This window comes from Anolis sagrei, chromosome 3, assembly GCF_037176765.1.
Source record: "Anolis sagrei isolate rAnoSag1 chromosome 3, rAnoSag1.mat, whole genome shotgun sequence".
Lineage (NCBI taxonomy): Eukaryota > Metazoa > Chordata > Lepidosauria > Squamata > Dactyloidae > Anolis > Anolis sagrei.
Genome location: NC_090023.1, coordinates 46,646,005 through 46,706,952, shown reverse-complemented (window position 1 = coordinate 46,706,952; position 60,948 = coordinate 46,646,005). Strand labels below are relative to the sequence as shown.

Here is a 60,948-nt window from a genome sequence, read left to right as displayed (position 1 = left end):
CAATTTTTGTTTTTTGGCTTTTTAAGTCTCTTCTGCTATGTTTTTTAATGTTTTTATGAGTGATGCTCACTCATTGGCCTGATAGAATCATAGAATCATAGAATCAAAGAGTTGGAAGAGACCTCATGGGCCATCCAGTCCAACCCCCTGCCAAGAAGCAGGAATATTGCATTCAAATCACCCCTGACAAATGGCCATCCAGCCTCTGCTTAAAAGCTTCCAAAGAAGGAGCCTCCACCACACCCCGGGGCAGAGAGTTCCACTGCTGAACGGCTCTCACAGTCAGGAAGTTCTTCCTAATGTTCAGATGGAATCTCCTCTCTTGTAGTTTGAAGCCATTGTTCCGCGTCCTAGTCTCCAAGGAAGCAGAAAACAAGCTTGCTCCCTCCTCCCTATGGCTTCCTCTCACATATTTATACATGGCTATCATATCTCCTCTCAGCCTTCTCTTCTTCAGGCTAAACATGCCCAGTTCCCTGAGCCGCTCCTCATAGGGCTTGTTCTCCAGACCTTTGATCATTTTAGTCGCCCTCCTCTGGACACATTCCAGCTTGTCAATATCTCTCTTGAATTGTGGTGCCCAGAATTGGACGCAATATTCCAGATGTGGTCTAACCAAAGCAGAATAGAGGGGTAGCATTACTTCCTTAGATCTAGACACTATGCTCCTATTGATGCAGGCCAAAATCCCATTGGCTTTTTTTGCCACCACATCACATTGTTGGCTCATGTTTAACTTGTTGTCCACGAGGACTCCAAGATCTTTTTCACACGTACTGCTCTCGAGCCAGGCGTCACCCATTCTGTATCTTTGCATTTCATTTTTTCTGCCAAAGTGGAGTATCTTGCATTTGTCACTGTTGAACTTCATTTTGTTAGTTTTGGCCCATCTCTCTAATCTGTCCAGATCGTTTTGAATTCTGCTCCTGTCCTCTGGAGTATTGGCTATCCCTCCCAATTTGGTGTCGTCTGCAAACTTGATGATCATGCCTTCTAGCCCTTCATCTAAGTCATTAATAAAGATGTTGAACAGGACCGGGCCCAGGACAGAGCCCTGCGGCACTCTGCTCGTCACTTCTTTCCAAGATGAAGAGGAAGCATTAGTGAGCACTCTCTGTGTTCGTCCACTTAACCAATTACAGATCCAATTACAGATCCACCTCACCGTAGTTTTGCCTAGCCCACATTGGACTAGTTTCCTTGCCAGAAGGTCATGGGGGACCTTGTCGAAGGCCTTACTGAAATCCAGGTACGCTACATCCACGGCATTCCCCGCATCTACCCAGCTTGTAGCTCTATCGAAGAAAGAGATCAGATTAGTCTGGCATGACTTGTTTTTGATAAATCCATGTTGACTATTAGCGATGACTGCATTTGTTTCTAAGTGTTTGCAGACCGCTTCCTTAACAATCTTTTCCAGAATCTTGCCCGGTATCGACGTGAGGCTGACCGGACGGTAGTTTGGGTCATCCTTTTTTCCCTTCTTGAAGATTGGTGTATTGTATTGTGTATTGTTGTGTATAGCTGTATTGTGTCCAAATTTGATGTCAATTCGTCCAGTGGTTTTGAGTTCTGTTAATCTCACAAACGAATAATAATAAATAAATAAATAAATAAACGAACATTACATTTTTATTTATATAGATTAATAATGCAGCTTGACACTACTTTAAAATGCCATGGCTTCATGTGATGGAGTCATGGGAGTTGTAGTTTCCCCAAGGTCTTTCGCTTTCTCTGCCAAAGAGGGCTGCTGACCATGGCAGTGAAAATGACACCAAGGTGCAATAACTCTACCGCAGGCATGGGGAAACTTTGGCCTTCCAGGTGTTTTGGACTTCAACTCCCACAATTCCTAACAGCTGTTAGGCTGTTAGGAATTGTGGGAGTTGAAGTCCAAAACACCTGGAAGGCCAAAGTTTCCCCATGCCTGTTCTACAGCATGCTCAGCCATATAAACCTGAATATAAAGGCAGAAAAATCCCACAATAACTGCTTTGAACTGGGTTATTTGACTCCACACTGCCATATATTCCAGTCCAAAACAGAAAATGTGGGATTTTATTCAGCTGTGAGGAAGGGGCCTCAAATAAGCCAATTCAAAGCAGGTATTGTGGATTAGCTTCATATTCTGTGTGGAAGGGTCTTGGGGCAAAAGAGAAGAGACTCATAAATGAACTAGTTACTAAAGCATTGGCGCGTCTACGCATGCGCAGCCAGAACTCCCTTGCAAACGCTAGAAAGGCCCGCCCCCTTTCGCTGACGCTCCGTGATTGGCGGGTGAGCGAGCGTCGGCCGAGAAGGGGCGTGGCTTGTTTCCCCGGTGACGCCGCCTCCGGCCCGAGAAGCGCTGGCGGCGTTGTGTTGGCAACCGAGGGATGGTGATGGCGGCGGCGGCAGAAGAAGGCGACCCGGTCGAGCGGGGCCCTGGCGCCGTTTACCACATGTTCGTCCTGATGGAGGACTTGCTGGAGAAGCTGAAGCTGCTCAACTACGAGGAAGAAGCGGCGCTGCGGAGCCACAACATGAGGCCGCCCTCCAGGTGAGGAGGCAAACTACTCCTACACGCAAATACAGGCCTGGTTGTTTGGGGGAGGAGAAAGTTGAAGGCCCAGAAACTTGAGCTGCCAGCACTCTTTGGTAGAGAGGGTTTGAGACTTGGTAGAACTACAATTCTCAGGTTTCCATAGTATTGAGCCATAGCAGTTCAAGTAGTGTCAAACTGGATTCATTCTACACTGTAGAACAGGCATGAGCAAACTTGGGCCCTCCAGGTGTTTTGGACTCCATAGGCTGTTAGGAATTGTGGGAGTTGGAGTCCAAAACACCTGGAGGGCCCAAGTTTGCTCATGCCTGTTCTACAGTGTAGATGCACCCATAGCTTGTCACTTAATAATACTAATAATCTTTATTTATACCCCGCCACCATCTCCCCAATGGGGACTCGGGGCAGCCAAACATGAGGCCAAGCCCAAAAATACAATACAATAAAATAGAGAATGCAAATTCAGAAAATAATTACAATAGCAAAATAAAATACTAAAGCAAATTAACACAACATAAAATCAAACAGGATGGGCAGGCCAAATGGACGACATAAAATGATAAAACCCTGAGTGAAGTAGGAATAGAAAATATGTAATTGAGGGGAGCCCAAAAAGGATAAAACAGTAGGGTATGGTTGAAGGCTTTCATGGCCAGAATCACTGGGTTGTTGTAGGTTTTTTCGGGCTATATGGCCATGGTCTAGAGGCATTCTCTCCTGACGTGTCGCCTGCATCTGTGGCAAGCATCCTCAGAGGGAAAGTGCATCATAGGGGCAACAATATAGATGGGGCAAACAGAAATGGGATAAATGGTCACTCTCCAAAGCCACAAGGTTTTCAGGGTTTTCTTGAAGTGTGCTAAGGAGGGGGCTAGACCAGTCTCACCAGGTAGTGAGTTCCAAAGATGGGGAGCCACAGCAGAGATGGCTTTCTCCCTCTATCCCACAAATCTTGCCTGTGATAAAGGAAGAGGTGAAAGGAGGGTCTCCCCAGAGGATCGGAGATATCAAGCAGGTTGGTGGTAGGAGATGTGGTCACGAAGGTAGGCGGGTCCCAAACAGCTTAACCAGGCTGGCTCTCTTTGCAAAGTTTGTACTTACTTAATATGTCTTTGGAGAAAGAGAGCTGAGTTGGTACATCCAAGCTCTTGAAAAAGTTTTTGTTTGTTGACCAGGGAGGTTCTTACAGGTTGAGTATCCCTTTCTTGCTGCTTCTGACCTGAAGGACTTTTGCATTTCCCCTCCAGATTTTGGAATATTTGCATCTATGCAGTGAAATATCTTGCCGATTACACCCAGGTCTAACCATCAAATGAACTAAATTTGTTTCTTTCCTGATACGCATACCCTGGATATCATTTTATGCATCACATTTAAAAATAATAATTTTGTTTATGAAACAAGGTTAATGTGGGTCACTGTGAGTTTTCTAGGCTGTAAGGCCATGTTCCAGAAGCATTCTCTCCTGACGTTTCACCCACATCTATGGCAGGCATCCTCAGAGGTTGTGAGGTCTGTTGGAAACTAGGCAAGTAATGTTTATATATCTGTGAAATGTCCGGAGTGGGAGGAAAGAACTCTTGTCTATTTGAAGGAAGTGTGAATGTTGCAGTTCCATCACCTTGATTAGTTTCTAAGGTGGTGGGTTTGTTTTTTTTAAGTACAGCTAAATGGACAGGAATGTATAACCTTGTGGATTTCCATAAAAGCTCTGTTGACTGGCTATGTAAAACAGCATTGCATCATAAGACACATAGGATGTGTCATGGAAGGCTTTCATGGCTGGAATCACTGGGTTGCTGTGAGTTTTCCAGGCAGTATGGCCATGTTCCAGAAGCATTCTATCCTGATACCACATATATGGCAGGTATCATCAGAAGTTGTGAGGTTTGTGGGAAACTAGGTAAGTGTGGAATGTTGAGGGTGGGAGAAATAACTATTGTCTGCTTGAGGCAAATGTGAATGTTGCAGTTGGCCACCTTGATTAGCATTGAATAACCTTGCAGCTTCAAATGTTGGCTGCCTCTTTCCTGAGGGAATCCTTTGTTGGGAGGTGATTACCTGGCCCTGATTGGTTCTTATCTGGAATTCCCCTGGTTTTTGAGAGTTGTTCTTTATTTACTGTCCTGATTTTAGAGTATTTTTTAGTACTAGAAGCCAGATTTTGTTCATTTTTATGGTTGCTTCTTTTCTGTTGTAATTGTCCATATGGTTGTGGATTTCAGTGGCTTCTCTGTGTAGTCTGACATGATCGTTGTTAGAGTGGTTCAGTGTTTCTGTGTTCTCAAATAATATGCTGTGCCCAGGTTGGTTCATCAAGTGCTTTGCTATGGCTGACTTCTCTGGTTGAATTAGTTTGCAGTGCCTTTCATGTTCAAGGTTAGTGTACATTGAACTACAGGTTGTTCCCAAGTTAATAAACAAGATGGATTCTGTTGGTTTGTCCTTAAGTTGAATTTGTATGTAAGTTAGGACAGGCGCATTTTTAAGTGTAACTCCACCCCAAAATATATTTTTTGTAGCTTTGGATAGCATAGGGAAGGGTTTGTTTTGCTATCTGTACCCCTGTCATAAGTTATCATCTCTCTTTCTGTCCCTGTGATAATTGGATTTTGAAAAAAATAAGGCTTGTTGTGGAAATAAAGATTGGTAATAAAGCTTCAGTTGAGACACCTTGCCCCTATGATAACACTTTCAGGAGTGAATTTCCCGTCTGTGGGGTAGGTTTCTCTCACTTCCTGTTGTCTCGCCCTGTTCTTCACTATGAGTTATTAGTAAGTCGGATGTTTGTAACTCAGAGACTGCCTGTATTTGAAAACAAAGGTGTCACTATCCAAGCCTCACATGTGGACAGTTTTGGAGCATTCGGAAAAAGGATGCTCAATATGTGCTTTTGGTTCATACAAGTTATTTAAGTTGGATGAGCATCTTATAATTGTATAAATGTCCACATGGATGGCTGATATAAAGATACTTTCCTTTCTAATGGTTCAGTGTACTCAAACCTTGTTTCATGCAAAAAAATATTAAGAATATAATATATAAGGTGACCTTCAGGCTATGTGTCTAACATGTGCATGAAATATAAATTAATCCCATGACAAAGTGTTTGACCAAATGGCCCTTCTAGCTTTAAGATTATATGATTCTGTTACTTTCTATTGGATTCATGAGTCAGTAAATGTGTATAGACAATTTCCAAAGTTGTTCATTTTTTAAAAAACAAAAAATGCAAGAAGAAAGATACTGAAACTAGGTTCCTGAAACCATTGAATGTATAATTGGAATAAGTCTGTTGTAGATTTTGCTACAGATCAGTCACGCATAAGTTTTTGCCCTGCATACTATTTTGTAGTTTTCTTAGTTTCCACATTTTAATATTTTTACACAGCAGTTCTGGGAAAGATAAACAATAAGGGCTTGATAGTTTTGTTAAAGCTGAGAAGCAACTTGCGCCTCAAAAAACCAACAAACTTTCACAGGGCAGTGCTATACAAATGAATTATTTGCATTTAATATACTGAATATGTGTGCTTTTGATAAGGTGAATTCATTTGTTGTTGTTTTTTTGTGTTACTTTATTTATTTGTTTATTTCACATAATTGTATCCCGTCCTCACCCCTGGAAGGGAACTTAGGGCAGCTTCACAACAAGCGTTCATTCAATGCCAAGAACAGTAATAAATAATAGCAATAAAATAGTTCATTAAAACATTAGATTACTAAAACATTTGTTTAAAATCACACAGGTTTAAAATACATAGCAAGCATTCATAGTAGCAAACAAGCTTTTCCTTGGAGGGCTGCTGCTTTAGTGCAGTGGGAGGTTTGATTTAGCTAGGAAGTCAGTGACTTTTAACTTTCAGAATTTCTGTAAGCATGTTATTAATGGTGCTGATAGGAGGGGGAGTGACACCAGTTACAATTTTTTTCACTGGGGGTTCCACTATAAAATGGAGGTTACTAATATCAATTCTTCTGAAATAAACAGGACATATAGAGAGAGAGAGAGAGAGAGAGAGAGACCATGTAAGAACTGAGCATGAGAAAAAACTTGGAAAAAACTTTGAAGAAAACTGAAAACTTGGCTCTTTGAGTAAGCTTTAGGAGCCTCAGCTTAATCAGACAAACTTGAATTGGAAAATGACCTAGGAACGGCTAAGATGATGGAACGGATGAGGACTGGACATGACGACATAGTTTTAAAATTTTTATTGTTCACTGTTTTGATGTTTTTAGATACATCGTAATGTGATTTTTTTTGATGTATGTATTTTATATATGGCATCGAATTGTGCTGACTGTTCGCCACCCTGAGTCACCTTCAGGCTGATATGGGTGGGAATAAATAAATAAATAAACAGACTGGTTCAAGATTGGGAAAGGTGTGTGGCAGGGTTGTATACTCTCACCCAACCTATTCAACTTGTATGCAGAACACATCATGCGATGTGCGGGACTTGACAAATCCAAGGCTAGAATTAAAATTTCTGGAAGAAGCATTAACAACTTTAGATATGCAGATGATACCACTTCGATGGCCGAAAGCAAGGAGGAGCTGAGGAGCCTAATCAAGGTGAAAGAAGAAAGTGCAAAAGCTGGGTTGCAGTTAAACATTTAAAAAAAAAAAACCAAGATTCTGGCAACCAGACTGATTGATAACTGGCAAATAAAGGGAGAAAATGTGGAGGCAGTGATAGACTTTGTTTTTCCAGGTGCAAAGATTACTGCAGACGCGGACTGCAGCCAGGCAAGACGTTTACTTATTGGGAGGACAGCAATACCAATCTCGATAAAATAGTGAAGAGTAGAGACATCACACTGACAACGAAGAACCGCATAGTTGTTGTTGTTCATTCGTTCAGTCGTTTCCGACTCTTCGTGACCTCATGGATCAGCTTGCATAGTTAAAGCAATGGTATTTCCCGTAGTAACCTACGGATGTGAGAGCTGGATCATAAGGAAGGCTGAGGGAAGGTATATGCTTTTGAACTGTGGTGTTGGAGGAAAACTCTGAGAGTGCCTTGGACCTCAAGAAGATCCAACCAGTCCATACTTCAGGAAATAAAGCCCAACTGCTCATTGGAGAGAAGAATTTTAGAGGCAAAGATGAAGTATTTTGGCCACATAATGAGAAGACAGGAAAGCTTAGAGAAGACAATGATGCGGGGGAAAATGGAAGGAAAAAGGAAGAGGGGCCGACCAAGGGCAAAATGGATGGATGTTATCCTTGAAGTGACTGGCTTGACTGAACGAGCTGAAGGTGGTGATGGCCGACAAGGAGCTCTGGTGTGGGATGGTCCATGAGGTCACGAAGAGTCAGAAACGACTGAACGAATAAACAACAATACTGATACTACTTACTCGTTATTTCATGTGTGCTATCATATGTAATATATGTGCATCTGTATGCACTATAATGTGTGTTCATCAAGAGAGAGACTGCCCAAATGATACCCTGGAGAATTAGTCTAAATTGTCAAAAGGGAGTACTGTTCCTTGAGGGTGGGAGGAGAGGGGGTGGGAGGGGAGCAATGTCGACTGACACATGGGAGATATTAAGAATATTAACCAAGGTTATGATTATCAAGAGAATATTAAGAGAATAAAGGTTATGATTATTCCAAAAAATGTGAATGCCAATTAATCTCCGAAAGGGTCACACTTCCAAAAGCCTGTGGAGATTCCTGGTGGGAAAGCCTATATATACCTCTATGTATGTACAGTTGTCTGTCTTGTCAGTGTATGTATAATGGAATTGAATGTCTGCCGTATATGTGTTCTGTGATAAGCTCTGAGTCCCTCTCGGGGTGAGAAGGACGGAATATAAATATAGTTAATAAATAAATAAATAAACAACATTATGTAGGTATTTTGAAATGGTGACTGACTTTGATGTTATTCTACCTGTGTTTACAATAAAAACATTAAGTAATTATCGAAAGGTGATTTTAGTGTTATAACTTTTGTCCAAACTGTCACTCATTTATGTGTGGAGGGGTGACTCTTTTCTCCATCTGTGCTCTGAGTTCTTGTAATCCTTTTGTAACTTTGGACCTTTTTTCTTTTCCTCTGTAATACACTATGTAGTACAGAACACTGTGCTGTGCTATAGGTCTTAGTCAAGTTTTCTTTCGATAGAAGGAAACACTGTTGTAAAGGATGGGTTTGCTGAGGATAATGGCTTATTGATTATTTCTAAATTATGTGCCACACAGTGTTACTGTTGCTTAGTATTGTATTCTATCATTGCTCGGGTATGGCAATGATAGAAATGAAGCACAGTTTTGTAAAGTTGTCTGACTTAAATTTTGACTTAAAAGCCGTTGGATCTAGAGCTTTGAAATACAGAAAAAAATTTTTTAAAAAAATCTCAGTTGCTGGACTTTCCTCCTCTCTATATAGAAGAATGCTGAAATAGTTTTCATTGTGTAAGTTAACCAGTTTAGCACGTCTTCTACCAGAGTAGCAGTAAAAATACTGTTTAAACATGAGTAATACATTTTCTCTACTAACTCTTGCCGTTGAAATGAAACTGTGTACTCTCTGTGTGTTTATTCAGTTTTCAGGATTTTAAAAAATAACCTAACATATGTGTGGCACTTCTGTAATTGTCTCGAGATACAATCCTATGTGTACAACTAGCTGGGGGGGGGGGGGGGGAGTGTAATTGTGTATTGAGCAGGATTGTGTCATCAGAATGAAACATGTTCTGGTTGAGACTTTACGTTAAGAGGCAGTTTTGTGTTCTGAATGGCTTTTCATGATCCCATTACAGAAACTTGTAATTGTACTTCTTATAGGCCTTTTGGTCAGGTCCTTGTGATATGCTTTTGCTCTCGCTGTTATAATCCTCTTGATTTTTCTCACAAGTGTTGTACACATCAATTATAACATGTCCAAATTTAATTGAAGTGGATTAAATATTATGTAAATTGGCACAGACCTTAAAGTTTTTGTGCAAACCTGGCTGCCAAATATAGATAGAAACATAGGGTTGGAAGGGACCCTATGAGCCATCCAGCCCACTGTCAAGCAAGAATACACAATCAAAGCACTCCTGAGAGATGGTCATTCAGTCTCTGTTTAAAAACCTTCAGAGAAGGAGAGCCTTTTACTCTCCAAGTCAACAACATATTCAGCTGTTGAATAGCTCTGACATCAGGAAATTCTTCCTGATATTTAGGTGGAATCTCTTTTCCTGCAATTTGAATTCATGTCATGGTCTCTAAAGCAGGAGAAAACAAGCTTATTTCTCCTCAAGGTGGTGTCCTTTTAGATACTTAAACATGGCGTTCATCTCCCCTCTCAGCCTTCTTTTCTCCAAGCTAAACATACCCATTTCTCTAAGTAATTTCTTGGCTTCCAAACACTTGACCATTTTGGATGCCTTTCTTTGGACATGTTCTGTCTTGTCAACATCGCTCTTTAATTGTGCCCAGAATTGGACACGGTATTCCAGGTGTGATTAGGCCAAAGAAGAATGAAGTTGGACTACAACTACCTTTGAGCTCAACACTATACACCTATTGATACAGCCTAGACTCACATTGCTTTTTTTGGCTGCCATATCACACTGTTGACTCATGTTCAGATTTTTTGAACTTTTTCGAGAATAGGTGACAAAAAATGTAAAATGGAACATTCGCTTAGTTTAGGCATCACTGTCTTCATAAGTGACCTATGAAATGCATATTTCACACACACACCCTTCTCTGCTCCCCTTTGATATCCTGTGTTGGTGAAACAATCTTCATTTTTTAAACCACAGTTTGCTGAAGTGTCTGAATAACGAAGTTGATTTCAATGGCTTCTTCCAGACTAGCATTACACTGTCATCCTAGAATCATAGAATTGGAAAAGACCACATGGGCCATTTAGTACAACCCCCTGCCAAGCAGGAAAAGCACAATCAAAGTGTTCTGTTCATTAGACTTACTCAAATCTAATGCTTCTCTCTCTCTCTCTCTCTCTCTCTCTCTCTTTCTCTTTCTTTTCTTTCTTTCTTTCTTTCTTTCTTTTTTTTTTTTGCTAAATCACCTTAGCAAAGTTAGGGTGCGCATAAGATTCACTTAATCAGTCATCTTACTGCTGAGCCTAAGCAATAGGGAAAGCTGCTTCAGGAGCACCTGGAGCTCCTATTTGAGGGATGCCCTCTGTAATTTAATGGGCATAGCTCAATGATATGTAATCGTGGTATTTGTAATTTGGTGAGGTATCCACACTCTTTGGCAGAGCAGTCTCAAGGCCTTGTAAAACTACAGCCCCATAATTCCATAGCATTGAACTAATGCAGTTAACATGGATTCACTCTACAGTGTAGATGCACCCCAAGGTTTTCTTTTCCATTGCTTGAAGCTTTGGTGCTCTATCACTTTTGTTTTTAAATAAGGAATTCTAAGCAGGCAGCAACTGGCAGTAATGGCGATATTACAACAAGTGCAACTTTTGCTACTGCGCATTATATTGGTCAGCAAATACTTTTTTTGTTTCAGAGTTTTGAAAATTGAAGTGCGCATTTGATTTGATGGTGATTAGACTCAAGTAAATACAGGTATGCTAAGCTGTAAAAGAATTCCCATTATTTCCTATGAATTTTGATATTGTATCACTCACATGTGATGGAGGAGGGGAGTTGGGAAAAATATAACATGACCCCCCTTTCCTAGGATTTGATAGCCACAGTTTCATTTATTCATGCTCCAAAAATATTTCTGGAAGTTTTTGTGGGCCTCTCTAGGTCCTTCAGTCTGATTCTGTGGTGTGTTTCCAGTCCAGGTATAGACAGTCCCTGAGTAAGAAATGACTCATGAACGGGGATGATACAACAGGAAGTGAGATAAATCTACCCTTAAGAAGGAAAATTCACTCCTGGAAAAATTGTCATGGGGAAAAGGTGCCTCCGTTGAAACTTTATCACCAATCTTTGTTTCCACAACAAGCCCAATTTGTCAAAATCCCTTCTCTTACTATTCAAAACTATATATATGACTGTGCTGGTACAGCTGTACCAGGGGCTCCTATTTTGTTTGCTTTGCAGTTAATGTTTGTTTGCAATCCCAGGCTTGGGATTTTGCAGGAGGGTGGCTTCCTGTTATAGGCTGCAATCATAGGGTAAGCCACCTGCCAATTATAGTTAGGATCCCTGGTCCTGCCCCCTTTTTTGCTTTTTGGAGGGAAAGGGCCATTTTTTAGTTAGTCACAGCAAAGGTGGCCAAAGGCAGAGAATGCGTACAGATGTTCCTCCTGTGCAAAGGCTTCGTCTTTTAAGAGTTCCTGGGGAAGAACGACTTCCTGGGGAAGAACAGATTGAAGGCCTCTACGGATTCCCAAAGGGTTCCAGGGAACAGCTTTACAGCCCTGAGGACCTCCGGAGGGAATAACAGCTCTTCATCTTCAGCTAAGTGATTTCAAGCCTGATGGTACGTCTGTTTCGGTTCTGAGACACAGTTCAGCCGGTAGCAGACTCAAACCAGTTAGGTTTAAGTTCACAGCAGCTTGGGAGGAGCTTTAAAGGGGAAATTTTCTGTTAAAGTTTTCTTGAAGATAGTGCCTGTTTCCTGCAAACAAGACTGCAGAAGCCAATACACTATTTAGAAATTTTACAATTCCTGCTTGTTCATTAATAAAGACTGTTGTATTTAAGCTCCAAGTCTCCTAAAGCCTGCTTAATAGGGAAAGTTCCTCTAAAGGCTCCTTCTCGGGCCCCCGGGCTTCCCGCTGGACGCTAGCCTTGCATCCTCTCTTAAAGCATTTAATTTTAGCTCCAGCGGCGACAGAACAATGACTGTATATACTCAAGTATAAGCCTAGTTTTTCAGCCCCTTTTTTAGGCTGAAAAAGCTCCCCACGGTTTATACTCGAGTCAAGGTTATTTATTATTTTACTGTTATTTGTATTATTTTTATTATATTTATTATTTTACTCTATTATTATTACATTTATTATTTACTATTTTTTCTTTATTAATATTATATTTATTATTTTACTCTATTATTATTATTATTATTATTGTAAGCACATTTACATTGAAGAAAGTTAGAATAATGGTTTAATCAGAGTTGGATAGTCTTATCTTAAATTATAAGATAATTTATGTAATTATTAAAAAACATTTAACCTACTGATGCCTCAATTAATGTAATTTTATTTGTATCAATTTTGATTTTGAAATTTACCGTTTCTCACCCTTGGCTTATACTTGAGTCAATACATTTTCCCAGTGTTGTGTGATAAAATTAAGTGCCTCAGCTTATGTTCGGGTCGTTTATACTTGAGTATATACGGTGTGTGTATGTGTATGTGTATGGAGTTACACTTAAATGTATCTGTTCTGAATTACATACATATTCAACTTAAGAACAAATATACAGAAGCTTTTTAGTCAGTAACATGGGGACTGCCTGTATAGTCAAAATAGAGGGTTTGCTACTATCCATGTTTTCAGGTATCCATAGGATGGTGGTCTTGGAACATAATCCCTACAGGTACAGTGGCTGTACTGAATTGGTTGAGTCAAGCTGGAAACTTTAGCAATTGTACTCCTCCCCTCAAAATCCTTACGGTTGTATATCCCAGTTACCAGCAACATTTCATTTCGTTTATATTGAATTACACAATTAAATTTCAGTACTTATTGCTTTCAGAAAGGCTTTAAAGAACATAATTTTTATAATGATCTTCTATTTTTTGAACCAAAGTCTGTGTTTATGTTAATTTTATTTCATCTTAATTATACATTTGAGGCCAGGCAATAAATAATTGCAAGGGGCAAAATAGGTTCAAGGACAAGTGTTTGCAAATGGCAAAATCAAATTCAAGTCTATCTTCAGTAAGTTATTATTTAATTATTAGGGCCTAATAGTAAGCACTTCACTGCTGTGTAGGCAGGTTTTTTTATTTTTAAAAAAGAAGTATTCAGAACTCTCTTCTTTGAATACCAACATGCTTGTTAAATACTATTTCCTCGAATCCACAATGTTAAAATCTTTGTGAAATAGTAAGTGAGAAAGTCAGAGTAAAGAAATTGTAATACTTTTTTAATGTGTTCTTTGTTTGCTAAAGAGACAATAGCCAAGATTTCTTGCTCTCTGAAGGGCTAGTGTTATCAAATATCAAAATTGGTAGACATCTTCACTAAAAGATGTTTGTTGAAACAAGTATTTCCCCTATATTGTTATATCAGCTACAAATAAAGGCCATGATTACATTCACATATGCATGAATATGCCCAGTGAAGTCATATTAACTTCTCAGAACATATGTATAAGATTGTACAGGGTTAGTCAAAATGCATAGGCCAAACATACATACAATTGTATGTATGTTTGGCCTATGCATTTTGACTAACCCTGTATTTCAATTTTTATTTAACATTGAAAACGGAACACTGGAGGATTAACGATTTACTACATTATTATGCCTTGTCAGAACTTGAGAGTCAAGAATCTGCTAAGAACACAAATTCTACTATTGACATTCTCTTTTAAGACTGCTATAGTAAAAATCAGGTAGTGCATGCTATAATAAAATTACTAGGGTCAAACCTAGGTGCAGGGTGGTCAAACGATTTTATCTCACCACTACCTCCAAGATAAAGATGTCACAGGAATATCTGAGGCAGGGTAGGCAGACAAATAACACACCTCTGCCACCAATATGGTAAAACCAAAGGCTGATCCTAAGTGACCGAAGTACTTGGTAGAAATAGCTGCCACCACCTCAGAATTGCTGGCCTGAGGAACCAAAAGGGTGTGAATGTATTTTAGGTAAAAGGATATTTGGGCTCTTGGACTTCTATGGCTGACTGGACTTTAGAAATGGACTCTCTCAGATGTTAAAACTCTTCCCCCCTTTTCTGTCAAACAAGACAGCTCCTTTTCCCTCTCTTAAGCTGTTGTTGTTGTTCATTCGTTCAGTCGTCTCCGACTCTTCGTGACCTCATGGACCAGCCTACGCCAGAGCTCCCTGTCGGCCGTTACCACCCCCAGCTCCCTCAAGGTCAGTCCAGTCACTTCAAGGATGCCATCCATCCATCTTGCCCTTGGTCGGCCCCTCTTCCTTTTGCCTTCCACTTTCCCCAGCATAATTGTCTTCTCTAGGCTTTCCTGTCTCCTCATGATGTGGCCAAAGTACTTCAACTTTGTCTCTAGTATCTTTCCCTCCAGTGAGCAGTCGGGCTTTATTTCCTGGAGGATGGACTGGTTGGATCTTCTCGCAGTCCAAGGCACTCTCAGAACTTTCCTCCAGCACCACAGCTCAAAAGCATCGATCTTCCTTCGCTCAGCCTTCCCTAAGGTCCAGCTCTCACATCCGTAGGTTACTACAGGGAATACCATGGCTTTGACTAGGCGGATCTTTGTTGCCAGTCTGATGTCTCTGCTCTTTACTATTTTATCGAGATTGGACATTGCTCTCCTCCCAAGAAGTAAGCGTCTTCTGATTTCCTGGCCACAGTCTGCATCTGCAGTAATCTTTGCACCTAGAAATACAAAGTCTGTCACGGCCTCCACGGTTTCTCCCTCTATTTTCCAGTTCCCTCTTAAGCTGACTCCACCCCCAATTGCTACACCCAATCAGGAGTCAGCCTGACTCCTCCTCCTGCTCTCTTGAATACCAAGATGCCAGACACTGCTATGCAGGCTTCGGCCTAGCCGACTAAAAGGTAGATTTATTACACATGCCATGAGCCAATATTCAAAAAGCTGCTTTTCAAAGCATTTTAACTACCTGACAGCCAGATATTCATATTACACCTACCTGGTAAGACTGTTATACTGCAAAAATAAACCAATTGTATAGTGTTCATAAGTTAACTATGGGTGCTCTGTTAAACTCAAATATTTGAATGTATTGTCCTTGTAATGCTATTTCTGTGTGATTCTTCTGTTCCTTTATTCTTTTAATTGTTTGCATAGGAATATTATGGCAGTTGTCTGTATTTTGGCTTATTTAAGTTTATAAATGGCCCTGTCTTGAAGGGCTAGAGTAAGTAGAGTTTAATACAATCTTTTGAAACGATTCAAACCAACAATTTAAATCATCTCTCATATTAAACCTACAAGATACACATCAGCATAATTTTGGTTCCCAATGTCCAGCTCAAAATTCAAAAGCCTTGGAATACAGCCCAGGTTCTTGTTTGGAATATAGCACATGGGATCTTCCAGTTAAGTGGGTGCTTTTATTTAAATATATGAACTGTCTCTCTTTCTACTGATCTTGGAAATTATTATTCATGTAGGGATCTCCTGTATATATACAGACACTCCTCTATATTTGCAAGAGTTAGGGGTGTAGTTCCTCTGCAAATGTCGGGAAAGTGCAAATTAAAAAATCACTATTTTTAAAGGTGAGGGGGCACCTTTCTAGGAGTGTCTAGATGAGGCATGGGCAAACTTTTTTATCTTGGGGCTGCATTGCGGGATGGGCCAGGCCGGGGGGGGGGGAGCATACACTGGGTGGGGTGGGCCTAGGAAGGGGTGGGCCCAGAAGAGGGCAGGACCAGGAGGGGACAGGGCAGGGCTTGGGTCATTCCCAGGTTGTCTTTCTGGCATAAGGATGGGGCTGCTCACCCCATCCTTAATGTTGGGAGAAAGACAAAATATGTGACGACTGTCCTGATCCTCCTCTCAATCCTCCTCCCCCAGTTCTTGGGCTGTCCTCTTGGCATTATTCCAGGAGGAGGGTGAGATAGGTGGTGGCTGAGAGGGCTCTGGAGGGCTCTCAGCCACAGAATATCTTCCTCGAGCCATCCTCCTGGCATAAGGATGAGGCTGCTCTCATCATTCTTATGCTAGGAGGAGGGTAAGATGCATAGTGGCTAGGAGTGCTCCTGAGGGCTCTCAGCTGCTGCATGCTGCCCCCCCCCCCCCTTGTCTTTTCCCTTGTCATAAAGATGCAGCGGGCCACCTTGTCCTTATGCCAAGAGGACAAGGAAAACGAGAAGGGCCTCATGTAATTACCAAGGGGGCCGCATTTGATCCCTGGGCCTTAGTTTGCTCATGCTTTGTCTGAATTCTCCAGTAAAACTCTGTAGCCAGTTTCTTGTAGAGTTTCATCTATAGGTGCTTTTAAACATTTCTCTGTAGGAATCTGTAGGTTCTCCAGATTTACTGTATTTATTTACTGCATTTATATCCCGCCCTTCTCACCCCAAAGGGGCTCAGGGCAGCTAATTTTTCACAGAAGTTGCTGGAGAGCCTAGGGATTCCTGGACATAATGTATTATTTTTCTAAAGGTAAAACTCAGAACTGTGGAGGAATAATTATAAATATGACATGTAATAACATGTTTCCCATATAGATATATAAATAAAATATGAACTGTTACAAAATTAAATGTGGACTATCGGGGATTTGGCCAGTAGATTCCAGCATTTATAGCCTTCAACTTAAATTATTTTTTTCTTAGTGTGTATATATACAATAGAAGGCACAACCATTTGTGGTAGAACATTCTGAAAGTGCTGCAAAGAGAAGAGCACATCTATCAAGGAAATTGCCTGTCAGTGAAATACCACTCCTATAATGTCATCCTTGAAGAAAGCAATTTTGAGGGCATAGAAGGTTATAGTCGTACAAAGAAGTTCTGGTAAGGGGAGGACAGGGTTTTTCAATATAGGCAGGCTAATCTGTGCCCCTTCCTTTTAAAACAGGCACTACTTTGCATTGCCCATTAACCCTGGTGAACAGTTTTACATGTTCTGCACTCTTGCTGCCTGGCTGATTAATAAAGCAGGGCATCCTTTTGAACAACCGCAAGAATATGACGACCCAAATGCAACAATATCCAGCATACTCTCTGAGCTGCGGTCATTTGTAAGTGCATTGTTTTGCTTAATACCATGTTTCATCAATTCTGCATGCATGCTGATTACTTCTGTTTTTATCTTTCAGCAGATTACTTAAGAGAAAATTGCTAACTTAGTTTTTTCATGGCTATTTTTTCCTAGGCAGAGCCCCAGGGATGAGAATTTATTTTTCACATAGTTTTTTTTTAAAGTTAGACCCTGTAATAAAGTTGTAATGTCATATTGTTACATACAGATACATAAATGTACATCATGTAAACAAAACTAAGAAGGACAATGTTATTCTAAAGATGGAAAATCTGAAAATATTTTCCTCTGAATTGGATAGTGATGAGCAAGCCTGCTTTCAAGTCTTGATTAAAATTTGTTAATAATACTGCAGTTGGTTGCCAAATACATTTGCATTGGAGTTAATCCAGTGGTTGCTAGTTGACAATCCTCTATGTAAGATGTGATCCTTAAAGCTGCTGAGGTTGGAATTCTATACACATTTACCTCGGAGTATATAAGCATGGCCATACTGGGTTAGAATAAACTTCTGTCGAATTCCAGATTTCAGACAGATCCCTGTGGCAAAGGGTAGGAGGAATCAACTTTCCGGAGCCGGTTTTTGCCCCCAAGACATTCAATATGGTGCTCAAAGCTGAAAGAGTTTTAAACATAATTGGAGCTGGAGGGGCCCCCAAACACAAGACATACAAGCATTTATTTTCCTTTAAACTGTTAGGTAGAAATAATTTTGCCCACTGGCAAGGGGTAGAGACTGTAGAAGCTGCCTTGGGAGCTGCATTTGGCCCATGCATTTGCTCTTAACCCGGGAAGCTCATAAGCAAGACACTTACATCTTCCAGCAACCAGTATTGGAAGGTATACATACAGCTATTGTGACAAGTTGCCACAGTTCCCTCCATGATGTTATTGAGTTAATGTGTGTTCACATCTAGTAGACATGTAATTGGACTATATATTTATCAGTACAACTAAACTGATTTATGTGCTTTGCAGCTAGCACTCCATTTCTCATGTTTTCACTTATCGCAGAACTATTAGGGCCATTGTGTTTTCGATGACTGAAGATCTAGAGAATATAATGAATGGAGGAGAAAGAGTAGGAGAAAATAAAGCTGTTTTGAAGATCGAATGGAAATGAAAGCACACTTGAAATGCTGGTTTAGTGTGGTTGATTGTAAAGACTATATGAAGGTGTTTCTTTCTTGTTTGGAAAAATGGTGCTTTTGTATATATATCCTAGTATACATTAAATTGTTGTAGACATTTGCTTGCAAAATAGACTTCTCCACCTTTCTGCTTCTATAGCAAGGTAGGAGGAATAATGCCTATATATTTGAATAGTTGTGTAAAAGCAACCTCTAAAATCAGAGATAGCCATAACTATAGTCTGTCAGTTTAGGCTTCAGCCAAGATATTGTAAACTTTATTAGTTTTTTGTAGTTGTAACAGAAATTCTAGCTCTATTTTGCATTTTTACTGCAGCTTTGGATTCTGGTTTGTTAGCCAGCCATTCTCAGACCACGATTTCTCAACTTTGACATCATGCCAAATCACTGCTTTATGTGCTGTCTGAATTGAGCCTGTGTGATGACAGGTACCGCAGGAAGTGTGTCCACTAACCTTCTAAAAGAGATTACTGTTTCAATAATTCAAGGAAATAAAAGTGAAATTGAGTGAGCAGCAGCCTAAATAGTGTGCTTATGAACTATTGCCAGGAAAAGCTCTCTTAAAAGCTAAGGCGAAACTATGATATGTCTTGGCTGTCACATTCATGTTTGGGCACTACATCAGGTAACAAACTAAAATGTAAACTGCTATGAATCATGAACTTGATGGTCACAGTTCTGTTTGCATATGTATTTGCATCTCTTGATGTGTCATCACTTGATATTTACAGCTTAGTCTTTGAACCTGAAACTATTTGAATTAATGTGAGTTGATATGTAAATCATATTCATGGTGTTTATCTTTAGGGACCATTTACATATGCATTCTTCATATGAACCCACATGTGCACTAGACCTCAATAAAAGAAAATGTAGCTAAAATGTAATTATGTTGTTTCATCATTAATTATATATTACTCTCTTTTAGGGAAGATCTGTGGATTTTCCTCCTTCAAAGTTAAAAGCAGGCTATGGAGAGCAAGCATGCTATGTTCTTGATTGTTTAGCAGAAGAAGCTTTGAAATTTACATCCTTTGCATGGAAAAGGTATTACAGTTTAGCCAGATTGTTTCTTTTCCTCTTCCTTGTGTTTTAGACAATTGAGATGCTAACATTAGAAAACAAGAAAACGATAACGATATAATAGGCTAAAAACCAATGTTGTTATGTAACTTTCTCTTGTCTCACATAGAGAAGATCTATACAGGTTCAGTTTGGATTTCCATGAGTTCCCAGTCATATATTAATAATGTCAGTTATTAATCATGTTTTTCATGACTATGCCACTGTTATGTATATATTGTTCTAGAACAGTGCTTCTCAACCTTCCTAATGCCGCGACCCCTTAATACAGTTCATCATGTTGTGGTGACCCCCAATGATAAAATTATTTTCGTTGCTACTTCGTAATTGATTTTGCCACTGATATGAGTTGTAATGTAAATATCTGATATGCAGGATGTATTTTCATTCACTGGACCAGTTTTGGCACAAATACCCAAAAAATCCAAATTTGATACTGGTGGGTTGGGGAGATTGATTTTGTCATTTGGGAGTTGTAGTTGCTGGGATTTATAGTTCACCTACAATCAAAGAGCATTCTGAACTCCACCAACGATGGAATTTAACCAAACTTGGCTCACAGAACTCCCATGACCAATGCAAAATACTGGAAGGGTTTGGTGGGCATTGACCTTGAGTTGTACTTCACCTGCATTCAGAGAGCACTGTGAACTCAAACAACGATGAATCTGGACCAAACTTGGCACAAATACTCAATATGTCCAAAAGTGAACACTGGTGGAATTTGGGGGAAATAGACCTTGACATTTGGGAGTTGTAGTTGCTGGGATGTATAGTTCATCTACAATCAAAGAGCATTCTGAACCCCATCAATGATAGAATTTGGCCAAACTTCCCATAAGGAGCCCCCATGACCAACAGAAAATACTGTATTTTCTGATGGTCTCTGGCGACCCCTCTGACACCCCCTCATGACCCCCCTAGGGGTCCCGACCCCCAGGTTGAGAAACACTGTTCTAGAATAAGTGCCTCAATAGTTCGTCACCAGGAAATTGGCATGTTCTATCTGTCACCCATAGGTTATTTAACAGTTGCATAGAATATGATTGTACAAAAATCGGAGGAGCTATTCTGTTTCTATAATCAGGCTCGGTTACCTTTTCTTCCAAGGGTCTCCAACTAGAATATATAGGTTTACCCATTTCCTTGCCTCAGCCATCTGAGGTAGGTTAGAATTGAGGCAGATAATTGCCTAAAGGTCATTTTTTGAAGACACTGAATAAAGATTTGAATTTGGGTTTCCTTTCTTCAAGGTCCACACTTGAGCCACTGCCCTGAAAAGTAGTACATAGTGCCTTTGTTATCACAGGGACTGTTGTACAAAAATGGTTACGAAAATGAACTATGTACCCTAATTTGGAATCTCTTCCTAGCTTTGGCTTTGCTAGGTCATCCTCACTGTACTCAGGATCGTGTGCAATTCCAGTGGCGTGGAATATCCCACTGGTGTTTCTCTACAAGCCTGTTCATCAAATGCCTTTCTACAGGGGCCAGGTATAACCAGAGTGAGCTATCTCTTCAAAGTGTGTACCAAAATCTATGGAACTAAAGTACTGTGAGAGGAGTGACTAGCAAAATTGCATATGCCCTTTTCACTGTTTATTTCTACTACTTTTCCATGGTGGTGGGATTATTAACTCATGAGAGGCAAGGTGCTAGGCTGAGAATAGCAGTGCTGCTTGCTGGATATTTTGCTGAAGAGCTAGAACAAAACAGCTACTGGGCAGCAGCAGTGGTAGGGTATGACACCTGCAGTGGATAATTCAGAGAGATTGTGCAGACGAAGGCATAGTAAATCCTTTTGAATGCCTTTTACCATGAAATCCCTATAGTGAGGAAGTCCAAAATGAAACAAGAGAGAGTTCTAGAAGATAACACCCCCAGGTCAGATGGCAAGCAACTGGGGTATAGTAGAGAACAAGTAGTACCGCAGTTAAATACAAAACTAGATTCAATCCAAAGGATGTTCAGCTGTTGAAGGGTTCAGAAAGGAAGGGAAACCAGCACAATACATATTATGGGAATGTGGAATGTGAGAAACATGAATTGGGGAAGCTAGACACAATAAAACAAGAAATAGAATATATAAGCATCACAATACTTAGGGTGAGCGAGCTAAATTAGACATTTTAGTAAGATAATTGCTGTGTTATTAAGGAAATTAAAATCTACAAACAAAATAGATTACAAATGAAACCATTTAAGCTGTTAAGGACAAATGGGAAGGAAAAGTAAAAAAGCGTTAAGGAAAGATGAGAAGGAAAAGTAAAAAGTGAGTTCCCCCCTCGGGAGTTGAGAAGGGCAGAGTAGAAATGTTGTAAATAAATAAATAAATAAAAGTGACAGAAATACTATCAGAAACCTGAATGCAATTGTTTAGCAACTTGTGTGCAGGGGCATGGAGAACTACTCTAGTAATCAATGTAGAGAAATAGAGAATGACAACCAGTAAGGAAGACCAAGAGACCTCTTTCACAAAATCTGAGAAATCAAAGGGAAATTTTAATTAAGAGGGGAGGTACTCTCCAATCAGCAAGGGAACACCATTTTAAAAATTTAAAAGTCAGTGGAAACAATACACGGAAGAGCTATATAAAAGAGATTAAAGAATCATAGAATCAAAGAATTGGAAGAGATCTCATGGGCCATCCAGTCCAACCCCCTGCCAAGAAGCAGGAATATTGCATTCAAATCACCCCTGACAGATGGCCATCCAGCCTCTGCTTAAAAGCTTCCAAAGAAGGAGCCTCCACCACACTCCGGGGCAGAGAGTTCCACTGCTGAACGGCTCTCACAGTCAGGAAGTTCTTCCTAATGTTCAGATGGAATCTCCTCTCTTGTAGTTTGAAGCCATTGTTCCGCGTCCTAGTCTCCAAGGAAGCAGAAAACAAGCTTGCTCCCTCCTCCCTGTGGCTTCCTCTCACATATTTATACATGGCTATCATATCTCCTCTCAGCCTTCTCTTCTTCAGGCTAAACATGCCCAGTTCCCTAAGCCGCTCCTCATAGGGCTTGTTCTCCAGACCCTTGATCATTTTAGAATGGCAGATTCATTTATTGAAGAACCATTTTAAGATGAACATACAATTCAGAATGTCAAGTGGAAGCTGCACTCGGAGCACTGGGGAGAAATAAATCACCTGTGGTGGAGGCTCCTTCTTTGGAGGCTAGATGGCCATCGGTTGGGGGAGCTTTGAATGCGATTTTCCTGCTTCTTGTCGGGGTTGGACTGGATGGCCCATGAGGTCTCTTCCAACTCTATGATTCTATGATGGCATCCTAATAAAGCTGCTTCAAGCTACAGAGACAACCTACACTAGTTCTAACTAAAATCTGTCAACAAATACAGAATACAAAATAATGGCCCATAGATTGGTAATGTTAAATATACATTCTAACCTTCCCCCCCCCCAAAAAAAAGGGGGACCTTGGGAAATGCAATTACAACAGGAACATTAATCTCCCATGTAAGCAGAGTGGTGCTCAAAATTCTACATCCAAGACTTTCACAATACACAGAGCAAAAATTGCTCCATATTGGCTAATGGAACACTTAAGAATTTCAGAAGTAAATCAGCCCGTGCTTTATAGTTTACAGCAAACTTTTTATTGTGTAAATCATGGTAAATAAAATAGTTGTGCGACATTTGATTGCCCGGGTGCATAACCTGTACTCAAAACAAGGGGACAGAATACAGAGAAACAGCATGGCTTGCAATTGGCAAGGGGTCAGGCAAGGAAGCATTTTATCACCCCATCTATTTAACTTGAAAACTGAACATATCACAAGTAAAGCAGGATTTGACTTGAAGGCAGAAGGCATGCAAATTGGAAGAAATAACATCAACAGATGACACCATACTACTAACATAAAATAGCAAATACTTGGGACAATTGCTGAAGAAAGTTATTGAAGAAAGTCCACAGGCAAGTTTATAGTTGTACATAAAAAAGAAAAATAATAATAACCACAGATGATTTACATAACTTTGAAATAGACAATGAAAGCATGGAAGTAATTCAAAATTTCCCATGCCTTGATTCGGCCATTAATCATAACAGTGTGCGTAGTCAAGAAATTAGAAAGGAAGCTGTAAAGGAAGTAGACAAAATCCTGAAGTGTAAAGATACATCATTGAATACTAACATTAGAATTTTCCATGCCATGGTATTTCCAATTTCTGTGTATGGTTGTGAATGGTGGATAGTGAAGAAAGCTAATAGGAAATAAATACATTTATTTGAAATGTCTTGCTGAAGAAGAGTTCTGCAGATACTGTGGACTGTAAAAAAGACAAAGAAGTGGATCATAGAGTAAATCAAACCTAAACTTTCTCTAAAAGCCAAGATGACTCAATTGAGGTTGTTGTAGGTTGTTGTGGGAAGACATGATTTACTAGAAAAGACTATGCTTGGTTAGATAGAAAGCAGTAGGAAAAGAGGAAGACCACAGGTATAAATGAATAGACTCAATCAAGAAAGCCATGGCCCACAAGACCTGAGCTGAGATAGTTGGATGATTTTGGAGGCCTCTAATTCACAAGGTCACCTTAAGTTGAAATTGACAACAAATATGTATTTGTATGACATGCCAGTTATTTATTAATTTACTTTCTCTTCATACTAAGGATCTGAAACTGGTATACAATTTGCAACATTTAAATAACATTCTAATAAAATAATTTACAAAAGTAAATCTCCCCTAATATGCCATAACAACCATTCACATTTATTAATCAAATTCCAAAGTAAGTAGGTACAAGAAAATTATGACAGATTTGACTTGTTTCTGGTAAATAAAGTTAAATATAATGTTAAACATAGCTACTTGGATCATGGTTAGTGCATATTGAGATCTCATTTTAATGCACACATACAATACTTTTAAAAAGAAAGACTCATGTAAAAATGTTCCCCTCCATCCTTTGAGGGATCCTGATCTATTAAGATTCAGGAAGGACTCCTTTTTTCCCAACCAGAAAGTAAAGCAGGAGTTATTATGGTCATCAGAGGGTGGGATGGCCAGGGGACAGTTCACCCACTTCCCATCTCTGACAGTTGCCCCCATCTGACTTTAAAGTATACTGAAGTGGGAGCAAGTCTCAAAGAAGTAAATGTTGAATTTCTGCCTAAGCCAACGATGATTAAAAATATTTTTGAAGGTACAGTTCTTTTGTGTGTTGGTTGTATTACAATGATATCAGCAAGAAAAAAATTAAATAACCATAAAGATGTTCCCTCCAATAAAAACTGTTTCATGTTTTTATACATTTCTTATTATCAGTATGTGTTAAGTTAGAAGTCCAACATTTTATCAGGGTTTTCCACACGGATTTCTGAGACCAGTTATATTGTTAATGTAACACAAGAAAACAAAAATGATGTATTCTCTTATATTATCAGAGGATTCTATTTATTGTTTCAGGCCCACTTACCCAACAGAAGAGGTAGAAGAAGAAGCAATAACAGAGGATGACGCTGAACTGACTCTGAATAAAGTAGAAGAAATAATTGCGGTAAGTATATTTCATTTTCTGTTGACAGTTCATTTATCCAATCTTAGGAAAATCTATTTAATACATCTATTCAAAAGCGAGCCTTGCTTAAATTGTACTTTTTATCTCTGTTTCTGTTTTTCATTTTATGTTTTTGACTTCCTGTATACCTGGATTAACTCCTGATTATTGAGCAGGTTTTAAAGTGTAAATAAATAATATAGTCCAATTAAAAGATTTCAACCATAATGTGGAACAAAGAAATGGTTTTGTACAGTGGGCTGCTGTGAGTTTTCTAGGCTGTATGGCCATGTTCCAGAAGTATTCTCTCCTGACATTGTGCCCACATCTATGGCAGGCTCAGAGGTAGAGGAGTCTGTTGGAAACTAGGCAAGTGAGGTTTATATATCTGTGGAATGTCCAGAGTGGGAGAAAGAACTCTTGTCTGATTGAGGCAAGTGTGAATGTTGCAACCCAGTGATTTCGGCCATGAAAACCTTTGACAACATGGTTTTCTGCAATAGCTCCAATGTACCAGTAGTTGAAGATCCTCTTCTGCCTTAAAAGGCAATGTAAAAATTATCTTGGATTATAGCTATATTCTAGGCTGAATATTGTGGGCAGTAGCCATCCACAGAATGTAAAATAAGATTGTTGACCTCTTGGTAAGCAAATTGTCTTATTTTACATCACCACCACATAAAAATATCAGTTAGATCTCTCTCTATATGACAAAATGGTCTCTACCAAATCAGACACCATATGATCTAAGACATTAAAAATATGTTCAAGTTAAAAGATTTTTGCAAATTGAAACTAGCTAACTAAAAAGGATAGTTTTTCTCAGAATTTGACTTAACTGAAAGGTTTTCTCCCCCCCCCCCCCCCCCCCAATAACTATGTTCAAAAGTATATCCCACCCTCCTGCAATAGCAGTCTAAAGTGTTTTGGTCTTCTCTCTTATATCTCCCAGTCCAAGTGTAGTCCCAGCTTTTATCACAAAATTTGTAGTGCAATACAACAGTAATTTTCAGTCTCTGGTCCTCCAGAAATTTTGGACTTCAGCTCCTAGAAAGCCCAGCAGTATGTCCACACATTCAGGAAATCTGGAGATAGCCCAAGGCTCTAGAAGACTAATTGGAAAAGCACTGCAGTACAACACTATGCAGTCAACTTTAAACTGACTTTTGCTTAGTCAGCTTTGAACCTGGATGAGGAAAATGGTTACACCAATAATTGTTAAAAATCTGGTTCAATTTGCCACAAATCCAAAGACTAGAAGAGTAGATACTTTGGTCCTGTGAACAAATGTTAGATGATGAAAACAAAAACACTGACATAGCTGATAGCAATTCCTGTCAGTGTGGCAGCAATTCACCAGCTGTCTTTATCATACCATTTTGCCGCCTGCTGCATTTGTTACCTCCCAGTTTCCCCGTTAGCTTGGCGTCTAGGATTATATGTGGATGTTTTAGCATGAATTGCCACAAGTAGCAGTTTAATGTAAGAAAGAGCAAACCATCGTGGTAATGCTGCTAAAGGGCTGTAGGTTAAAAAAAAAAAAGCACCCCTCTGTATAGTGCTCAATGTTGGCGCATAATAGAATTCTGTAATGCACTTTGGTAAAGATAAGTAAGTGGTGATATTTTCAGAAAGCTGTTTCTGAACGATGGTCTTTTATGTTTTGCTAAACAATATTTTATATCTTTTTAAGGAAGAAGAGACAGACAATGAGGAAAACTACATTGATCTGAATGTTTTAAAGGCACAGACTTACAAATCGGTAAGTGATTTCTTCATTAGTTACCACTTTACGATGCATCGTGTGTGGCTGATGCTTTTGCAGCCCACTCTATAACTTTACAAACTTGTGAAAGATCCACCAATAATCATGCTGTTTGTAAGGTTCAGGGAATGAAACAGGAAACACAGACCTGTGGTGGGGAGGAACAAAGGTGAAAGTTGGAGAAAAGTGTCACTTACATATTTTTGGATGCAAAGCTGTCAATTATATGACTCGTGGGTGTGAACTGTTCATTGCAATGTAATGTTATTGTGTTAAGGATACCAATGGGTTTCATTTAACCATGGTACTGGAATTAGTCTGTGTATAATGAATTAATTCACAGTTAACTAAAATTCTTCTCTCTTTAAATGTATCAGGAAGACATTTGCATATTGCATACCTAACCACTAATCACATCCTCCATATGTTATCTCTTGACCAAAACTGTTGGTGTATATTTGAAGTAATAACTAATTATCAGGAATTATTTCATGTTAATTGTCTATAGGCACTTTTTCATCCTTGGAGTTCTAAAGTACTAGCAGTTCACAATGATAGCTTACTCTCACTTGCATCTAGTAAAATACAGTTTTTCATTTTTTGGTAACACTTAATAGTATTGCTGTGAGCACACCTCACCTTCAGCAATTGTGCAGGTGCAGCAGGTTTTAGAACTTGTGCAAGGAGTGCTTGTGAGATGTGACATCACTGCATAGCACAATTGGATCACTCATTGATGTGTTTAATATAAACTTCTTGTCAGGACATGATTGAATCAAAGCAAGAAGAGATTTTAGAATCCACAGTAGATGCTGCTGAATGGAACCTTGAGGTGGAACGGGTTCTTCCACAACTGAAAGTTACAATCAGAACTGATAATAAGGTGGGTAAGGATTTACCAGTATTATTGTGTTGCTACTGTTCAGTAACAGTTTTTAGAAAATATTTTCTTTTGTACATGTGCTTAAACTGTAATCACTATATGACAAAATACTTTGAATAGTCAAATCTGAATTTGAGCTGCTTTTCTTCTGCAAAATATCACACTTAAATGTGAAGTGTAATTAAAGCCACTTGACTGACATCAAAGCACTTAAAATAGATTAGTACTCGACAAATAAAGTACTTGTGCTCCAACATATAAACATGTTTGCACAGTTTTTAAATATAAGGATCTTAATGAAAGCAGTGCAGATGTATAAACAAATAGACTTTTGAGAGTTGTTAGGAAAAGCACATTAACTCCTTAAATTTCAAATGATCTGATCTGTGTTGATTTAACCAGGCAGCAAGGTCAGTATGATATGAACAGTAAATCTAATCATAGCTGTATTTTTGTATCAGTTCAACTTGTGGACAGTTTGTCCTGTGGAAGACCTGGATGTTTAAAACATGTCTGGTCTTAGCCTTGCATCTGTTCATTTTTACACCAAATAGTTACTGCCTTGTGTTGTCAAAGGCTTTCACTCACATCTATAATAGTAGGCATCCTCAGAGGTTGTGAGATTTGTTGGAAACAGGACAAGTCGGGTTTACATATCTGTGAATGTCCAGAATGGGAGATAGAACTCTTGTCTGTTTGAAGCAAGTGTAAATGTTGCACTTGGCCACCTTGGTTAGCATTAAATGGCCTGGCTGCTTCCTGCATGGGGGAATACTTTGTTTGAGGTATTAGCTGACCCTGACTGTTTCCTGTCTGAAATACCCCTGTTTTTTGCAGCTAAGGAGGGATTGCTTCTGGAACATGGCCATACAGCCTGGAAAACTCACAGCAACCCAGTTCCTGCCTCGTGCATCTCAGTTTAGGAGACTCTTCTCATTCTTCTTTGCTTTATCTGCTGTTCAAAGTGGGCCTTCAGTTATTACATAGATACCTTTATAGCATATTTTGCGTCATAGGTTCAACTAAATTATGTGAACACACACACTTCGCTACTTGTGACTGTATTCTTTGTGCTTGCATAATTCTTGGTTGTATCTCTGCAAGTTTCCCTTTTTAGTATCCCATTTTCTTCTTATGCACAACACCTTTGGCTGTTCTGTTAGTATAATTAATTACTATTCGATTCCTATTGTCCTTTACTGTATTCTGTTTCACTTTGATCCCACTCCACAATAATGTAGTTGAGCAATAATTTGTGCTTGAGGCATGAACATTGTATTCCATCAGTGCATCTGAGGAAGTGGATTGTAATCTATGAACTCTTTTGCATTTGATCTTGAGGGGTTTTTTTCTCTCTCTTGGCCATAACATTTTACTTCTTTTATGTATAATTGTCATTTCCTCCACTTCCTTATTATTGACTTCTGTTTTTCAATTTTCTTGTTATTTAATATTTCTTTTTTTTTTTTATTCAATTCCTCCTACCCCATCTGTTGTTCTCTAAGGATTCCAATAGCTTTCAGCCTGCAAGATGTTGAGGCCTTGGAGTTATCTTCAGCTGCTTCCCTCTCATTTAGTGCATTGTCACATTGTCTCCTTTTCTTGAATATATCTAGAACATGACCTTGTTTCTCAGCATGCTTTTATTGCTGCCTTGGTTATCTCAGCTAAGGCAGACAAAATAACTGCAGATTGCTGTGGAGACCAGCATGCAGTAAAACCATCAGATTACTGCATGTTCTCAGAGTTCATATTTAAACCATCATGAAATTAGCAGAGTGGTTATTCCACGTTTTAAAGGCAGTGCTTGCTTTGTTATCTCCTCCATTCAGCCAACACAATTCATTCCCTTCAGCCTTTGCCCCCTCTATTCTTTCGCCTCTAGTTGATTCAGAACACCTTTGATAAAACCCTGTAGCTTTCCTATTGCTATAATTATACTTTTATCCTAAAGTCAGTGCTGAACCCTTTTCACTTCATGTTTAACATGTACTCCTTAGAGACATAGGTAGCTCTTACTATCAACATTTGGAGGGTCAAACCTGTTTTTCGCCTGTGTTGTGTCATACTGGAATCTAACTTAGAGGGGTGTGAACATGACTGAATGCTTTTCTGTTCGGGAAAAACACTTTAAAAGATTTAGATATCTGGGAATACAGTTCTTCCATAGGGTTTGCTTTTTTCAGTTGAAGAGCCATAGCTCGTGGCAACTACAATTTGTCGAAACTCTCTTCTTATAACTATAATTTATTTCTATTCTTCTTTGCCCTTGCTGCTTTGTTTAGGTACATCTAAAGTTGTTCAATGACAAGATCATTGGCCAGGATATAGAAAGCCTAGGTTAATGTTTCTATTGCATTAGGAATGTCACTAACATGCACGCTTTCTGCTATACCGAAGAATTACTCACCTATAATAACGGGAGCCCCCCAGTGGTGTGGCGGGTTAAACTGCTGAGCTGCTGAGCAGGGTGAGCTCCCACTGTTAGCCCCAGTGTCTGCCAACCTAGCAGTTCGAAAACATGCTAATGTGAATAGATCAATAGGTACTGCTTTGTTGGGAAGGTAACAGTGCTCCATGCAGTCATGCTGGCCACATGACCTTGGAGACGTCTATGGACAACGCAGGCTCTTCGGCTTAGAAAAGTGGAGATGAGCACTAGACTAGACTTAATATCAAGGGGGAACCTTTACCTTCTTAATACCACTTTGCAGCTACAAAAGGTGCAGGATGCAAGTATAGAAAAATGGGAGTGGTATCCAATTGGCATCTTTCCTTGATAGACCGTTAAGTGTGATCAGAACTGATTCTTCCTCCCCTCTCGTTCCTGAAATCCCACTTCAAATGGGGAGAGGGGCAAGAAGGACTGCAGAGGGGAGGAACAGAGGCAATATTTCTATTGAACACACAGAAGTCTTCCCACACAGCATTGAATAGTGCTAATTAATTTAAAGCCTCTTTTTTCATTACTCCTTCTGTTAACTATTACATTTGGATATGTTCCCTATAGGCTTTACTCATTTGGTTACTTTTAGCTTGTCAGTGTAAAGCTTTTTTTATATATCTGAAAAAAGCCTTTGTTACAGCAAATTTTTGAATTTTTAAAAAAGCTTCCAGATATGGGAAATCCATCAGCCCTTAATTTTTGCATTCTGCAGAATAGAGAACAAAAGTTCTTGGAAAAAAGTTTCTAAGGTGATGGTTAAAAAAAAGTACAACTATATGAACCGGAATGTATAACCTTGTGGATTTTCATAAAAACTCTGTTGACTGGCTATGAAAAACAACATTACATCTTTTAGGACAATCTTGTCATGTGTTTTCAAAGGCTTTCATGGCTGAAATCACTGGGTTGCTGTGAGTTTTCCAGGTTATATGGCCATGTTCCAGAAGCATTTTCTCCTAACGTTTTGCCCACATCTGTGGCAGGCAGCCTCTGAAGTTGTATGGTCTGTTGGAAATTAGGCAAGTGGGGTTTATATATCAGTGGAATGTCCAAGCACTCTTGTCTGTTTGAGGCAAGTGTGAATGTTGCAATTGACAACCTTGATTAGCATTGAATAGCCTTGCAGCTTCAAAGCCTGGCTGATTGCGGCTTGGGGACTCCTTTGTTGGGAGGTGTTAGCTGGCCCTGATTGTTTCTTGTCTGAAATTCCCCTGTTTTCTGAGTGTTGTTCTTCATTTGCTGTCCTGATTTTAGAGTTTATAATTACTGGTAGCCAGATTTTGTTCATTTTCATGGTTTCCAATCTTACGATGTATATTGATCAGGAATAATCCAGATAGCAAGGAATTAAGATAAAATTAAGTGTGAATACTCACTAGTAATGAAAATCTCTCCCCCCCCCCCCCCCAACCATTTAGTACCAGGACAGGAAAGAATGTTTTGTCAGTTCTTTCGGGCTCTTTTGTTCAGAAATCTATGTGCTTTTCCTAATTGCCTTGAAAAAATTAGAAAACTGCTTTCTGTTCTCTGTGCTTTCTTTTCCAAATTTGAACCTCATGGGCCATCCATTCTCACCCTCTTAATCAAATAGAAATCACAACTATATCACCTTCTTTAGACTGTTAATCCCGGTGTGTTCTTTTCCTTTCTTAGACTGTCACAAAATAAATCATTGCAATTATTAGTGCTCAAAGTGCGTTAGATGTTGTCAGTGCTAAACTTGAAATGGAATATAGTGTTAGCAGTAACAAGCATAGATATTTTGATTAATTAGTAGACGAGTTCACATCCTGTTTTATGTTCTAGAAGAGAAGTGAATTAGAATCAATATTAGTGCCTGGAGCAGTCTGTTATAATTATTTCTGGCGCAAGAGTACTTACAAGCAAATAACCAATTGCAAACATCCATGGCAGCGATGTCCAGCATTTCATTTCAGAGCACAGATGTGTCACAGGATTTTAGATTATATCATTTTAGTAAAACAAGCTTAGAATTAAAACATGTCACCTTCTGTAGATATGCTGTAAACATGCCCGTGTTCACTCAGGTATGAAATAAGCCACCACTTTGTCTGTACCTCCCTTTTAAAATTTAAATTATAGGACTGGCGAATCCATGTAGATCAAATGCATCAACATCAAGATGGAATTGAATCAGCTTTAAAAGATACCAGGGTAAGTCTGTGATATGTTTAAATAATTCAAACGTAGTTGATTTCATGGTAGTTCGGCATATTCTTGCTAGAAGCCTTTCTCACTGTATCTTCCCTCTTAAGTGCATGTGAATTACTTGCTTCCAAATCTCCAGGCACCATATGGTGTGCTTATTTCTGTCCTCTATACGGAGGTAATAATGGCCTCCTGTTCCATGTGGCAGGAATGTTCAAGTTCCGTGCCACTAGCCTTCCACAAGAATTTCTTAGAACTACACCCATCACACCCCCAAGTCATTTCTAATGGCCATCTTGCTTTCTTTTGAACTATGGTTTCTTTGCTCCTCACACTCCTTTTATACAGTAGAAGTTTGGGAAAAACTTCTAGAAGTCACTGAGCACCAGAGATCAAAGCTTTACATGGAACCATTGTTTACAAAGATGTTTCTTTGCTGATCTCAATCCCCTTTTACCTTTTGAGAGAAGAATTCTAGCTAGTTATGGTGAACAGTTCCAGGCTTCAAACATGAAGACAGCCACATGCCAGGATTGCAGAATGCTTTTCGATATCCAGAGAACTGGTGCCTCATCAGACTACATGTCCTAGGAATCTATAGCATTGAGCCGTTACAGTTAAAGTGGTGTCAAACCACATTAATTCTACAGTATAGATTCATCCTAAGAAAAGGTGGAACTTGAGTTGGACAGATTGTTCAGTGATTTACCGTATATACTCGAAGATAAGCTGAGTTTTTTCAGACCTTTTTATGGGCTGAAAAAGCCTCCTTCAGCTTATAATGGGGTCAAGCTGGGCAGCAGAGCATGGAGGCCATTGTTTGCAATATATGATACATTACTCTCTCATCTTCCCCTCCCTAAACAGTGTTTTTTCTTTTCTGTTTCTGCTCTGCTTCGCCTCCCAGACTGGAATGTTCTGAAAAGGGAAAGGAGGGAGAGAGAAGCCCTTGCAAGTCAGGAATATCCATTAATCTTATAAAAGTATTTTCCCCTGAAATATTTGTCAGTCTCTCCTACAGATATATAGGCATTTCCCCTGCAAGCCTTTGTAATCCCTATGTACCTATATATCTGTATCTATTTATATACAGTACATTAATTTTATATATGAATTTCCGCTCATATGTTTGCAGGTCTTTGCACACCCTATATACTTATAGATATCTAGAGATTTGAATGTACCTGTATACAGTGCGGGGATTTAGTCAGATACCATTTGTACAAGTTCTCCCACTTAAAAAGAGAAGAGAGGCCTGTAATTGACATCATAGGTAGACCTCAACTATGAGAGACAACATTAGAAAACACATCCAGAAAATCACAATGTCTGATTTTTAATGAATTTATTTGCAAATTATGGTGGAAAATAAGTATTTGGTCCATAACAAAAGTTCATCTCAATAATTTGTTATATATCCTTTGATGGCAATGACAGAGGTCAGACGTTTTCTGTAAGTCCTTGCAAGGTTGGCACACACTGTTGCTGGTATGCTGTCCCATTCCTCCATGCAGATCTCCTCAAGAACAGTGATGTTTTGGGGCTGTCGCTGGGCAACACGTACTTTCAACTCCCTTCAAAGGTTTTCTATAGGATTGAGATCTAGAGACTAGTTAGGCCACTCCAGGACCTTGAAATGCTTCTTACGAAGTCACTCCTTCGTTGCCCTGGGCGATGTGTTTGGGATCGCTGTCATCCTGAAAGACCCAGCCACATTTCATCTTCAGTGCCCTTGCTGATGGAAGGAGGTTTGCACTCAAAATCTCATGATACATGGCCCCATTCATTCTTTCATGTATACGGATCAGTCGCCCTGGTCCCTTTGCAGAGAAACAGCCACAAAGCATGATGTTGCCACCCCATGCTTCAAAGTAGGTATGGTGTTCTTTGGATGCAATTCAGCATTCTTTCTCCTCCAAAGTTGTGAGTTGTGTTTCTGTTAAACAGTTCTACTTTGGTTTCATCTGACCATATTACATTCTCCCAGCAACCTTCTGGATCATCCAAATGCTCTCTAGCAAACTTCAGTCGGCCCCAGATATGTACTGGCTTAAGCAGGGGGACACGTCTCACACTGCAGGATCTGAGTTTCTGGAGGCATAGTGTGTTACTGATGGTAACCTTTGTTATGTTGATCCCAGCTCACTAGGTCCCCCGTGTGGTTCTGGGATTTTTGCTCACCTTTCTTGTGATCATTTTGACGCCACAGGATGGGATCTTACGTGGAGCCCCAGATCGAGAGAGATTATCAGTGGTCTTCTATCTCTTCCATGTACTAATTATTCCTCCCACTATTGATTTCTTCACACCAAGCTGCTTCCCTATTGCAGATTCAGTCTTCCCAGTCTGGTGCAGGGCGACAATTTTGTTTTTGGTGTCCTTCGACAGCTCTTTGGCCTTCACGCCTTCACTATACTGGAGTTTGGAGTGTGACTGCTTGAGGTTGTGGACAGATGTCTTTTATACTGATAACAAGTTCAAATAGGTGCCATTACTACAGGTAATGAGTGGAGGACAAAGGAGCCTCTTCAAGAAGAAATTACAGGTCTCTGAGACCCAGAAATCTTGCTTGTTTGTAGGTTACCAAATATTTATTTTCCACCATAATTTGCAAATAAATTAATTAAAAATCAGATAATGTGATTTTCTGGATGTGTTTTCTCATGTGGTCTCTCATAGTTGAGATCTACCTATGATGTCAATCAAAGGCGCCTCTCATCTTTTTCAGTGGGAGAACTTGTGCAATTGGTATCTGACTAAATACTTTCCCCCCACTGTATCTGTATCTATATGTATACATTATTTCTATATATAAAATTTCCCCTTCCATGTTTGCAAGTCTCTGCAATTCCTATATAGGTATATATATTGATAAATATATAGAGGTACTGATATATCTCTATGTATATATATTGTCGGAACACAGACACCTTAAAGGGCCAGACTCAGATTTAGTTCCAGAAGGTTATTTGTAGACGGACCTCAGTTTATTAAACAAAGAAAAAGGACTCAGAGACACTTAACTCAGTGTCTCTGGTCAAAACACAAAGGCAACAACCAGTTCTGGTGCAAAAAGGAAACTGAAGCAATAATCTGGATTATCCGGAGAAAAGAAAAGGATTAAAACAGAACGCTCTGAAAGTCACATAAAGCGGGCGACCGGTTAATAAACAAAGGAGCTGCAGCGAAGAAAGCATAGTCAAACAAAGTCTGAGGTCAAAGCAAGCTGAGTTCCAAGATAGCAAAGTTCAAAAGTCCACGTAGGCAGCGACGTAGTCAAACCAATCCGAAGTCAAAGAAGGGGAAATCCACACTCACGAGAATCCAAGCCGAGTTGAAGCACACACGAACAGGAGTAACCTGTAGATCCAGGACCCAATGCCAACACGAGTCAGGCAGCGACAAAGACCCAATGCATGAACATAAACCAACACTTTGCCTTCTGCAAAGATTCCCCATTTCAGAGCCTACTTTTACCTTACACATCATAATCCGAAGAGTCATTAACTCTTGCAGCTGTTCTTGATTCCACATGTGAACTCCTATTCCCATCCCTCCAACTTCTCCATCTTCTGTCAAGACTTAGATCTCCCCAATGTATCTCCCGTTTGCCAATCCTAATTACCCAAAACCCCCATAAATGTGTCACTAGACGTTGGCTCCGCACATACATCTTGCACCTCCTTTACCTTAGTCCAGTCTAATGTGTCATCCCCATCCTCATCACTCTCAGACCCATCACTCCCAGAGAAACCCACAAATGATTCTTTATCTGTGGGAGCAGTAAGTATATCCCGGATCCTCTTCCTCTGTCGCTCCTCATCCCATTCCTGCTCCCGAGTAACCCTCTTTGTTCCCCTATTGACATCCATTGTATCTCCTTCCTCTCCCTCACTCATTGACCCTTCATCTCCAGAGAACCCTTCGAATGAGTCTTCATAGGTAGGTGCCATAAGTATAGCTCGGATCCTTTTCCTTTGCTGTTCCTCATCTGACTCCTACTCATGAGTACCCCTTTTCCCCCTTCTTGCACCCATACTACCACCTGCAACATTACTTACAGGCTCTACTACAACATATATAAGAAAGGAGATTCCATCTGAATATGAGGAAGAACTTCCTGACTGTGAGAGCCATTCAGCAGTGGAACTCACTGCCCCGGAGTGTGGTGGAGGCTCCTTCTTTGGAAACTTTTAAACAGAGGCTGGATGGCCATCTGTCAAGGGTGATTTGAATGCAATATTCCTGCTTCTTGGCAGGAGGTTGGACTGGATGGCCCATGAGGTCTCTTCCAACTCTTTGATTCTATGATTCTATGATATATGTGTATATATAAAATAATTTTACATATGAATTTTCCCCTCACATGTTTGCAAGTCTTTGCAAATCCTATATAGATATAATTATCTATATATAGATAGATTTCTAGATAGATATATATGAATATAGATATATATGGCTTGCAAATATTACAGGGGGGGGGGGGAATGTCCACACAAATATATCTAGACATGTCTAGATATATATGAATATCGATATATAGGACTTGCAGATATTGCAAGGGAAATGCACATAGAGAGAGGATTATTATTATTAAGTTATTGTTGATACCATATTGTTTTTGTTGACTCTACTTTTCTACTTACAGTGCTAGTTTACTGTTTTTCTTTGAAATACAGTAAATATTCAAAAACATTTAACCTACTGATGCCTCAATTAATGTAATTTTATTGGTATCTATTTTTATTTTGAAATTTACCAGTAGCTGCTGCATTTCCCATCCTAGGCTTATACTTGAGTCAGTAAGTTTTCCCAGTTTTTTGTGGTAAAATTAGGTGCCTCAGCTTATATTCAAGTCGGCTTATACTCAAGTATATATGGTAACTGCCCTGAGTTCTCTTGGGGAGAGAGGGCTGGTTATAAATTATTATTATTTATTTATTTATTTATTATTTATTATTGCTGCATGTATGGGCGGGTCCCTGTTACATAGTAAACTTTAACACTAAAAATTGGACATACTTTCAATTCCTTCATTTTAAAAATAAGTTACTATTACTAAGTTTTGAAAGCATGAGTGAATGTATTAAAGAATGACTGTTTCACCATTCTTAGTCCAAGTCATACTTTACCCACATGTTAATGTAATCTGTAAGGTGCTCTGAGTTCCCTTTGAGGTGAGAAGAGTGGGGTATAAATATAGTAAATTAATCAATAAGAAAAATGGTAGAGTTACTATTGTTTAAAACTTGAGTTGAATTTTAAGTAACCACTTCAATTATTTTCAGTATTCTACTTCGGTCACATTGCTGGGATCCAAACAACTGTCCAGTTAGTTGAGTTTGCATGTTGTATTTGTAATTCTTTAATGGTACCATTTGTCTCACTCCACTGTTGCATAGTGAGTTAGTTTTTAAATGAAGATAACTTTCAAGCTATTTGGATGTAGATCAGAGTTTAAGGCTCAAAGAAGGGGGGGGAGGCAAAAGTCCCACTGGGCAAGCCAAAGTAGCTCTTTGGACCTCAGCCAGATTTCAGTTGTAGCTGACTTGTATAAAACTTTTAACAGGGTTACCTTGACAAACTTCATAATGAAATCAGCCGAACTCTGGAAAAAGTTAGCAGTCGAGAAAAGTACATCAACAACCAACTAGAGCATTTGGTCCAAGAGTATCGTTCTGCACAAGCCCTATTGAGCGAGGTAATGCTGATTACTTTGGATTGTTGTCAAGAGACTGTTTTTAAAACCACGTTTTTACTGTTAAATTCAAACTGTAGCAGCTTCTCTTATGCTACAAAAGATAGAAAACTTTTTAAAAAAAACATGTTTTAGGTCCTGTACTACTTTACAAATCAGATCACACAAATCTCATCACACTTTCACATTTAGATGTTGGATGGAGAAATTCTCGGGGGGAGTTGCTTTCTTTTTTCATAATAAAACAATTTTTCCCTTCACAGGCCAAAGAGAAATACCAACAAGGAAGTGGAGGTGTGACAGAAAGGACTAGAATTCTGTCAGAGGTAAAATTTTGCTCTTTGATATCTCATATATTTGCTGTGCAGTTTATATCATGGTGTTGCCATCAGCTGACAATGTCATGAATGCACTTAGTTTACTTTTGCATGTACCCTGATCCTGTATGTGTCTAGTCCAGTGTTTCTTAAACTCTGCTCCTTCAGATGTTTTGGATTTCAACTCCCACAATTCCTAACAGCTGGTAAGATGGCTAGGATTGCTGGGAGCTGAAGTCCAAAACACCTGCAGGAGCACAGTTTGGGAAACACTGGTATAGTCAAAAGGAAATTGGGCTTGCTCTCAAGTAGCTATGCTGATTTGTTCTGTAAGTCATATGTTTTGAAATCCTGAACAGTCTTGAAAGTGGACTTTCTAAATTCTGGTTCTTCTATCGGTCCTCTCCTTTGAGTTGATCCATTGAACTGTTAGCTAAATGATTTACGTAACTCCTGCTTCTCTGAAATTGTTCAAGATGAATGAGTTACTGTCCTTTCTTTTCAAAGCACTTTTTGTTAAGCATTAAGCCGTAGCATTTATTTTTCATAAGATGATTAATTGTAAATGACAACACTGCATAACTTTGCATGATGAGATGGCCAGGCCGGACTACTGATGATTGTTTGAGCATTGCCAGAGCCAACAAAATAGTGAAAGTTGTTCCCAGTGATCCAGTTTGAATTCTGGGTGATCCTGGATGTGAACAAGGCAGCCTTTTTATTTTGTCTGCACTTCACTCTAGACCAGGGGTTCTCAAAGTGTGCTCTGTGGAGCTCTTGGGGTTCTGCAAAGCTGATTGAGGGGCTCTAAGCCTCCTAACAACTGGTAAGGTAAACTGGCCGGGATTTCTGGGAGTTGTAGGTCAAAACACCTGGAGAGCCACAGGTTGAGAACCACTAGCATAAAGGATTGGCCTTCTCCGGCCACTGTCAGAGTCTAGCGCCACCTTCTTTCCTTCTCTCTATTCCTCTGTTGTTTCACTCACAGCGGTGTCCCTCCTCCTCTTCCTCCTCCCATCCAAGCTTTCTCTCCTCTTTCCTGTTACTCCACCTCCCACCACCTTTAGACCCCTTGCTGCTAAAAGGCCCTTTCCCGCAACCCCCTTGCTGTCAACAGCCTTTTTTCCTCACCTTCCTCACCACCCAGATCATTTTGCCCTCTCCTTCCTTGCTTCCAAACCCCTATATTTCCTTTCACCACTCAGGCGGTGTGTTTTCTGCATGGCAGAAGGGAGTTGGACTGGCTAGCCCATGGGGTTTCTGTTGTTGTTGTTGTTGTTGTTTAAAACACCACAAGATGAGTCCACAGCAGACACTCTGCTGGCTGTTGTATTGGATCATACGTCGGACTCTTTCCAAGTGTCTAGGACTGTGTGATGTATCGGCGAATAATGTGTGCACACCCCAGTAAGGTGGCCTTTTGCAGTTGGCAGATGGTAATCTTGTCAGCGCCCATTGTGTTTAAGTGCAGATCAAGGTCTTTAGGCACTGCACCCAGTGTGCCGATCACCACTGGGACCACCTTTACTGGTTTGTGCCAGAGTCTTTGCAGTTGCTGCTGCTGCTGTTGTTGTTGTTGTTGTTGTTGTTATTTTTATTACAAAAGCTGGGTGGCCATCTGTTGGGGGTGCTTTGATTGTGTTTTTCCAGTATGGTAGATGGGGGTTGGGCTGGATCGCCCCTGAAATTTGTGTTGTTGTTGTTGTTGTTGTTGTTCTTATTTATAAAGCCTGGATGGTCATATATTGGGGGGCGCTTTGCATGTGCTTTTCCTGCATTGCAGAGGAGTTTGGACTGGATGGCCTCTTGAGTTGTCCACTGAAACACTGTTAAGTTTATCTTGGTTAAAATTGTTCTTCATTTTAAATATATTGTATTGTTCTTTATTTCCTTGTTTTCACTTTGTGAGTGAATTTACACAAACACTTTCCATTCATCTGGCACTGGCCCGGCCCATGCATTTTATTTATATAAAAACATTTCTTGCAGGAGAAAGAAAATGGAATATATGAAACTGTCAACTAAAATATATCGGGATTAGGATCCTTTTCGGGATGTCCAGTAGTAGTTTGTATTGTTGAAGGCTTTCATGGCCAGAATCACTGCAGTTTGTTTGATTACACAGTAATCAAATAATCAAACAAGTAGTTTGTTTGATTACACCACCAACAAAGCAACAAAAAATATTGTGGTGTCTTGATTTTTAGGACTGTTCCTGTGCCGCAGATTCAGAAAATTGCATTGACTAGAGCATCAACTTTAGTTTCTTCGATATGGTTATTATGGTTTTCTATGGGCGAGCAGATGGTGATTGGTAGATGGCATATATTCGGTACCTAAAAAACTAGAGCTAATAGGGGAAACCTGGCACCATTTTCGGAATTAGTAGGTCAGATATACCCAAAAGCAAGTCTAACATTCCAGGTATCAAAATACGTGTTGGCCACTGGCCAGTGTTATCTATGCATGTGATTTTAACCGGCCATGATCAATTCTTCCATGATTTTGGGATCCTCGTTTTCTTCATCTGCTTTTGACTTAATGAATCCTTTGTGGATATTGTGGAAAAGGTGAAAGGAAAGATGAGCTCAGTGAGGAGAAATCCTACCAGGGTGGTGTTGATTGATTATACTGCTGTTATCAGTGACAGTCTGTGAAATCATACAATATTTTAAGTGATCTATAAGGCTTAATGTTGGTACTAGTTATTTTTAACACTAATGATAGTTTTAAAGATTTCTTTTAGTTCAAAGCACATCCTAGAAAAAAGTACTGACCTTGCTCACCAAAATGAGAAGGCAGAACATTCCTTTTTTATTGAGCTGATCTGTAAAAAGGATATGGATCTGAAAATAAATAAAAGACATCTTCAAAAGCTGCTATATTTCTTCAATTCTAAGATGCACTTTTTCCTATATAAACAGTTCTAAAAATGGGGTGTGATTTGAATTGCAGTGCCTCTTACATATTTTTCTTGGAGGTCATGGTACTGAAATTAGGGTGTGTCTTACAATTGAAAAAATGTAGTATATATTGTTCTATTATTAGAAAATGAGATTCTAGCTGTTGGTACCAGAACAGTAGTTCGTGGCTTCATGGATGTATGTCTTACTGCAATGCTATATATGTATGTATGTATTTTATATTCGTATTTATATCTCAGTGCCATTTAGAGCATAACAAAATAGATGAAGAGTTATTAGGAAGGGCAATAGTTTACACAAGGTTAACTATGTGCCTCAGATATTCCAGCTGTTGTCTCAACATATTTATGCGCTTTGGCAGACCTGAAAGGCTGCTGCAACAAGGTGTCTGTCAATGTGTTGTCGAAGGCTTTCAGGGCTGGAATCACTGGGTTGCTGCGAGTTTCCCAGGCTGTATGACCATGTTCTGACATTTTGCCCACATCAATGGCAGCCATCCTCAAAGGTTGCCTGCCATAGATGTGGGCCAAATGTCAGGAGAAAATGCCTCTGAAACATAGCCATACAGCCCAGAAAACTCAAAGCAACCCAAGCTGTCTGTTCTTTACAGGATAAAGTTATTCCTTCTCCTGTTTCTAGTACTTGTAGCCTCTGCTATCAGACACACTATGCACTTTTGAAGCAAAAGAATTTCTTCCATTCCTCAGATGTTCCAAGCACCATCTGAACCTTTAGGTCAGAAGAGGTCTTGGAGGAGAATGTTTCTAGCCAAGAAATGGCTTTCAGAATAATAATAGTTTTGTTTCAGATAATAATAATAAAAATCGCCCCAATGGGAAAATACATCACACAGTCCTAAACACTTGAGAGGTGTTTGACTTGTGATTTTGTGATACAAAATCCAGCAGATAAATCTCGTTTGTTGTGTCATACTGTATTTTTGTGTCATTAAAATAAATAATAATAATAATAATAATAATAATAATAATAATTATTATTATTATTATTATTATTATTATTACTGCTACTCCTATCCTCAAGGCAGGTTACAACATCACTAAAAACACATAATCATCTAAAAACATTACATAAAATGTGCATATTAAAACATATTTCTACAAAATACATAAGGTATTAAAATACACAGAACAAAGATTTAATGTAAAATGCAGGTTTAAAATTCGTGATTCAAACTGGCTGGATAGGTCTTCCAGAAGAGATAGGTCTTTAGATGATTTTTAAATTCCGACAGCTCATTTAACTGTCGGAGCTCTTTTGACAGGTCGTTCCACAGTCTTAGGATGAGCAATGAAAAAGTCCTCTGGGTGACAGCTGCCAGTTTTATTTATTTATTTATTTATTTATTTATTTATGACATTTATATGCCGCCCTTCTCACCCCAAAGGGGACTCAAAGCGGCTTACAAGTAACATGTAAATACAATATATTATATAATACAGTATTAATGGTGCTGGGGGGGGGGGGGGTGCCAACTGATGATACTGGAGGCAAGATGGAACTGCCTTTGTGGCCCCTCTCTTCACTCTGATCTCAGAGCAGCAGTTGGTGTTGGGGGGGGGGGGCTCCCAACTGATGACACTGGAGGCAAGATGGAACTGCCTTCATGGCCCCTCTCTTCACAATTGGATTCTGGCAGGTGGAGTAGCTGCCCCCCAGTGGTCCTAAGTGTTTGAGGAGGATCATGTGAGAGAAGGTGATCCTGTAGGTAACCTGGACCCAAACCACGTAGAACTTTAAAGGTCAAAACCATCAGTTTGTACTTTGCCTGGAAACTAATTGACATCCAGGAGTGTAATATGTCCACTCCTGGATGTTCCTCTAACCAATCTGGCTGTCATATTTTAAACCAACTGGACTTTCCAAAGTTGGTACAAAGGTAGCCAATGTAAAGCACATTGCAGAAGTTCAACCTTGAGGTTACCAGTGCATGCATTACCATCTTTAGGTCCTCCAAATCTAGGTAAGGGGCACAGAAGTTCTGTATCCATGCAAGTGTTATTGGTTGTTGTTGGCTCAGGAAAGGAGATATACTAGAAAGAGAACAAATAAATTCAGTTATGATTCATTCTATCCTATGCAGCTTTTCAAAACACTAGACAGGGAAAATGAATCCCCCCCCCCCCCCCCCAAGCAGAAAGTCTCCATTATAGAAGGGTTTGTTGGGCTCCAAGAGCAATTTTGCCCTATTGGATTGCTCCAAGTTGCCTTTATTTTGATACAATGCAAGCTGCAACCTTATTTCCTGTTTGTAATATTATTTTGGAGGGGGGTCACCTTTTAGGCGTGAATTGCATATCTTCCATTATTAAAATCAGCCAACTGTTTTTGCTTCTTTCTGCCCCATGGCTCTCTAGTAAGTCCAATGCCTAGTGAGTATTACTGGATATATGATTTTGAAAAAGCCTACTGATAAAATATACTTCTTTTAAAAAAATATCACACTGGGGTCCTTTTGAAACCAGTCATTAATTTGATTTTCATCTAGGAGTTTGAAGAGATATGTTTGACCCCAATAGCAGATGGACAGATTTTGGAGGGAAATTGTGATTTGTTCCATTGAGAATTGATATAGCTTTGGTAATGCTAGATTTGACAAATAACATGTTTACCTTTTTTTTCTTAAGATTACTGAAGAATTAGAGAAGGTGAAGCAGGAAATGGAAGAAAAGGGCAGCAGTATGACTGATGGTGGTAAGCTCTATCTTGAGGTTCTTTCTCAGACAAAGCTCCCATTTTTGAGCTACTTAATACTTTTCCAAACCAAGAGCAAAAATTAAGCTGCAGAAAAACAAAAGCAGAAGGAGTAGCTGAGATACAGTTGGAGTCTGCATTCTCTTGAGGCACAAGATCACGTGGCATGTCTCAGTAATTGTATCTGCAGTCTTTCTTAAATTCTTGGACATTTTCTACAACTGATGCAGCCGGAAGTATGCTTTTTGCTGGTAAAAAGCATTGAGGAAATGTCTGTTATGGGTTCATTCCATTTTAAAATGCGAATAAGTCTATCCTTTACTTGGACTTACAGTGCTTTATTAGGGGGAAAGTATTGTAAATATTCTACTTGTAGTCCTTCGAGATTTATGAGGCTGTTGTAATAATGCGTACCTGAAGAAATCACAGGAATTTGTACTAGCGTAGACTAAGAAATCTGTAGAATTTTGTTTTGAGAAGTCTTTTCACCAAATGTAAAATTTAATTTCACCATAAGTACTGAAAAAGTAAGCATTTTAATGCACCTCTTCAGATCTAAAATGTCATGAAGGTGGTAGAGTATATCGTAATTTTAAAAAGCTTCCGTGAATCTATAAAATTGTGTCTCCAGAGTAATGTCATTCTTTTGTTCATTTAGCTCTCCCGATTAGCAGAAGGAAAAAAATAGTAACTTTCTTCGTATGGCAGACTGACAGAAAAAATGTGCCATTTTGCATTTTTCTTTTTAACAGCTCCTTTAGTAAAGATTAAACAAGCTTTGACCAAACTGAAACAAGAAACCATTCAGATGGACATACGAATTGGCGTAGTGGAACACACGTTGCTTCAATCAAAGCTGAAAGAAAAATCAAACATGACTAGAGACATGCATGCTACTATAATTCCAGATTCTTCCATTGTCGGTACCTATTAAATTTGTTTGATGTTTATTTTTTTAATGCTATGTAAATCATTTTGTGATATGACATACACACACACACACATATATATAAAACTATGTATGTCATTTTACAAAGCCATAAATTTTGTTTTTATACATGCAGTAATGTTATGTTTCTGTATGATTTATTATATAGCTTTTTGTAAGAAAAATGTTAATAAAATTTCATTAACAAGTTCTTGGTATGATAAATCAAAGAGCTGTAAAGGAATTATCGGAAAGAATAATAATATTGAAATGAAAAAGTCAGCTACAAAAATGGATGTTGCAGAGTGTACAACTTGCAATATGAATTTCATTTGGATTCTATAGATTTTAGATCAGGACTGTCGGGGCCAGGAACTGCATCTGGCCATAACACCCCCCCCCCACACACACACACACATGTCTTTTCTAACATATGGGTATGATTTAAGAGAAGTTGGTACTGCATTATGTAAGCATTATACACTTCCCTCTCTCTCAAATTAGTACCTCATGTGCAGAGATGCAATGTTTTACATTACTGTAATCTACACTGATGGGCAAGAGTCGGGAGGATGTTTGCACCCAAGGAATGAGTGTGATATCCTGTGACCTTTGGGAAAGGTTTCATTTGATAAGGATATCTAAACTGGCTAGACAGTATAGATATCCTTCTCAAACAGTAGTGGCTGTGAAGGTGCCTTCAAGAACAGAAGATGATGCTGAGTCCAGAGTGGGTGGGACTGAGCCTGTGAGGGAACAGTAGTGACATTAATGAAGGGATTATTGTCCCTGTGACAGAAGGCTGAGAAACCTGGAGAGTCTGAGAATGTGTGTGCGCTTGTGGATTTTTGTTTGTTTGTTTGAAGTCAGTGTAGCTTTGTTGGACTTCTGTGGCAACTTCTACATATGTATAAACTAAATTATCAAGTCCTGTATTCACTGATATTGGTTTAGAAACCTTACCACTCAGTACTACGTCCTCACTGCCTCTTAGCTTTAAGCCTAATGTTGTGTCCCTCTTTGGCTAAGTCTATCCACAGTCTGTTCTTTATTGTGATGAGAATTTGGGATAATCCAATCTTTGAGAATAACTAATTACCATAATTATCCTTTAGATACCTTCCTAGGTTCATGCCCCATATCAAAATAATCTTGAGTGCTTTGTGGTGGTGCAACAGTTTGTTCCCAGTATTAACTTACTTTAAGGAGCTAGAGTTACACACAGTTCTGCAGAAGTATCTGACCCTCTTGATATTTCCAGTTTGATACACCCTTGTAGAGCATAGTGAGTGAAATCACTCACAGGATTCCTTTCCTGGAGACACTGTGTACAGAGATTGCTTTATTCCTTCCACTGACTCACCCACACTACTAGGTTCATTTCCTTTCCACCTCATTTCCATTATGCCAGTTACACCACTTTTTAAATCAAGCAATCCAGTTCTCTTGGTTTTGAAATGGAGGCTTATGGTATTAGCAGACAACACTATACATGGGTTTGTGTCCAAATTACTAAAGTTTTCATTTCTCTGATGCTTTACCTTTGTGAACAGCTATCATGCCCATTTGTAACATACGCCTACTCCATTACCATTCTAAGTGATAGCAATTTAATTCTAAACTGAGGTTGATCTTACTCTATTTTGAAATATACTCTGCCACATTTCAGTAGACTGTTTCCATACTGGATCACGTGCAACATACATGAAATCTTCCAAATTGTCAAAATAATTGGTAGCATTGGTAGGGTCGGGATTTAGCACAGCTGGTTAATCACCAACAGCAGTGCATCTTACCAATTGAAAGGTTGGCAGTTTGATGCCCGGGTCTGGGTGAGCACCCAACCTTCAGCCCAGTTTACTGTCCACCTAAGCAGTTCGAAAACAGCTGTGAGCTGTGAATAGAGAAATTAGACACTGCTTAAGCGGGGAGGTATTTTATGACGCCATAAAAAAAATACCAGAAAATGCCAGCGATCAAAGGAAGGAAGAAGTCTGTGATCAAGGCTCTTCATCATAGAGCATGAAGTGACAGCACCTCCTGTGGCCGGAATTGAGCACAACATCCAGGATGCCAAAGTTGGGGGAAAATGCTGACATAATACATCTATCTGTTGTCTATCCTGTCTGTTTAACGGCATTGATTGTGTGCTGTGTATGTGTGTTGTGTCCTGAGTCCCCTTTGGGGTGAGACGAGCAGAATATAAATGCTGTAAATTAAATAAATAAATGAATGAATAAAAGCATTTACATATTTTTCCCACCAGGACAGCAAGTCACTATGTAGATGTACATGTCAATCATAAACCCAACAATCTCTCTAAGGTTCAATCATCCACTATCAGACATACAATGACATACCTGGTGTATGAGCAAGTCTCCTCCAGGAATTATTTTTCTTCTCAGAATGGCATTTTCCTTTCTCAAACACCTGCATTTTTCATGAGAACAGAGAGACTCCTATGAAGTAAGATGCAGTTGTTATATCGGCAAAGCTTTGTCTAGCCATCTCTCAGCTGCAAGAGCCAGTAGAAAACAAAATTGATATTTGAAAAGTTGAACCTCACTGTAAAGTGCATAGTTAAACTGCTCCCCAGTGTTGTGTGTTACGCAATTTCCAGGACTGCCGTATCCAATATCCACAATCCCACTTGTTTTCTCCCTTGATGGCTATTTTCCCTCCTTAGGTATCACGAGCAAACAATTGCTAGGAGTTAGAAGTTAATCTGTAACACACTCTTCCACGTTGTAAAGACTAGCTCAAAGTATCCATTCAGCCTCTAGAGAATATGCAATTTTGTATATTTTGCCTAGTTCCAAGGCCATTTTAGCTCAAGGATGCACCCTTTTAACCCTAAGTTAGAGTTTTTGAATTTATTTATTTATTTATGGGGTTTTGTCTTGGAGTATGGGGAAATTTTACCATGCTTCTCCACCTATGGCTGTTTTAGGATCGGAGGCTCTTTTGACAAGAGAAAGTAAACTTGTTTTTCCATGTGATTTCGTGATGCAAACAAGGGGGTCTCTCCTGTGCTAAAAAGACCCTGGATACAGGAAAAATGGGCCAGATTTCTCCCCATGCCTCCTTGGGGATGTATAAATGTTGTTTTGCAAAACATTTGAAAAACCGGGGGGGGGGGGGCATGGGGCTTGGGAAGGGGCAAATACAGCTCAGCTGCTTTAATAGAATAGTAAATATTTTACATTCAAGAGAGGGAAAGGTTGGCTGTTGTAATCTCCTTGCCTAGTTAGTAAAACTAGGTGTTTAAATCATTTATCTATTTCAGTGATTCCCACCAGTGGTCTGCAAAAACTAAAATGTGGTCTGCAGCCACATTTTGCAACAAGAGCATTTGGTCTCATGAAACCCTCTTATAGTGCTGAGGCTTATTAAATCTGGTTTTTCGTGGGCGAGCAGATGGTGACTGCTGGATGGCATATGTTCTGTATCAGAAATTACAGCCAATACGGTCTATCCAATGCAGTTTTCTGAATGAGCACCCCAAATAACCAAACCCAAGTTTAAAAACAGATTCTAACCCTTTTGGTCAAAGTGATCCCTGGTCAAGTGTTCCCTGATTTTTAAAAAAGGTTGGGAACCAGTGATCTACTTGGTTTCTTCTTAACCTGACATTTTGTAACTGGTTTTTTCCTCTATTGGTAAAAATTTCCCTCCCCTTCCCTACTCCGCCCATTTACCATCAGGTATCCTGCGGAAAAGGTTTCACCAAAAGGAAAGAATGCAAGGGAGTGAGGTGTCTGCACTTTCTCTTCCCTAACAACTGCCCTGTGGAAAGAATCCTTTCATATGTTAATATTTAACCCAGCAACGTTAATATATTTGTCATTTCTAGCAAACTGCCTTGGGAAAAGAAATTATCCCGAAAAGATATAAATCACTGTCATTAAATGAATAAATACATAATAGCTTACTTAACCGGGGAAGGGAGGGGTAGAGTTGCCTCTGTTTTGTAGCATAAATACTAAAAACTTCAACAGTTTCATTATAAATTCAGGTCAGCACCCCCATGACATAAATATGATCAAAGTGGAACCTTCTAGGCCAGTGTTTCTCAACCTGGAGGCTGCAAGGGGGTTTCAGAGGGGTTACCAAAGACCATCAGATACATACATTTCTGATGGTCTTAGGAACCCCTTTGGCAGAGAAGGCTGAAAATCTCTCTGCTTGTCCTTCTCTTCCTTTTTGGAAACAGACGGCGAATCCTCTCACCAAAAGTCCTCTTCCACTGTGATTAGCTGGCCTCTTAGCTGGCCTCTCAGCCAAGAGGAGGGCTGTTTCTGAGACTCCATGCGGGCAGGGAAAAGCAGGTGTGCTCGGCGCATGGCAGTGTGGTGTGCATGTGCAGGTGAGGGAGAGTGTGAGCTGGAGGGAGGCTCGTGCTAGTGAGTCTCTTCAAGGCATGGGGATTCTGTGTGAGACGTTTGGCCCAATTCTATTAGTAGTAGGATTCAGAATGCTCTTTAATTGTAGGTGAACTATATAGCCCAACAATTACAACTCCCAAATGTCAAGGTCTATTTTCCCCAAATCCCACCAGTGTTCAAATTTGGGCATATTGGGTATTTGTGCTAAGTTTGGTCCAGATCCGTCATTGTGTTCACAGTGTCCTCTGAATATAGGTGAACTACAACTCCAAAGCCCCCGGTGGCACAGTGGGTTAAAGCACTGAGCTGCTGAGCTTGATTGAAAGGTCGCAGTTTCGATTCTGGGGAGCGGCGTGAGCTTCCGCTGTCAGCCCTAGCTTCTGCCAACCTAGCAGTTCGAAAACATGCAAATGTGAATAGATCAATAGGTACCGCTCCGGCGGGAAGGTAACGGCGCTCCATGCAGTCATGCCGGCCACATGACCTTGGAGGTGTCTACGGACAACGCTGGCTCTTCGACTTAGAAATGGAGATGAGCACCACACCCCAGAGTCAGACATGACTGGGCTTAATGTCAGGGGACTACCTTTACCTTTACCTTACAACTCCAAAAGGTCAATGACCACCAAACCCTTCCTTCCAGTATTGTCTGTTGGTCATGGGAGTTCTGTGTGCCAAGTTTGGTTCAATTCCATTGTTGGTGGAGATCAGAATGGTCTTAGATTGTAGGTGAACTATACATCCCAGCAACTACAACTCCCAAATGATAAAATGAATCCCCTCCACCCCTACCAGTATTCAAATTTGGGCATATTGAGTATTTGTGCCAGATGTAGTTCAGTGAAGGAAAATACATCCTGCATATCAGATATTTTTATTATGATATATAACAGTAGCAAAATTACAGTTATGAAGTAGCAGCAAAAATAATTTTATGGTTGGAGGTCACCACAACATGAGGAACTGTATTAAGGGGTCGCTGCATAAGAAGAGTGAGAACCACTGCTATAAACACTGTTGTAACAGAAAATTTCAGTATCAGTGGCAAAAGGGCACAAAACGCTTCTAAGTATTCCAAATAAACACTTCCTTCCCAAGAAATTGTAATTGAGGCTGCTTGTGCAACAGAGGTGTGTTCAAAGTCACTCCAAGGGAGTGTGGAGGACACTCACTAGTTAGCATTTTACAATATTGCTTCCTGGAATTGTACCGATGGTGTTTTCCCGCTGACTCATTCTGTTTCCTGAATTGTATGCCATGAGGTTTCTAGGAAAACTGGTATCAATTGGCTCCTGCTGTTTTTCTTTGATTCTTGGGAACTTAAGAGCTGAACAGGTGCCCTGCCCCTTAAAACTGGCTACAGTTCCACACACAAAAAATGTCGCAAATATTTTGATCATGTTGGACCTAAAAGATGCCATTTTCAGTGCAACCAATTCTCTGCTTCGGTGCTTGGGTCATCTCTCCTCTCTCTCATGTAGCTCAGCTGACTTCAGTAGCATTTCAGTGGTGCCAAATGTCGGTCAGCAAATGGTTTGAGGCTGAATTCACATGACTGATTCCCTGGCTGTCACTGAACAAGTTCATTGCATACAGACTTCCTTATTCATTGATGGATATATTTCACAAGGTAAAAAAGCTGTCTGATGATCATACATTAAAGGCAATTTTCTACAATGTCGCAATTGTTTGGAACTGCAGGGATGTGGCTTTCTGTCTACTTTCCGGTCTCAGCAAGGGTGTGGTGACGGGCCACGTGACTTGAAGACTTGGCCTGATGGTAATATCAGCTGCTCTAAACAAGGAAAGGCAGTTCATCTGCACAAGCACAGTTGGTGTTTTGGCCTTTGGATTAGAGAAGTGAAGCCGCCTGCTTGAGACATCAAGTTTTGGCAACCATGAAAGAGCAGCAAATTGTGAATGTTTACATTTTTATTCCTATGGGAGTGAAACTTTGTTTCTTGCCTTTTCAGAGATGTTTTATATGTTTCTGAGTTTTATAAACAGCATAATTATAGCTTTAACATAATTTTGTATGCCTTTGAGTTTTCTATCTACAGTGTTCCCTCAGTTATCGCGGGTGTTCCGTTCTAGGACCACCCGCGATAAGAGAAAATCCGCCAAATCGGGACACTATACTGTATATGTACTGCCTTAGCGCACATGAGGTGTAGGACTGTCCCCTCCTAGGAGTGACTCCACCCACACCTCTCTCCCCCTCCCCCCTCTCACTCACTCAATCCCTTCACCTTCTCTTTCCTCTCCTCTTCCTCCCTTCCTCCCTCGCCTTGCACACCACACTTCCCACTGGCTCCTCCTCGTATGCCTGGCTCCCCCTCCCCTTCTCCTCCTCTTCCCCCTCCTCCTTCCCCACTTGTGCACACCTTCTTCACCTTCCTCTCCTCCTCTTCCTCATCCTCCCCCTCCCCCGCAGGTCCCCCCCCCCCCTGTCAGTGCAGTGGCTGCAGGAGAAGGAAAGGGCTGTCAGGGAAGGAAGGCAGGAAGGAAATGAGAGAGGGAGGGAAGTAAGCCCTCCTCGCCTTTCCCTTCACAGGGGGTGAAGAGAGAGAGAGTGAAGGAAAGGAAGGAAAGGCCCTTCAAGGCTGGAGGGAGGGAGGACTGAGAGGAAAACCGCAAAACAGTGAGTCCACGAAAAGCGAACTGCAAAGTAGCGAGGGAACACTGTAAATAATTTTTAATTTTGCAATCCATTTTGCTTGCAATTGCTGTTTTAAACCCTGTTTTAATTGTATTTATATGTTATTGTTTTATGTTTAATGATTTAATGTTTAATGTATTTATAATCTGTTATGTTTATGTTTTGATGTGACATTGAATTTTGCCAAACTGTAAGTTGCTCAGAGTCCCCCTTGGGGTAAGATAGAGCAAAATAGAAATATGCAAATAATTACATAATTTTGGCTTTGGGACCAAAAAAAGGGGGGATGGTGGCATCATTACTATTAGATATGTAAATTTTCTTGGTGGTCTCCGGTTGCAACCCAACAGATTACGGTGTCATGTGCTGCATGACAAGTCACTTTTTAGCCTTTGTGCTTTATGCCCTCACCCCACCCCATGCTTGTAGCAAAATGTCTCTGAATAAAACAAGAATGCAAGCTAAGTAATTGAATTAATTTTAGAAATTAATTTTCAACCTTCTTTTCCTGCCTATTTAAATCCTCCCACTTTCATTCTGCAAACTTGATCATCATGTTCACTTGTGAGCTCTATTGTTGTATCAGCCTGGTGTTGCTGCATATCTGCATTGAAAATGGTTGTATTTCGCTTGCAAAAAGAGAATTATTAATGAAGATGTGTTAGAATCTTTTGACAATAAAGAATTCTTGTAAGTGGGTCTACCTCTTCTTTTATTTTTTCTGCTTTAATGGATGGGTGGGGCTACTACATTCTAACAGAATTAAGTCAAAACTGATTTCTCCTTTAGAGAAAAATGTGAGGCTGATTATTAACTTGCAAAGTGCTGTATGCAACATTTTTTCTCCATGCCTCTTGGAATAGGGCAGGGATCTGAATCAAATTACCATATTTACTCGAATCTAATGTTCACCTTTTTTTGGCTAAATTACGTAGCTATAAGTGAGTAATGCATTAGAATAATGGAATCATAGAGTTGGAAGAGATCTCGTGGGCAATCCAGTCCAACCTCCTGCTAAGAAGCAGGAAAATCACATTTAAAGCACCCCCAACCGATGGCCATCTAGCTTCTGTTTAAAAGCCTCCAAAGAAGGAGCCCCCACCACACATCTGGGGCAGAGAGCTCCACTGCTGAACAACTCTCACAATCAGGAAGTTCTTCCTAAGGTGGTTTCTCCTTTCCTGTAGTTAGAAGCCATTATTCCGTATCCTAGTTTCCAGGGCAGCAGAAACAAGCTTGCTCCCACCTCCTTATGACTTCCCTTCACATATCTATACATTAAATTTGATGGTGCATTAGAATCACACACATAAACCTGCCTGTGCACTTCCGTTGGACTCAGGTTGCCGAACTCGCAAACCTCTGCCTAATGGAGGGGGAATGGCTTTCGAACTGGCCTCATTAACACCCTCAGTTTTGAAGGCTTTGTGATGAAGGCTTATTTAGAAAGCTGCCAGGAGGGACATAACTACTTGCCCGTTGGCTATTCCATGGCAGACAACAGAATGACCAACAGGCATGGGGAAGCTACGCATTGCGTTAAACAACAATATTTTTTCAATGTGCACCTTCAAAATGAGCCTCCTGGTGGTGCAGCGAGTTAAACCACTGAGCTGCTGAACTTGCTGACCAAAAAGTTGGTGGTTCAAATCCAGGGAGCGGAGTGAGCTCCTGCTGTTAGGCCCAGCTTTTGCCAACCTAGCTATTCGAAAACATGCAAATGTGAGTAGATCACTAGGTACTGTATCTGCGGGAAGGTAATGGTGCTTCTTGCAGTCATGCTGGCCTCATGACCTTTGAGGAGTCTATGGACAATGCCAATTCTTTGGCTTAGAAATGAGTCGGACATGACTAGACATAATGACGGGAAACCTTTACCTTTTTACCTTCAAAATTGAAGTGTGCAATTGCAATTGATGGTGCATTATACCAGGGTAAATATGGCAATAAATACAGAGATAGGAATCCTTTGCTCATCCAGATGTTCTGGAAATCACCTGCTACCAGCCACAGCCAGCATGACCTATGGCGAGTTCACATCATCTGCAGGAACAAAAGGTTTACACTTTTGATCCAACAGTTATAGCATCCACCCAAAAGTGTACAAATAAAAGGAATAGTACAGTCTTATGTATATGTATCTATGTAAAAGTAAGTCCCCTTGAGTTCTTAAATAATACAAAGTAGTACTTAGCTGTGTGGCTATGTATTACCTAACTCTGATTTTGAAATGAGATCTTAATTATTCATGGAAACATTATCCCAGAAGTAGTCATGCTACCCAAGAGGGAGATGTCATGGAAGAATTTGGTACGTGTTGGAAAGCATGACAAGTCCCTTTGCAACAGCTGAGTCTCCCACCAGCTGTGTTGACCAAACCTAAGTCATTGTGATGCTAGTCCCAGCTGTCCAAAAGTATGCATCAGTTTTTAGAAAACACTATTAACTTGTGGCACTTTGGACTAGCAAATACATTATGGAATACTTTTTTGTTTTTGGATTAGAGACCACTGCTGCTTATGCCATGATAGATCTGTTAGTTGTTAGAAATGCCACAAGACTCTTTTTGTAGTATTCACAGCAACAAAAAAGTCCAATTTCTGTGGGTAGAAATCAGAATAAGGACAATTTTTATCCTATCTCAATCTATATATATAAATTTGTTAGGGGCATCCAACGAGGAAACAAAACTCAAAAACCCCCCAACGAAACTTAACCAAAATTCCCATGCCCATAACACAACCCACAAGGTACAAACATATCTACTCAAAATGAAAAACAACACAACAACACACTCACAAAACGGCAAAACAACAAAACTCAAAAAACCCCAATGAAACTTAACCAAAATCCCCATGCCCATAACACAACCCACAAGGTACAAATATATCTACTCAAAATGAAAAACAACACAACACACTCACAAAATGGCAAAACAACAAAACTCAAAAATCCCCCAACGAAACTTAACCAAAATCCCCGTGCCCATAACACAACCCACAAGGTACAAACATACCTACTCAAAATGAAAAACAACACAACACACTCACAAAACGGCAAAACAACAAAACTCAAAAATCCCCCAACGAAACTTAACTAAAATCCCCGTGCCCATAACACAACCCACAAGGTACAAACATATCTACTCAAAATGAAAAACAACACAACAACACACTCACAAAACGGCAAAACAACAAAACTCAAAAATCCCCCAACGAAACTTAACCAAAATCCCCGTGCCCATAACACAACCCACAAGGTACAAACATATCTACTCAAAATGAAAAACAACACAACAACACACTCACAAAATGGCAAAACAACAAAACTCAAAAATCCCCCAACGAAACTTAACTAAAATCCCCGTGCCCATAACACAACCCACAAGGTACAAACATATCTACTCAAAATGAAAAACAACACAGCAACACACTCACAAAACGGCAAAAGAACAAAACTCAAAAAAACCCCAACGAAACTTAACTAAAATCCCCGTGCCCATAACACAACCCACAAGGTACAAACATATCTACTCAAAATGAAAAACAACACAACAACACACTCACAAAATGGCAAAACAACAAAACTCAAAAATCCCCCAACGAAACTTAACTAAAATCCCCGTGCCCATAACACAACCCACAAGGTACAAACATATCTACTCAAAATGAAAAACAACACAACAACACACTCACAAAATGGCAAAACAACAAAACTCAAAAATCCCCCAACGAAACTTAACTAAAATCCCCGTGCCCATAACACAACCCACAAGGTACAAACATATCTACTCAAAATGAAAAACAACACAGCAACACACTCACAAAACGGCAAAAGAACAAAACTCAAAAAAAACCCAACGAAACTTAACTAAAATCCCCCTGCCCATAACACAACCCACAAGGTACAAACATATCTACTCAAAATGAAAAACAACACAACACCACACTCACAAAGCGGCAAAACAACTGAGCATGCGCATTGGCGCCCAGCCGCAAGTTCCCTGGCGCGCGCACATGACCTTCCGGCCAACGTTCCCTCTGCGGAAACCATGCCCACTCCAAGCCCCGCCGCGCCGCTTCCCACACACACACACCCCCTGCCGCACACACACACGCAACCCCATGCTCCATCACTCCCCCCGCCGCCGCATACACACACACAACCCCACTCCCCCCGCCGCCACACACATACACGCAACCCCACGCTCCATCACTCCCCCCACCGTCGCACACACACGCAACCCCACACTCCATCACTCCCCCCGCTGCCGCACACACACACGCAACCCCACGCTCCATCACTCCCCTGCCCCAATCTTACCTCCTTTTACTTCACGCCACCTCCAAACCCCACCCCGCCCCTTCCCGCCCTGTCAAAATCTAGGAAAGACAGGAAGGAAGGAAAGAAGGGAGAAAGAGAAAGGGAGATAAAGAAAAAGGGGGAAGGAAGGAAAGTTAGAGGAAGAAGAAAAGGAAAGAAAAGGAAAGATGGAAGGAAAGAAAAGAGAGACAGCAGAAGAGAAAGAAAAAGGGGGAAGGAAGGAAAGAGATAGAGAAAGAAGAGGAGAAGGAAAGATGGGAAGGAAGGAAGGAAGGAAGGAAGGAAGGAAGGAAGGAAGGAAGGAGGGAGGGAGGGAGGGAGGGAGGGAGGGAGGGAGGGAGGGAAAGAAGGAGAGAAAGAGGGAAGATTGGCCACAGCAACACGTGGCGGGTAAAGGTTGTTATTTCTATTATTATTATTATTATGCTATTGTTCCTCTGAGACCCTTTTAGGGGGAATGGGAGAGGTGTCAGGTCCCGGAGGCAATGCATTGCATTATTGTTATTGTTATGATGGTGGTGAAATAAAAGGAAATAAAAAGAGAAAGAAGGAAGCAAACAGGGAGGGAAGAAAGGCAAAGGAAGAAAGGGGGAGGGAATGAAGGAAAGAGAGAAGGATGAAACCAAGTAGTGAAAGAAGGAAAGAAAGAAAGAAAGAAAGAGGTAGAGAAGGAAGAAAGGAGAGAAAGGGGGAAGAAAAGGGGGAAGAAATAGGTAGGGACCTCTCTTTCATAATAGTCCAGATATCTACCTCAACTTTGAGAAGTTTTACTATAGGCCACAGCAACGCGTGGCAGGGCACAGCTAGTAGTTAATAAAAACAGGCATACCCTTTTTGCCCCCAGAATCATGGCACAAAAAAGTGATTGGTGATTTGAAAATATACGAAAGGATTTTCTTTGGCAAATTATTGGCAATATACTTCTTTGACAGGTTTGTTGTTGTTCCTGCTCTTTGAACTTTAATTCAATTTGCAGAACTGTCTATTATTTTCAAAAATGCTAATGTTGTGACTAGAATGAACTTTACAAGCTAAGCACAAGGACCTCCCTTTATTGCTATGGGTGTCAGTGCATTCACTTGAACAAGAACAGGGTGAAAATAGCAAGTTGATGTAAAGCACCAAAATATAAGAAGTTACAAAGCATTTACGAATGTTGGAAGTAGAGGTCCAGGTGATTCTTATTTTACAGAATTCATTCCTACTCCTTTGTCCTTCTTTTCAAGCATGCACAATAAAGAAGGACTGGAGACCTTATTTTTTTACTTTTGAGGTGAAAGCTTAGGTGCTCAAGATAATGAATTTTGCATATGCAAGATCAAGTCATGTTCAAGATCTCTTTCTGTCGGTATTATTTATTTAGTGGCTATAGCCATTGGATCATAATTGATGATGGATGGGAATATTATCTCCCCACATAGAAAAAAATGATGGTTGCTGTGCTCTTTCCCTTCACCCCCTTTTCTTATTTGTCCATCTTTTTTATTATTATTAAGTCTGCATTCACTGATGTTGCAGTTCTGCTTCCCAATAATGTTTCCTTCTGAAAGTTTGAAGACACTACTTGTATTTTTAACTCAAATGGACAGTGGAGAGTGGCAATTATATTGTGAAAATGGTAGCTTCCAAATCACCTTCTTCAGGTCAGATTAGCTCTTTAGTTAGAAAACATTGGATCCAGGTATGACTTTTTGGGCAAATTCTAGGAACACACCAAAACCTTGCGTGTTTCAATGATTATGAGAATCACTGAAATACACAAACTGGGTATTTCTTATCCCAGTGGTTCTCAACCTGTGGGGTCCCCAAATGTTTTGGCCTGCAACTCCAGCTGTTAGGATTTGGCCTAAAACAGCCAGCTGTTAGGATTTCTGAGAGTTGAAGGCCAGAAGAACATCTAGGGACCCACAGGTTGAGAACCACTGGCCTTATCCAAAATGCTTGGGGCCATATGTGTTCCATATTTTGTATTGGGGGCAGGGATATACACAATGAAATATATTGGCTATGGGATTAATCTAAATCTGAACTTCAATTACATATATTTCATATACACCTTTTATCTATAATTTTATACACAATTTTGTACATGACATAAAGTTGTGCAGAATGAATCATGGGAAAGCCAAGGTGTCACTATCTCTGCCACCCATGTGGATGACTTTGGATTTTGGAGTATTTTGGAATTTTAGATAAGTGATAGTCAACATGTAGTTTCCTTAGAGATGCAGCTAAAACTGGTTCAAAGAAGGTGGCCTGGTTTGCATAGAGAGTTGAATATTTTATTTTCCTGTATTGTTTTTATGATGGCTCTGGCCATTGCAGAGTTACATTTTTATGTCTCTCTATATAACAAAGTTCTAATAGAGCAGTGGTTCTCAACTTTCCTAATGCTGTGACCCCCCTAATACAGTTCCTCATGTTGTGGTGACCCCCAACAATAAAATTATTTTTGTTGCTACTTCATAACTACAATTTTGCTACTGTTATGAATCATAATGTAAATATCTCATATGCAGCAGGAGGAGGTAATTTCATTCACTGGACCAAATTTGGCACAAATACCCATATGCCCAAATTTGAATACTGGTGGGGTTGGGGGTGGGGGATTGATTTTGTCATTTGGGAGTTGTAGTTGCTGGGATTTATAGATAACCTACAATCAAAGAGCATTCTGAACTCCACCAAATGAATTGAACCAAACTTGGCACACAGAACTCCCATGGTCAATAGAAAATACTAGAAGGGTTTGGTGGGCATTGACCTTGAGTTTTGGAGTTGTAGTTCATAGAGCACTGTGGACTCAAACAATGATGGATCTGGACCAAACTTGGCATGAATACTCTGTATGCCTAAAAGAGAACACTGGTAGAGTTTGGAGAAAATAGGCCTTGATCAGGCATGTAGCCGGGGGGAGGGGGGGGAGGCTTGAGGGGCTTCAAACCCCCCCCCCCCCCAAAAAATCTCATGGTGGTCCGCGAGAAGGCCTTATTGGTACATTATTTAAACTGTTATGTTTATTCATATCATGATCTAAACACCATGCTCAATATATCCCATATGCATGGGGGTTTTGGGGTAATGATATAAAAGGTTTGCTAGGTTAGACCCTCTTTCACTCAGACTCAGCCCCCCCCCCCAAATCAAACTCAGCTCCCCCCGAAACAAAATTCTGGCTATGGGCCTGGCCTTGATATTTGTGAATTGTAGTTAATTTATCTACACTCAAAGAGCATTCTGAACCCCACCAATGATAGAACTGGGCAAAACTTCCCACACATAACCCCCATGACCAGCAAAAAAATACTATGTTTTCTGATGGTCTTTGGTGACCTCTCTGACACCCCAGTCGCCCCCGGAGTCCTGACCCCCAGGTTGAGAAACGCTGTTATAGAGGGAAAGTCCTTCGAAGGAAAAAAATCCCTAACTTACAATCAGTGTTAAGGTTTTGGAGCTGTAGCCACTCCACCAAAAGCAACAAAATGTGGAGAATCTGACTGTTGTATGCTTTCACATTCATTGCTTTCACCCCATGTTAAAACTAGAAGTATATTCTGGTTTCTGATACAAATAATCAAAACCTGGAGTTAAAGAACTGACAATGTTTCAGAACTGGAGGTAATGTGATCATTTACTTTCATGAATGGACTAAAACGCACAGCACAGATGTCATTGACCTTGCTTGAGCTATCACTAAATTCCTTATTTGAGAGGAGGATTAAATGAGGACAATCATTTACACTTAGAAACAGGTAGTGCAAGAGGCAGAGAACCTTTACACATAAAGGTGCAATTGTTTCTGTAAATTACACTAAATTTTACAGAGAAATTCTATGTAGGTTGCTAACCTGGGACTAAGCGTATGACATACAAGCAGTCTCCCTTCTCTTGAATGTAGCTCAATTGGACTCTGCTAAGAAAAATGGAGTAATTATGCCTAAGACTGTACTGCAGATCTCTTTATAGATAGTGACACTATTAAAGTCCATGTTTCATTTTAGATTTTCTATACCACCAGTGCTTCATTAGCTGCTGGGAAGTTGTGGCTGTGGTATTGTACTGAATTTTTCATTTCAGTCGGGAGTTAAGGTATAAGACAGGCCCATCAATGCACCCGTGTTTTGAGTCAGCAGGAAGTGGTGGGTTGATCGCATGGAGGGAGAGGGGGGAGAGGGGGCTGGATTGGATTTCTGGCTAATGTTTCCCTTAGTTTGAGTACTGGAAGGAAAGAAAGATACAGATGCTGTTTCTGTCTTTGCCTTGACCCCTAGGCTAATAGCTACTTGAAGGGTGGATTACACTAGGGAAAGGGTTAAACGCTATCTTCCAGAGTGTGTCTCCTCTGATCTTCAAAGGTGCTGCCTGAGGTTGCTAGCTAATTAAAAAACAAAATGGAGATGATTCCCTCCTGTCATGTCTGATTTGGCCCCCAGTTATCCATAAAGTCGGCCCATGTGCGTGGGCGTGCATGGGCGTTTGGGCAGCTCACCCACACACAGCCGCAGCATGAGCCACCTTTCAGTTTCCACTGCTAGCTCAGAACCCAGCATGCACACAAATGCAGTGTTGATAAGTGCAAAGCAAAGTACATCATAAATAATCTT

At 40.0% G+C, this 60,948-nt stretch overlaps 1 protein-coding gene across 3 annotated transcripts; it reads left to right on the top strand.

The window, feature by feature from the left end:
• Positions 1–2,313: 2,313 nt before the first annotated feature.
• Positions 2,314–45,185, top strand: IFT57 (intraflagellar transport 57). 3 transcript variants are annotated; one of them, XM_060770660.2, is made up of 11 exons: positions 2,315–2,542; positions 17,203–17,365; positions 19,465–19,583; positions 25,045–25,135; positions 26,829–26,897; positions 27,664–27,783; positions 32,333–32,404; positions 37,968–38,099; positions 38,360–38,422; positions 43,983–44,049; positions 44,802–45,185. In XM_060770660.2, exons 1-11 carry the CDS (start codon positions 2,379–2,381, stop codon positions 44,981–44,983), a joined length of 1,242 nt encoding a protein of 413 aa, XP_060626643.2. In that variant the 5' UTR covers positions 2,315–2,378; the 3' UTR covers positions 44,984–45,185. The 3 variants fall into 3 exon arrangements, with proteins under 3 accessions (XP_060626644.2, XP_060626643.2, XP_067322742.1); XM_067466641.1 differs by lacking the exon at positions 2,315–2,542 and adding an exon at positions 11,859–11,967; XM_060770661.2 differs by lacking the exons at positions 17,203–17,365; positions 19,465–19,583 and having other exon boundaries at positions 2,314–2,542.
• The last annotated feature ends 15,763 nt before the right edge of the window (positions 45,186–60,948 follow it).

Excerpts from the sequence above, each read along its gene's own strand:
- IFT57 (XM_060770660.2), top strand. The coding sequence starts at position 2,379 with ATGGTGATGGCGGCGGCGGCAGAAGAAGGCGACCCGGTCGAGCGGGGC. Across the intron at positions 26,898-27,663 it reads AGGCACAGACTTACAAATCG|GACATGATTGAATCAAAGCA; the intron begins GTAAGTGATTTC and ends ACTTCTTGTCAG. Across the intron at positions 27,784-32,332 it reads CAATCAGAACTGATAATAAG|GACTGGCGAATCCATGTAGA; the intron begins GTGGGTAAGGAT and ends TTTAAATTATAG.